General features: G+C 47.4%; 3 protein-coding genes and 2 non-coding genes across 13 annotated transcripts; 2 read left to right on the top strand and 3 right to left on the bottom strand.

Annotated features, from left to right (window-relative positions):
* Positions 1-3443: 3443 nt before the first annotated feature.
* On the top strand, positions 3444-3527 carry Trnae-cuc (transfer RNA glutamic acid (anticodon CUC)). The gene is given in 2 exon segments: positions 3444-3480; positions 3492-3527. It is a non-coding gene; the product is annotated as a tRNA-Glu (tRNA).
* Positions 3528-11810: 8283 nt separating this feature from the next.
* H2az2 (H2A.Z variant histone 2) lies at positions 11811-29007 on the top strand. Of its 3 annotated transcripts, XM_075944288.1 has the most exons (5): positions 11811-12060; positions 17463-17540; positions 23813-23926; positions 27913-28042; positions 28680-29007. In XM_075944288.1, the coding sequence occupies exons 1-5, from the start codon at positions 12058-12060 to the stop codon at positions 28739-28741; spliced, it is 387 nt and encodes a 128-aa protein (XP_075800403.1). In that variant the 5' UTR covers positions 11811-12057; the 3' UTR covers positions 28742-29007. The 3 variants fall into 3 exon arrangements, with proteins under 3 accessions (XP_075800403.1, XP_075800404.1, XP_075800405.1); XM_075944289.1 differs by lacking the exon at positions 17463-17540; XM_075944290.1 differs by lacking the exon at positions 23813-23926.
* A 3688-nt stretch (positions 29008-32695) lies between these two features.
* Positions 32696-39097, bottom strand: Ppia (peptidylprolyl isomerase A). Its single transcript, XM_075944282.1, has 5 exons — positions 38960-39097; positions 36984-37014; positions 36778-36866; positions 36022-36194; positions 32696-35815 (listed from the first exon to the last, which is right to left on the bottom strand). The coding sequence occupies exons 1-5, from the start codon at positions 39026-39028 to the stop codon at positions 35683-35685; spliced, it is 495 nt and encodes a 164-aa protein (XP_075800397.1). The 5' UTR covers positions 39029-39097; the 3' UTR covers positions 32696-35682.
* A 10766-nt stretch (positions 39098-49863) lies between these two features.
* On the bottom strand, positions 49864-67766 carry Zmiz2 (zinc finger MIZ-type containing 2). 7 transcript variants are annotated; one of them, XM_075944278.1, is made up of 20 exons: positions 67689-67766; positions 60676-60840; positions 60085-60195; positions 59892-60006; positions 59353-59555; positions 58963-59146; positions 58509-58769; positions 58124-58303; positions 57513-57590; positions 57213-57381; positions 56443-56587; positions 56159-56369; positions 55300-55405; positions 54907-55064; positions 53339-53406; positions 52970-53038; positions 52486-52730; positions 52029-52198; positions 51701-51943; positions 49864-50949 (listed from the first exon to the last, which is right to left on the bottom strand). In XM_075944278.1, the coding sequence occupies exons 3-20, from the start codon at positions 60132-60134 to the stop codon at positions 50842-50844; spliced, it is 2763 nt and encodes a 920-aa protein (XP_075800393.1). In that variant the 5' UTR covers positions 60135-60195; positions 60676-60840; positions 67689-67766; the 3' UTR covers positions 49864-50841. The 7 variants fall into 7 exon arrangements, with proteins under 7 accessions (XP_075800393.1, XP_075800394.1, XP_075800396.1 ...); XM_075944279.1 differs by having other exon boundaries at positions 60085-60198; positions 67689-67761; XM_075944281.1 differs by having other exon boundaries at positions 59353-59459; positions 67689-67761.
* Positions 60352-60484, bottom strand: LOC142833219 (small nucleolar RNA U109). The gene has a single exon (XR_012907356.1). It is a non-coding gene; the product is annotated as a small nucleolar RNA U109 (small nucleolar RNA).
* Positions 67767-69370: the final 1604 nt, after the last annotated feature.

Genomic DNA, 69370 nt, shown 5'->3' with positions numbered 1-69370 from the left:
TCAGTTTATTTCTTTAACCTTTAGTGAGGTTTTTGTTTTGCTTTGTTTTACTCTATAAAATGCTGCACCTGTCTATGGCTAGTTTCTGCTCCTGGATCTGAAACTGTGCCATACAATTCAGAAAAATCATTTCTGTTCACTGACGTTAGGTATGGGGTGTAGCTCAGGGGCAGAGCACTTGCTAGCATATGTGAAGCCCTAAATTCATCCCTGGCACCACCACCCTAAACACATATGCTAAGAACATGCTACACATACGGTATACTTTTGTTATTGATGGTGATTCTTTTCTTTTATATGTAATATACTTTCTTAAAAGGCTTGCATGTTTTCAATTATGTGTGTGTTGCATCTGTGTGTGGGAATGCGCAGACATCTGCCGGTGTCCTTAGCGATCAGAGACATCGGTTGCTGCTGGAGTTATAGGTGGTTGTGAGCCACCAGACATGAGGGCTGTGAACTAACTCAGGTTCTCTGCAAAAGCAATATGACTTGTAACCTCCACGCTAGCTTCTCAGACCAACTCTATGCTTGTTTAAGGGAATTTTTTATTACATTTATGTGTGTGCGAAGTTATGGTACACATGTGGAAGTCAGAAGACAACTTATAGAAGTCGGTTTTCTTTCTCCACCATGTGGATCCTGGGAATCAAACTCAGGTCGTCAGGCTTTCCCTTGCTAAATTAATCTCAGCAGCCGAACCTTTATTACCTGTGTAACACATGACTCAGAGCAGAAAGCTTATTCTTTAATGCACATGGTACGAAAAGAGTGTGTTGAGTGTGCTGGAGGGATACTGAGAGTGATCTCCTCAGGGAAGGTAGTGGGGATGCAGAACAGCAGCTGCCCAGCTCCTGAGCAGATACCCAGAGGGCAACATCACAGGGTAGTGTAGGAGGGTCTTCTGTCTATGTGTTACTTTTATTGGTTAAATAAAGAAGCTACCTTGAGCGGGGCAGTGGTGGCGCACGCCTTTAATCCCAGCACTTGGGAGGCAGAGGCAGGCAGATCTCTGTGAGTTCGAGACCAGCCTGGTCTACAAGAGCTAGTTCCAGGACAGGCTCCAAAACCACAGAGAAACCCTGTCTCGAAAAAACCAAAAGAAGAAGGAGGAGGAGGAGGAGGAGGAGGAGGAGGAGGAGGAGGAGGAGGAGGAGGAGGAGGAGGAGGAGGAGGAGAAGGAGAAGAAGAAGAAGAAGAAGAAGAAGAAGAAGAAGAAGAAGAAGAAGAAGAAGAAGAAGAAGAAGAAGAAGAAGAAGAAGAAGAAGAAGAAGAAGAAGATGAAGATGAAGAAGAAGAAGAAGAAGAAGAAGAAGAAGAAGAAGAAGAAGAAGAAGAAGAAGAAGAAGAAGAAGAAGAAGAAGAAGAAGAAGAAGAAGGAGCAGCAGCAGCTACCTTGGCCTTTTAATAAGCCAGCCCTTAGGTGAGTGGAGTAGACAACAGATTTCTAATAGGAAGAAGGCAGTGAGGCAGACGCCATGGTTCTCCTCTATGAGATGGATGCTGGTTAGACTCATGCCAGTAAGCCACAGTCAAGTGGCAATACAGATGCTTAGAAATGGGTTAGATCAATATGTGAGAGTTAGCCAATAAGGGACTGGAGATAATGGGCCAGGCAGCAATTTAATTAATACAATTTCCGTGTTGTTATTTCGGGGTATAAGCTAGCCAGATGGAGGGACACAGCCCGCTGCCCTTCTACTACAGAGTGGCTGCCCAACGTGGTCTACTGACTCCACGTAAAACCTGAGAGGGCTTAAAAAGGAGAGAGAGAGAGTTTAACACACCACCTGGCTCCTAGCTAGCTCTTTAAGCTTAAATTAACCTGCTTCTCTTTATCCACCTTTTGCCTCAGGGTTTTTTACTTTCTTTCTGTATACCTTACTTTCACAGCTTCTTGTATCTACTGGCTGGCGACTACCTGGCTGATGCCGAGGCATCTTCCTCCTTCTCACCTCTCCCTTTCTCTCATTCTCTCCCCAGCTCTCTATTCTTGGTATATGTGTTTAGGGTGGTGTCCCTCACATATGCCAAGCAAGAGCTCTAGCACTGAGCTACAACCTACATCTAAATTCAGTGATTTTAAGAATGATTTTTCTGAATTATCTGCCAGGTAATTCCCCCGCTGGAGTTTAGTGGTAAACTGTAAGGTGGGGCACATTAGCTTCAGGTAGAGAGCTCCAAATGTGCATGCTTCAGTGCTTGTGTTACTTACGGTGTGGCAGAAGGGTTATCGGTTACATGATAATACTTAAACGTTTGTGCAATAATGTCAAGAGTGAGTTTCAGAAGTATGTATCTAATAAAAAGTGAGCAAACTCTAAATTTATTCCCACATAGACTCCCACACAACTTCTGTGGATGCTTATAAACCAGCAGGGCCTCAAGCTCAATGGCCCCAGGAACACCAAGAGTCACAATCTACTGTGTAAGTTTTAAGTGTCCACTTCAAAACTTGGGGGTTTTGAGCACTGGCTGCTCTTGCAGAGGACTTCAGTTCTGTTTCCAACCCCCATGTGGTGGCTCACAACTGTTATGCCCAGGACATGAGCCCCTCAGAGACCACCAAGAGTTTGAGTTCAAACGCAAAAGCAAAGAGTCTTTATTATAAGCTCGAGCTTGGGCCCTCCGTTGTGTCCATTCCAACACAGCGGTTGAATTAGGAAGAGCCTTGAGCTCAGCTCTGGCAGGCTTTTAAGAAGTAAAGTAAAGGGTAGGGGAATTCTGGATTCAGGTGGGGTTTGAACACTCCTGATTGGGCAGGAATGGGGGAGCAGGGGTCTTTATTTTTTCTGGGTTTTCTAGACAGGGTTTCTCTGTAGCTTTGGTGTCTGTCCTGGAACTAGCTCTTGTATATCAGGCTGGCCTTGAACTCACAGAGATCTGCCTACCTTTGCCTCCCGAGTGTTGGGATAAAAGGCGTGCACCACCACCTCTTCACAACCTTCTTGAGATCCACAGGATCTATTTGCCTCTTGCATGCACATGATGCACAGATATATATGCAGGCAAAATACTCATACACAGAAAATTTTAAAACAAACAAATAAAAAACCAAGCCAGGTGGTAGTGGCACATACCTTTAATCCCAGCACTTGGGAGGCAGAGGCAGGCATATCTCTATGAGTTTATAGGCAGCCTGGTCTACAGAGTTCCAAGACTTTAGTAAAAAGGAGCTGCTTTTTACAGTATCAGAGACCACACCTAAATGGGCTTGTATCTTAAAGACTATTGGTTGAAGGGGCAGAATGTGTTCCCACAGCATCTCCCCCCTTTGCTTAACTAAGAGAGTTCCAAACCCAATACAAAATTATATACACTAGGAACAGATATCAAGTATAATTAGAATTACAAGCAACATAAACAATATTAAGCAAGGAATGTATGCAAAATGTTTTAATAAACATTCTATCCTAAGGAGTCTAAGTCTTGTATAGGAAATGGCCCAACTAGCTCAGTCAGTAGAGCATGAGACTCTCAATCTCAGGGTCATCTCAGGGTCATGGGTTCGAGCCCCACATTGGGCGCCAAATGTAGGAGGAGCTGCTTGTTCATCCCAGCTGCCCAGAACCAAAATATTCACACAGAAACTGTATTAATTAAAATACTGCTTGGCCCATTAGCTCTAGCTTCTTATTGGCTAACTTTTACATCTTAATTTAACCCATTTCTAGTAATCTGTGCATCACCATGAGGTCGTGGCCTTCCAGCAAAGTTTCAGCACATCTATCTCTGGTGGTGGATTCATGGTGTCTCCCTGACTCCGCCCTTGAGCACCATTATGTTGACTGAGGTTTTCTGTCTCACCAGGTCCCACAGCCATTTAGCCCCAAAGAAACCACACAGAGGTCCACATTAGTTATAAACTGATTGGCCTAGTGGCTCAGACTTCTTATTAGCTCTTATAACTTTTATTAGCTCATTATTCTTGTCTATGTTAGCCGCGTGGCTCAGTACCTGTTTTGTCAAGGCAGTCATATCTTGCTTCCTCTGAGGCTAGGTCATGACTGCAGACTGTTTTCCTCATCGAAGAATTCTCCTGTTGTCATTGCTCCACCTCTACTTCCTACATGGTTTCCCCACCTATGCTTCCTGTCTGGATACTGGCCAATCAGAATTTTATTAAACAAGTACAAGAAATAAATGTTTACAGGGTAAAGCCATTGTCCCACAGCAATCCCCACCCCCTTTTTTTTAAAGAACAAGAACTCTGAATCTAATATCCTTTGTTTAGCTCTTTTCTTTACCATTATCCATAACAACTTGTAACCCACATTCTAAACAAAGGAAAATATCCATAGCCCATTTTTTGGGAATGTGGTCATAGTTTATCAGGCTACTTCCTGCTGAATTGGGGCGCTGATAATCTTTTGGGAACCCAAAGGAAATTTTTAATTATGATCGAGTTGTGACTGGAGTATCCTGTGAGGCTTGATCATCTCAGTCAGCAGTCTTGAGGCTATTCTGGATGTAGAACTTAGATATCTGGGCCATCTGCTTCTATCAGAGATTTCTCAAGAGGTCTTGTTTGATCAAACCTTGTTTTTCTTAGCCCAGAATAAATCCATAGCTTCTCATTTTCTGTGGAAACAAAAGCAAAAACCTCTTCTCCAAAGTAACATATCTTCTAACTTCAATTTTAAAGTCAATGCATTTACAAAATATTTATGTTTTATTAATCTAGCAGTATGTATATTTAAATGTCTTTTAGCGCTGTTGCTCCTTCCTCAGCTGTCAAGCAATTCAAAGAGATCATAATAATATGCATAATCCAGACTCTCTGTAAATTTTCCATTTTTACATGGCTTATTTTTCTTTACGCCTTTTAATCTATGACTATCTGTACTCTGTTTCTTTCTTTTTTTTTTGTTTTTTGTTTTTATAAGGTGTTGCCCACTAAACTCTTTTTTTTTTATTTTGTATACAATATTCTGTCTGTGTGTATGACTGCAGGCCAGAAGAGGGCACCAGACCCCGTTACAGATGGTTGTGAGCCACCATGTGGTTGCTGGGAATTGAACTCAGGACCTTTGGAAGAGCAGGCAATGCTCTTAACCTCTGAGCCATCTCTCCAGCTCCCTGTACTCTGTTTCTTTAAAGACTTTACCCTTTTTTAAAGTATCATCTTTATTTTATGACTTACTATACCCTTTTTCTTCTTTCTTCCAAACCTATGTACATTTATCCAACACTATGACTCATCTGGATTTGTCTTTATTGCATATCTGTAATTCTTTACTGTTTTGAAGAGCTTTTAAAATGGTTTTTTTTGGTTTTTTTTTTTTTTTGGTTTCTCGAGACAGGGTTTCTCTGTGGCTTTGGAGCCCGTCCTGGAACTAGCTCTGTAGACCAGGCTGGTCTCGAACTCACAGAGATCTGCCTACCTCTGCCTCCCGAGTGCTGGGATTAAAGGCGTGCGCCACCATCGCCCGGCCCGGGCTGAGCTTTTAAAATGGTAAGCAGCTTGGTTGCAGCTGCTCTGGATGCTGGCTCCGCCTCTCTCCAATTTCAAATGGTGAAAGTACCATTACTGCTAGCTCTGGGGTCTCCATGTAGGAGCCCAGGTAGGAGCAGCGCTCAGCACTTTAGCTCTGAGAATGAGTGTGCAGCACATAAATATTTTTTGTCTGAGTAATAGCTAAATCTGCCATGCAGAGCACTGCACAGCCTGGAAATATCTCTGTATATGGTGGCAGAAATTTGCCATGCTCTCTGCTTGTGCACTCCTAGCAGCGCTGAGCCCTGGCCATGGTCTCAGCTACTTTCCTCCCGACCCCAAGTGAGCCCACAAATGCCATTGAAAAGCTCCATAGCCAGTGTTTGTGCTGGCGGCACGGCCCAGGAAGCTGCATTTTAAAACAGCGCAACTTTTTTTCCTGCTAAGGCTGAATGAGAAAAAAACCTCTCTATAAGGAGCTTCAAGCAAACAAAGCCCATCCAAGAAAATTCCACTAGCAAACCATGCTTAACTCTGTTCTTTTGTCTAGAATTAATTATTAAGATTTCTCGGGTTTTCATGGATTTAGTCCACCATGTTGTGTACCAAATGTAGAAGGAGCTGCTTGTTCATCCTGGCTACCCAGAACCAAAATAATCACAAAGAAACTGTATTAATTAAACACTGCTTGGCCCATTAGCTCTAACTTCTTATTGGCTAACTCTTACATCTTAATTTAACCCATTTCTAGAAATCTGTGCATCACCACGAGGTAGTGGCTTACCAGCAAAGTTTCAGCACCTCTATCTCCAGTGGCGGATCCATGGTGTCTCCCTGACTCTGCCCTACTTTCTCCCAGCATTCAGTCCAGTCCTCCCAACCTAGTTCTGCTCTGCCCTTCTCTGCTCTGCTATAGGCTGAAAGCAGCTCCTTTATTCTTTAATAGTAATCATAACACACAGAGGGGACTCCCACATCACAAGACAGCCAGGGAAACATAGAGAGAGCCTGTCTTAAAGAAAAAAAGCCTTGGTAATGACTTTGAAGAATCTTTGCCCATAGACCATGTTTTAATTAATAAGAATGTGCACTTACAAATCACTTCATAAACTAAGGTTTTTTATTTAAGATTTATTTTTATTTTATGTGCATGAATAATTTGCCTCCACGTATGTATGCATGCCACCTGTGTGCCTGGTACCCAAGAGGGTCAGAAGAGGGTGCAAGATACTCTGGAGCTGGAAGTGGGTGCACTGCACATGATTTACAACATGTGTGCATGAGCTTCAATATTCTAACAAGGTGGGGGAGCTATCAAATTTTAACATGCTTTAGAATTCAACTCTTCTACTCATTGTGATAAAGTAGATGTGAACCACAAGTGTGCAGGTGGCCATTTGTTATTCTTCGCTGCCCATCACTCTATCTAGGATTGTTTTGAGTCTTTGAAAATAAGTCTACGCAGCATTGAATGACTGGTTTCTTATTTACATGCATGTATGTTTTGCCAGCATGTATGTGCAGTGCATCATGTGTGTGCAGTGCCCATAAATGCCAGAACCACTCTCTAGAACTAGAATTACAGTTATAAGCTGCCATGTAGATGCAAGAAATTGAACCTGGGTCCTCTAACCACTGAGCCATCTCTCCAGCCCCTTTTAACACTTTTTTTTGTTGTTGTTTGGTTTTTTGAAACAGGGTTTCTCTGTGAAACAGCCCTGGCTATTCTGGAAATCTCTCTCTGTATACCAGGCTGACCTCAAACTCACAGAGATCTGCCTGCCTTTGCCTCCCAAGAGCTGGGATTAAAGGTGTGCGCCACCACCACCCAGTAACAAATAGGTTTAGAGACTCAGACTGTTCTTACATTAATTGCAAAAAAATTTAAGGGAGAAGTTCCTTTGAGATCACAACCATGAAGTCACATGGTTATACAAACCCTGCTGCATTGGTGTGTGAAACATGAAACACATTTACCTTTCTCCTAGCACCATTACATGTATATTTGTGTCTATGTATCTATTTTTTTTTTTTTTTTGGTTTTTCGAGACAGGGTTTCTCTGTGGTTTTGGAGCCTGTCCTGGAACTAGCTCTTGTAGACCAGGCTGGTCTCGAACTCACAGAGATCCGCCTGCCTCTGCCTCCCAAGTGCTGGGATTAAAGGCGTGCGCCACCACCGCCCGGCTCTATTTTATTTTTGAAGCAAGTTTCTACCACCAAACCTGAAGCTCACTCATTGGTCAGACCCACTAGCCAGAGACTGCCTGGAATCCTGCCTCAGCTTCTCAGTGTTTGTTTTACAAATGTGTGCTTATGTGCTCCATGTCTGCCTCTGTTGGGGGGGGGTTGTTTATTTGTTTTTGCTTTTTGAGACAGGGTTTCTTTAACCCTGGCTGTCCTGAAACATGCTTTCTGGACCAGACTGGCCTTTATCTCACAGAGATCCACCTGCCTCTGCCTCCCAGTTGCTGGGATTAAAGGTGAGAACCACGTCTGTCTGGCTCATGTCTGACTTTTTGAGTAGAGGAATCTAAATGCAAGATATCATGCTTGCAAAGCATGTTACTCACTAAGCCATTTCCCCAGCCACTGTGTATTCATGTTTTTGTAAGTTGCTTAATGTCAGCTGGGCAGCGGTGGTGCACACTTTTAATCCCAGTACTTGGGAGTCAGAGACAGGAAGATTTCTGTGAGTTCGAGACCAGCCTGGTCTACAGAGTGAGTTCCAGAACAGCCAGGACTGTTTCACAGAGAAACACTGTCTCAAAAAATAAAAACAGAAACAAAAAAAAATAGTTGCTTAATGGTGCACAACACAAATATATCAAAAACTTACCCTATTGTCCTTAAGAGCTAACCTGAAACTCAAGAATAAATGAGTTTGGTTACCTATCCTTTTACATTGGCTTTGTGTTTTTCTCACTTAAAATTATATTTTTCATTTTATGTGCAGGAATGTTTTGCCTGCATGTATGTATATATTTGTGGTGATATTTTGTTTGTGCTCTAACAAATAAAGCTTACCTGATGATCAAAATGCAGAGCTAGCCACTAGTTAGCTATAGAGGCCAGGCAGTGGTGGCACACACTTTAACCCCAGCACTTAGGGGGCAGAGGCAGACAGATCTCTGTGAGTTCAAAGCCATCTCTGTGAGTTCAAAGCCACCCTGGGCTATGCAAGATCGATCCAGTCTAAAGGAAGATCAGAGTCAGGTGGTGGTGGCTCACACCTTTAACCCCAGCACTAGGGAAGTGAAGACAGGAAGGGATATGCCTAGGTGGAGAGAAGAATGAAATGTGGGAAGAGACAGGAGCTCATGGATTCAGTCTGAGGTTTCAGAGAAAGGCATTCAGTCTGAGAATTTGTAAAAACAGGATATCCCATTTGGTCTGAGGATTTCATAGAGTTAAGAACTAGTAGCTGGCTGCTCTGCTTCTCTGATCTTTCAACTTTCACCCCCTAATATCTGACTGCAGGTTTTTATTATTAAGACCAAATAGAGATCGCGCTACACACATTTTACTTAGAGGTTCAGGTATCATCTACTGAAGACTGCCTTCTCCCCTGCTGAACTCTGTTGGCACGCTTGCCAAATGATCAACCTACATGAACATATGGGTTCATTTTCAAACTCTGGCCCACTGGTTTATCATTTTGCTAGAACATACTTGGTTACTATAGCTTTGTAGTCTGTTTTGGAATTAAGAAAGGTAAATCCTCCAACTTGGTTCTTTCTCAAGATAATTTTAGTTATTCTAATTCTCTTGCATTTGCGCATGAATTTTAAGATTTCCTCACCAGTAACTTCAATAAGTGAGGATTTTGATGTTATCTTACTAATTTTTCACCCATATTGTATGATTTCTATTACTTTGAGGTGAACTAGGGCTACCCAGCAAGTTCCTGGCCAGCCTCAGCTATATACTTAAAGACTTTATCTCAAAGGATAGTGGAGAGAGAAGGGGAGAGGGGAGCAGAGCAGTTTAGCAGGGAGAGGCTAATCTAAACAAGGCTGCCATCTGTTTGGCAACCAAAGCAGCAGCTAAACAGCCCAGGAGAGGCCATGGCAAGAAGGACAGAGGAGAGACAGGGCAGAGAGCCGAGACTGAAAGGGGTATAAAGGCTGCAAGGAGCCACAGAAGAGAAACTGCAAGCCCTGAGCACTGGAAGAGTCCAGGGAAGCAAGAGTTCAGGGCCAAGGATTTCAGTTACAAAACCAAAAGGTGAAACACTGGCCACATATGCCTGTAACCCCAGAACTGAATCCAAAGATAGGTGGTCCTGGGAGCTTGCTGGCTAGCCACAATGACAAGCTTCGGGTTCAGTAAGAGACCCTGTCTCAAGGGAATAAAGTGGAGGGAGACAGAGCTGGACACCTAACAGCATCCTCTGACCACCACGCGTGTGCACACTCATACAGACGGACCATGCACGAGGACACATGCAGGCAGACACACGCAGGCAGACACACACACAATCCTTGAAAAAAGGTAGGTGCTATTTTCAGTTTTACTAACAGCAAAAATAAGCTTGGTGACATGAAATACTGTACATAAACCACATGGCTGCAAGTCAGTCAGATCTTTCCATAGGTGACACTATCTTAGTGATTGATTTAAATGTTATTTTTCTATTTAATTATTTGCCAACTAACATTTCTAGAATACTAGGCAAAAAAAAAAAAAACTAAAAAAAAATTCTATGCTCCGAGGGAGACCCTTACAGTATATATGTGTGCCACAACCATGTAGAAGGACACTCATCTCAGATTAGGAGGTCAACGGAAAATATTCTAGAAAATGTCTTCAACGAGCCCTGTCTTTGCACATAGCCCAAGCTGGCCTTGAACTTGTGATATTTGCCTCAGTCTACCAGCGAATACTAAGATTACAGGTGTGTCCCACCACGTCTGGTTGTGTTTACTCTTAAAAGATGAATAAAAGAGGTGAGACAGAGGATTGCTTTAAGAAAAGGCAAAAACACATACAAAAGCAATATGGAGTTAGGGTGTTGGGGAAGTGATAAGAGACAGGGTGAGCAGGGGTCAGGGCCTTCGATACCGCGCTAATGATTTGGATTCTGTCTTTGTACAAAGATAACTGGCTTATGTCTTGGTACACTGGTAACGCCATTTCCTAGTAGACCAATATTATCATTCAATTATGCCCTGAAACACAAAGGATTAGGAGTTAACAGGGTACTGTCTACTGACTAACTCCGAACTCAAGCCCAGTTCTATTATCTCAGCACATTTGCATTTATTCTGATTTCATTGGCCCCCTTCTCCTCACTTTTGTCTTTATCTTCATCTGGATTTCCCAAAGTCATTTAGAAGCTCATCCCTTCCTCGTCTAGAATTCAAATTATTTTTTCCGGAAAGACTCACTTCTCCCAGGTTACTGTTTCTGATGGAGGTTAATTGTCAAAAGAAACGTAATTCAAGGGCTGGAGAGATGGCTCAGTAGTTAAGAGCATTGCCTGCTCTTCCAAAGGTCCTGAGTTCAATTCCCAGCAACTACATGGTGGCTCACAACCATCTGTAGTGACGTCTGGGGCCCTCTTCTGGTCGGCAGACACACAGACAGAATATTGTATACATAATAAATAAATATTAAAAAAAAAAGAAACGTAATTCAAACTTGGGGACAGATACCATCTATCTAGAGGAAATTTTCTAAATACTCTGGCTTGGGAAAACCGAACCGTAAGGGCAAAGTCTCAAAATAAAACAAAAGAGTAGAAAATTATTTCGTTCGCAATTAATTCCTAGGACTAGTCTGGGCTTCCCAAGGCGAAAAGAATAAAACCTTTGGAAGCTGGAACCAGAACGAAGTCCTAAGAATTCTGATGGGGTGTATGCAAATGACTACGTTCTCCTAAGCTCACTTCTTCAGCTGAGAAACGGACGGACGTAGCTCTCCCAAATCGCCCAGGTTCAATGATCATCACAAAAACAAAGAAGCGTTTTAAAGTTGTATGAACGGGTGGACGATAGCTAGAGAATTTTACTACCGTGCCGGTGGGTCACACATATTCCTAAGTTTTCCCAATAGCTTCCGCATGAAGGTAATTCCACTTAAGACTTTTCCTTCCGTGCTACTTGGACATTTCCCCTAAACTTCTAGTAATAGAAGAAAAACAAAGCAAACTAAGAAGGCCTAGCGGGCTGGTGAACGGGCGGGAAAGGCACAGGGGCCCCCGAATCACTCCGGTCCGTTGGCTCACCCCGCTGTTGTTCCCAGACTCCCGCCTCCGGCGCGGCCGGCAATGTTTTCATTGGCTTTTCTCCTCTCCCATTGGTTCGTTCTTCTGTTCGTCCGACTCCGCGCCAGGAGAGAGGCGGAGAGCGCGTCAATGTTGGGGTTGGAGGCCCCGCCTCCGAGTGCCGTGTGCAAAAACAAACAGCCGTTGGGGAGGCGGTGCCGAGAGGGCGGAGTTACGGCTAGAAGGAAGCGTCCCATTGGTCCGCCACCGAGGTTCAAATGAACAACACGAGCGGCTATTGGTGGCGGCGGCGCGAGGCGGGCCGGGGGCATTGTCCGGCTCCGGCAGCGGTGGTCCAGCTGCAAGAGCGGCGGCGGCGGCGCGGGGAGGCAGTGGGCGTCGCGCGGCCGAGACCATGGTGAGTGCGGGGCGGCGCGGGGAGCAGGCACGCGGAAGCCTCGGGCGGCGCCTCCACCTGTGGCGCTGGGAGTGGGCGGTGTCGCGCAGCCGAGCGGGAGCGCCCGCCGGGGCCGGACTCCGCCTGGGGGGCAGCGCGGGACGCGGGAGGCAGAAGCAGGGGCGGGTTCAGCGGCGCCCGGAGGAGGACCCGCCGCCGCCGCCGGGCCAGTGCGGAGTCTCCGGCGCCGGGTTACGTAATGCCCCTGCTGAGGATCGGAGGAGTTCTGACCCTGCCCACCGGTACCGCTCGGTCGGTGCGCGGTTTGCACCGGCTTGAGGCGGTCACCGGATTATGCCCCCACTTCTTTAAAGGCAACGGTTTATTTACAGGGCTTCATCTGAAAGTATCTTTTCATTCTGCAGTTCGGATCTAGTTGAAAACGGATTTTTAGAAATGAAAGTGAATAAAACTTTAGCACCATTCTAAATTCAGGGGAAGGAGAAAGTGCTAAAAGCAACGGAAACCTGTGCGTTGCGTCAAAATTGTTGGAGGGAATGACGCTCTCAGTTATGGAATTGTATTGATGTTGGTATTCCTGTTCTAAGTATCCTTTCACTGTTAAAGAAATAACATGCCTTCCCAATAGCCTGTCCACACACGTAAGAGATTAAGGAAAAACTATTTAGTAGCGCATGTCCGGCTGGGTTAACACCTAAGCAAGAGCCAGCCTTCATCGGGAGCTCTAATTTATGTACATTTTAGGCTTGTGCATTCCACAGACACTGTCATCCTGAAATCTCTTTTCGGTTTCGGGTCCCAGGTTACACTTCGAACAATTAAAACAGAGGCAGGAGATTGCAAGTCTGGCCACTTAGGCAGATAGGAGATTTACACAGCAAAAAATACTACATATTACCAGGATTATTGTAAGTATGCCATTGTTGTTCTTCTTTTTCGAATAGTCGTTTTCCGGGTCATCTTTCCCACCTGACAGAATTATGTTTTCCCTGATAAGAGCTCCGGGGAGTAAATGGCAGACTACGACTTAATGATGCTTGTGACCCTGTGCTGCCTGCCGCCTTGATTTGTGTTTGGGTGTGGGAATCTGGGCGTAACTGCTGGTCTTAAATCGGTGCTGTCTCCTTTGCTGTGGGAATGGAGTCTAACTGGCTGGGTCAGTCCCGGTGAATAAACTACTGTATCCTAGCATCCTAAATTCCCCTTATCAGGAACAGGCACGGTTAGCCTAACTGCACTGCCTATCTTTGGGTTCTTTTGGAGGCAGTGCTCCTTTAGCTAAATATGATTTGTGTCAGTGTCTCCTAAGCAAACCTATTAGGAAGTGCCTTACCACATCAGTCTTAGTACTTTGAGTTTCTCCTACATCTTCACGAGACAGGTACCTTCAACAGGTGTGGCTGCCTTCAGAGTTAAAGCCAAGCCCAGGCTATCATTTCTCATCTGACAAATAGTGTAATGTGTCTCATGTTGATGACATGTGAGGTGTTTAGTAGATGACTATAAACAGATTGACCAGTGGAAAGTAGCCAAGTTTGGACTGTAAAATTCTCAGACCTCAAACTAGAAAAGTTCTGTCAGCTGTCATTGTATGGTGACTGCAGGAGTTACTTGTTCGTACAGAAGTTAATCTGCTCAGGCAGTTAGGAGTTTCTGTTTGTTTCTTTGTGTTTCTAGACAGGGTTTCTCTGTGTAGCTTTGGTGCCTTGGATCCTGTCCTAGAACTAGCTCTTGTAGACCAGGCTGGCCTCGAACTCACAGAGATTAACCTGTCTCTGCCTCCCGAGTGCTGGGATTAAAGGTGTGGGCCACCACCGCCTGGCCTCAGGTGGTTGGTTTTTATGAACCCGGTTAGTTTTTCTTTTTCTTTTTTTTAAATATTTATTTATTATGTATACAATATTCTGTCTGTGTGTATGCCTGAAGGCCAGAAGAGGGCACCAGACCTCATTACAGATGGTTGTGAGCCACCATGTGGTTGCTGGGAATTGAACTCAGGACCTTTGGAAGAGCAGGCAATGCTCTTAACCTCTGAGCCATCTCTCCAGCCCCCGGTTAGTTTTTCTTTCTCACATTGTAGTGATAGGTTTTCAATATCTACCCAAAAATACATAAGCATTAAGAGAAAAAAATATACTGATGGCGTTGATTGTCCTTGGTTAAAAAAAAAAAAATTGACGGGAAGCCGGGCGGTGGTGGCGCATGCCTTTAATCCCAGCACTTGGGAGGCAGAGGCAGGCAGATCTCTGTGAGTTCGAGACCAGCCTGGTCTACAAGAGCTAGTTCCAGGACAGGCTCCAAAACCACAGAGAAACCCTGTCTCGAAAAACAAAAACAAAAAAAAAAAAAATTGACGGGAAATAAAAGTTGTCTATTAGAGTAATAGCAAAGTATCCAATTTTCAAGGTGAAAATCTATTTCAGTATGTTCCTTTCCCATGAATAAACTTTTTTTTATGTATGTATATTTTGGAATAAACTTTTTTTTTTTGGTTTTTTCGAGACAGGGTTTCTCTGTGGTTTTGGAGCCTGTCCTAGAACTAGCTCTGTAGAACAGGCTGGTCTCGAACTCACAGAGATCCGCCTGCCTCTGCCTCCCAAGTGCTGGGATTAAAGGCGTGCGCCACCACCGCCCAGCTGGAATAAACTTTTTAAACCCAGACAAAGTTTGTATTCATTGTGTATATGTAAGGGTGGGCTTATGAGGTCAGAGGACAGCTTGCCCAAGTCTGTCCTCATTCCACCAGTGAGTCTCAGGCTCAAGCTGAGGTGGTAAGGTTAATGCCAGTTACCTGTACCTGCTGAGCCAGCTCCATAGCCCAGCTTTTACATATTTTCTCTTTTTCAGTCATCAACGATTTTTTATTTAAAGTTGATTATATGTGTAAGTAGCAGCTTATTGGGTTTTTTTAAAGTTTTTTTTTTTATTTTTTCTTTTTGGTTTTTGTTTGGTTTGGTTTTTCAAGGCAGGGTTTCCCTGTGTAGCCCTGACTGTCCTGGAACTCACTCTGTAAACCAGGCTGGTCTCTAACTCATATAGATCTATCTGCCTTTGCCTCCTGAGGGCTAGAATTAGAGGTGTGTGCTGCCACCACCCAGCTACAATATTTATTGTAAAAAATGCAAAGCTTTGCTCACAGCAGCTAGAAATGGTAACGCAAAGCTTGGGTGCTCCACAGTCTTGAACCCCCCCCCCAAATTCGCTGCTGTGATCAGCTTCCCACAAAATACAGACAAATAGAATAATGAGTGGCCAAGCCGGGCGATGGTGGCGCACGCCTTTAATCCCAGCACTCGGGAGGCAGAGGTAGGCGGATCTCTGTGAGTTCGAGACCAGCCTGGTCTACAGAGCTAGTTCCAGGACAGCCTCCAAAGCCACAGAGAAACCCTATCTCGAAAGACAAAAAACAAACAAAAAAAAAAGAATAATGAGTGGCCCTTACTCCACTTCCCAACAGTCTTTGTTCTATCTGAATCTCTGTATCATCTGTGTTCTGTATTTTTAAATGCAGAATTGCTAGTTGAGTTCTTATAGCATCCCAGAGCTGCTATAGCCCACATCTGATGTGGGAGTGTCATATATCAATCTGTTGATTTCATTGGCTAAGCAATAAAGAAACTGCTAGGCCCATTTGATAGGCCCACCCTTAGGTGGGTGGAGTAAACAGAACAGAACGCTGGGAGGAAGAGGAAGTGAGCTCAGACTCGACAGCTCTGCTCTCCGGAGCAGACACTTCAGAGAGACGTCATGCTCCCCGCTCCAGGGAAGATGCACGCTATGACACTCCGACCCAGGATGGACTTAGGCTAGAATCTTCCTGGTAAGACCGTTGCTATACAGATGATAAGAAATGGGCTAGTCCAGGTGCGAGAGTTAGCCTAGAAGAGACTAGATAGGAATGAGCTAAAGCACTGTTTAAATGAATACAGTGTCTGTGTAATTATTTCGGGGCATAAGCTAGCCGAGCCAGGCGGCTGAGGTGTTGGGGGACGCAGCCCCGCCGCCGCCCATATTACAACACACATCTCCAACTCTTCTACATTTCTCTTGTAAATCAGCTCCAGAAGCCTAAGAGCCATAGATCAAGTTTAGTCATGACAACAACCCCACTCTTGGTACTAAGTTTCTTTATTATTTTCCTCATCACCTTGACCAGATACTTGACAAAAAGGTTTAAAAAAGGAAAAACTGCTAGGCTATAATGGCGTCCAGCATTTGGACGTAGAGCCAGGCAGATCTCCATGAGTTGAGGCCAGCCTAGCCTACAGAGAGAGTTCCAGCAGGATAACCAGGACAACACAGAGAAACCCTGTCTCGAAAACCTGAAAGAAAATGTGGGAGGGACTTTGGATCATGATTTCAGATGATTTTGAGCCTCAGTTGGCCCCATACTCTTGGGCAAAGCATTATGGTAGCAAGAGTGTGTACTTCATGGCTTGCCAGGAAACAGCCAGTTACAGTGCACTCTGTAAGGACATACACCAGTGACCAACAATCTTCATTTCTGTCTCACCACCTAAAGAGTGCTAATATTTGAGAATGAAGCCTTCAACTCAGTCCATTACATGTGGCTGATTCTGTTTATTTGGCTGCTGTAATAATGTTGTCATGAACAGAGCTGTACAAGTACCCATTTGAGTCATGACTTGTTTGGGGTCTGTAACTAGAAATGGACTGGCTGGGTCCTGAGGAACTTCATTCTCTTTTTTCAGTGTTTAGTTAGCCTAATTTTTGATAACATGGTTGTTCTTCCTCCCAGAAAAGATAAACTCTCAATTTTCTATGGAAATAATGTTATGCTGATCTTTTTGAAAAGTTAAAAGTTGCTGGGCAATGGTGGCATGCACCTTTAATCCCAGCACTCGTAAGACAGGTGGATCTCTGTGAGTTCGAGACCAGCCTGGTCTACAGAGCTAGTTCCAGGACAGGCTCCAAAGCCACAGAGAAACCCTGTCTCGAAAAACCAAAAAAAAAAAAAAAATTGTCAGATTTATAGATAACTTAAACTTTAAATATGTGTTAGTGATTGGTTTTTTAATGTGTTAATAGAAGGTTTTATATATATATATATATATATATATATATATATATATATATATTTACAGTGAGGCAGCAAATCACCTAAATATCTTAAGTTTTTATAAGAAATTTTTACGTAGTCAGGCAGTAGGTGTGCACGCTTTTAATCCCAGCACTCGAGAGGCAGAGGCAGAACGATCTCTGAGTTTGAGGCCAGCCTGGTCTATAGAGCGAGTTTCAGGACAGGCTCCATAGCTACTGAGAAACCCTGTCTCAAAAAAACTAAAAAAGAAAGGAGAAAGAAAGAAAGAAATTTTTACCTAAAGTATTGTTTTGTGACTTTTTTGCATTAACATTTTCAACTCCAAATTGTTTTCCTCTAGGCTGGAGGCAAAGCTGGGAAAGACAGTGGGAAAGCCAAGGCTAAGGCAGTGTCCCGCTCACAGAGAGCTGGGCTGCAGGTAATGAATGAATCCATTCTGTCAGTTTTTTGTTTTCTTTACATTTGTAATTCATGACCCAGAGAAGATTTATTGATTGCAGAAATGTCCTTTTTTATAATACACCTTTGAATGTGAGAGTAACTAGTTAAGGCATAAATTATAAAGTGAGCCATTAGTTTGTATTTTATAAGAGAATAGGATGTCTTAACAAATTTGTTAATTTTTTTTCCCCCTCTATTAATGTCTGTTCTTGGGCCTGGAAAGCAGAATTAACAGTTAAGAATGTGTGCTGCTCTTGTAGAACAGCTGCCTGTGACACCTGATCGGGGATCTCACACAACTCATACCCACACAGACCCACACACACAGGTTTAACAGTGAAATAAACCTCTTTTCAAATGCCTGGTTTCTCAAGATTATAACTATGTTCTTCATTCTTACAAACTTAGAGTGCATATACTCTGGTTTTCCTTTTGAGAATGTTTGTAGTGGCTCATTGACTTTCAGGACAGGATAGAACTAGAGACCAGTATTGGATTTTTGCACTATTCTCTAAATATTTCCCAAAAGACTTCCATTGTAGTCTGAGAAGTATGTTCTAAACTCCTAAGTATTCTCAAATTTCATGTATGTGAATTATTACAACGTCAACCTACAGACAGAGTTTTCTAGGTGAGTAAAAATTATTCCCTGCACATAAGAAATGCTTCAAAAGAAGCTGGAGGAGCCAGGGGTGGCGGCACACACCTTTAATCCCAGCACTTGCGAGGGCGGATCTCTGTGAGTTCCAGGACAGCCAGGACTGTTATACAGAGAAACCCTGTTTCAAAAAAGATGGGTGAAATGGGGAGCTAGAGTGTTGGCTCAGTGATGAAGAGTGTTTGCTGTTCTATAGGACCAGAGCTGATTCTCATAACCTACATGGTAACTCAAAACCATCTGTAACTCCATTTCCAAGAGGGTTAGGCCTTCTGGCCTCTTTGGGCACCAGGCACACATGTGGTAAATAGACATCAATGCAGGCAAAACATTCATATACACAAAAATAAGGGTGTGTAATTTTTTGGTTTTTTTGTTTTGTTTTTTGTTTTTCAAGACAGGGTTTCTCTGTGTAGCCCTGACTGTCCTGAAACTCACTCTGTAGACCAGGCTGGCCTCAAACTCACAGAGATCCGCCTGTCTCTTCCTCTCGAGTGCTGGGATTAAAGGCATGTGCCACCACTACCCGGCTCTTAAATAGTTTTTAAGTGGGAAATTGGAAGTCTAATATGTGATGTTGTGTGTGTTGTTTTTTCATGGCTTCCCTTTGTAGCCGTGTCAGCCTCCTGCCTCAGGGTTGCTCACCACAACAGCGAATCATGTTTTTATGGCAGTTTCAACAAGTGGGTTACAGAATCTCTGTGACACAGAAGGAAAGGGAAGAGGAACTTCAGTTCATTTTGTTTTCTTTGTTTTGGGGGGTGTTGCTTGTTTGTTTGAGACAGGATTTCTCTGTGTAGCCGTGGCTGGCCTGGAACTCGCTCTATAGACCAGGCTGGACCCAAACTGAGAGATCTACTTGCCTCTGCTTTCTGAGTGCTGGGATAAAAGATGTGTGCCACCACCACTTAGCTGTTTTTATTTTAATTTTATGTGTATGATTGTTTTACCTGCTTGCATTTGCATCATATGTGGAGGTCCAAAGAAAGCATCGGAACTCCTGGAACTGAAGTGAACTACCATGAGGGTGCTGGAAACCAAATCCAGATCCTCTGTAAGGGTAGTATGTGCTCCAACTGCTGAGCCATCTTTACAGTTCAGGAACTTAGCTTTTAAAGTATTGTGTATTTTAGGGCACTGCTTAAATTCTCATAATTTATTTCAGGTGTATTTAAGCAGTGGAGACTATTGCATTGGTTTAATAAATAAAGAGGTTGGTGCGGGGGAGGGGCACGGGAGAGAAGAAGAAAAGGGTTGGTGAGATAGACCAGCATATAAAGGCATTTACCTCCAAATGCCTCCAGACCCAAATGATGGAAGGAGATATCCAACTTTGGCAAGTTGTCCTCTGACTTACACACAAATAAGTAGTGGAGCCTGGAAAGATGGCTCAGCAATTAAGAGCACTGGCTCCTCTTCTAGAGGACTAAAGAGGTTCCCTGCTCTCGTCTGGGCATCTCTTACCTTAGTCTATAGCTCCAGCTCCTGGGGATTCAGTGCCCTCTTCTGGTCTCCCTAGTACATAGACACAAATAAATGTAATAAAGTATTGTAAGATAAATATGCCGGGTGGTGGTGATGCATGCCTTTAATCCCAGTACTCTGGAGGCAGAGGCAGGCAGATCTCAGTGAGTTCGAGGCCAGCCTGGTCTACAAAGCAAGTTCTAGGACAGCCAGGACTGTTACACAGAGAAACCCTGTCTTGAAAAAACAACAAAAAAAAAAGTAAGATAAATATTTTAGTGATTTAAAGGATTAAAAGTCATGCATGTAGCTGGTGGTGATGGTAGACATCTTTAATCCTAGCACTTGGGAGGCAAGGTGAGTGAATCTCTATGCTTAAGGCCAGCCTAGTCTACAGGAAAAGTTCCAGGACAGCCAGGGCCAAACAAAGAAACCCTGTTTTGGTGGTGGGGGTGGGGCGAGTTCATATAGGAGTTTAGAGAGAGAACTCGGTAGTTAAGAGCACTGAGTGTTCTTCCAGAGATCATGAGATCAATTCTCCACACTCGAATGGCAACTACAATGTCTGTAACTCTAGCTCAGGCGATTGGGCATGCAAATGGTGTGCAGACATACATACAAGGCAAAATGCCTGGACACACAAACTTTTAAAAATAAAATGAGCATGGCTTTGTTTTTTGTTCTTTTGGGTTTTTTTGTTTTGTTTTGTTTTTTTGGGTTTTTTGTTTGTTTGTTTTTTCAAGACAGGGTTTCTCTGTGGTTTTGGAGCCTGTCCTGGAACTAGTTCTGTAGACCAGGCTGGTCTCGAACTCACAGAGATCCGCCTGCCTCTGCCTCCCGAAGTGTGTAGCCCAGGCTGGCCTCGAACTCGTGAACCCCTTGCCTCTGCCTCCTTCAGCAAATCCTACCGGCGTGTGCCACCACAACCGGCTGGCTTTGTTTTAAAAATAATCCATGTAACTGAGGAAGTCTAGTGTTGCCTGTGATAGTAGCTGCTTTAGAGGCTGAGGCAGTAGTATCACAAATTCAAGGTCAATCTGGGCTACGTAGTGTGTTAAAGACTATGCTAAGTGTAGGCAGCTTAGCCATACTCCGCCTCAGAAAATAGAGAGCAAGTCTTAGGTGTGGTACAAAGCTTCTAAGCTCAGATTTCTGCAAATTGGAGGCCAACCCACACACTGCACACTCTGTATAGCAAGATCAAAGAAAAATTACAAAGGATATCGCTTTAGCAGTAAAGCACCTGCCCAGGATGTTGTCAGACTCCAGGTTCAGTCTCTAGAGCTACAAAAAAGAAGTATGAGCAGTAGATGGGAAGAGGTAGAGAGTTGAAGCCCCTCCCCTGTCCCACAAAAAAAAGGTTTTCTCTAAGATTGTAACTTTCTTTTAATCCCAGCACTCGAGAGGAAGAGGCAGATGGATCTCTATGAGTTCAAGACCAGCCTGGTCTACAAGACAAGCTCCAAAGCTACAGAGAAACCCTGTCTTGAAAAATCAGGGGTGTTGAAGGGACTTAGAACTTTCTAATCTAAGGCCAGGCAGTGGTGGCGCACACCTTTAATGCCAGCACTTGGGAGGCAGAGGCAGGCGGATCTCTGTGAGTTCGAGGCCAGCCTGGTCTACAAGAGCTAGTTCCAGGACAGGAACCAAAAAAAGCTACGGAGAAACCCTGTCTCGAAAATCCAAAAAAAAAAAAAAAAAAAAAAAAAGAACTTTCTAATCTAATAGAGGATTGTAGTATAAGTGCTCTGTAAGGTAGATGTGATGCACTAGTTACTGCAGAGTTTATTGAAATGCATATTAAATAGTTAAAAGCAGAAATAAGGCCAGTTTTGTAAAGGTTGTCCTACACAAAATTAGCTAGTTTTAGATCATTTATGAAAAATTAGTGCTGTGGGGGCTGGAGAGATGGCTCAGAGGTTAAGAGCATTGCCTGCTCTTCCAAAGGTCCTGAGTTCAACTACCAACAACCACATGGTGGCTCACAACCATCTGTAATGGGGTCTGGTGCCCTCTTCTGGCCTGCAGGCATACAGACAGACAGAATAATGTATACATAATAAATATTTTTAAAAAATTAGTGCTGTGGATGAGATTCATAGTCTAAAAGAATAAGAAACACAAGAACATTGATGGTCCCTTTCAAAAATTTTTTTGTATTTTTCTTTTTTTTAAATTAATTTTTATTGAGCTCTACATTTTTCTCTACTCCCCTCCCTGCCTCTCTCCTCCCCTTCAACCCTCTCCCAAGGTCCCCATGCTCCCAGTTTACTCACAAGATCTTGTTTTTTATACTTCCCATATAGATTAGATCTATGTATGTATCTCTTAGGGTTCTCATTGTTGTCTAGGTTCTCTGGGATTGTGATTTGTGGGTTGGTTTTCTTTGCTTTATGTTTAAAAACCACTTATGAACGAGTACATGTGATAATTGTCTTTCTGGGTTTGGGTTACCTCACTCATAATGCTGTTTTCTAGCTCCATCCATTTTCCTGCAAAATTCAAGATGTCATTTTTTTCTGCTGTGTAGTACTCTGTTGTGTAAATGTACCACATTTTCCTTATCCATTCTTCGGTCGAGGGGCATTTAGGTTGTTTCCAGGTTCTGGCTATGACAAACAATGCTGCTATAGACATAGTTGAACACATGTCCTTGTGGCATGATTGAGCATCCTTTGGATATATACCCAAAAGTGGTATTATTGGGCCATGAGGAAGGTTGTTTCCTAGTTTTCTGCGAAATCTCCACACTGACATCCAAAGGGGTCAAAATATTTTTATTTGTTTTGTTTAGGAACCAGTGTTTGTAGACAGGGGACAGGGTCCTGTAACCCAAGTTGTCCTCAGTGCTTCTCTCCCCAGTGCTAGATTCCAGTTGTATGCCAGCCACTAAGTTGTTTTAAGAGGTATGTGTGGTCCTGTACAAAGAATCACTGGGAATCTGCCTGAAAACTTAGCAAGGCCCTGTCTCCTCTTTTTTGTTTTTTTGAGACAGTGTTTCACTGTGTAGTACTGGCTGTCCTGGAACTTGCACTGTAGACTAGGCTGGCCTCAAACTCCGAAGTTTGCCTGCCTCTGCCTCCCAGGGATGAGATCGAAGGTGTGCACCATGCACAACCCACCTAAGACATTGTCTTAAAGGCCTCATTGTAGGGCAGGAGAAAGGCTCAACTATTAAGAGAACTGACTTCTTCCAGAAGATCCTGGTTTAATTCCAAGCACCCATATGGGAGATCACAACTGTCCTCCGGTTTTAGGGGATCCAGTGGCCTTTGAAGGAACTAGGCTCACATGTTGTACACCCATACACATAAAATAAGTTTAAAATACAGTTCTTTGTGGTCTCTAAAGCTCAGTAAGAGATGGTTTGGCTGTCTTGCTACATGCCAGAAAGCACACCTTACTAACATTACAAAACAGAAATAAGGCATTGATTGTGCTCTTAAAATTATAATTGCTTCTGGTGACACTCCTTAAGAATGAGATCTTGGCCGGGTAGTGGTGGCACACGCCTTTAATCCCAGCACTCGGGAGGCAGAGGCAAACGGATCTCTGTGAGTTCGAGGCTAGCCTGGTCTACAAGAGCTAGTTCCAGGACAGGCTCCAAAGCTACAGAGAAACCCTATCTCGAAAAACCAAAATAAATAAATAAAATAAAATTGAGGAAGAACAGAGTTAGGGTCAGAGGAGAATGGTGGGTGAAGGTTGAAAGTCATGTGACTTTTATGTGAAAATTGATCAGATACAATTGTGATATTGGGCCGGGCAGTGGTGGCGCACGCCTTTAATACCAGCACTCGGGAGGCAGAAGCAGGCAGATCTCTGTGAGTTCGAGGCCAGCCTGGTCTACAAGAGCTAGTTCCAAGACAGAAACCAGAATAAAAACATTAAAAAAAAAATGTGATTATTGGGCTGTATTGAACATGTAATTGATAACAGCATGGTATACTCATTTTTACAGTGAACTGCATTGCTCAAAAATTGAAGATTTGGTGCTGAGTAGTAGCACATTCATATAGGTGCTAGGACCATTAACTACCGAGTAAATTTGCCCGTAACAGGGGTAAGCCTTCAGTTATACTCAAGCACTGCAGTGCCTCCCAACAAGAAAGACGTCTCTTTTACAGTTTCCTGTGGGCCGGATCCACAGACACTTGAAGACTCGCACCACAAGCCATGGACGGGTGGGAGCCACTGCTGCTGTGTACAGTGCCGCCATTCTGGAGTACCTCACGGCTGAGGTTTGTGGAGACGTCACGTGGGATCCAAAGGGTTGCTCTAAACTAAATGGCTGCGGCTGCCATGGAGAACACATTTTTGATTTGTATTTTATGTACATTGGTGTTTTGCCTGTATGTATGTCTGTTTGAGGTTGTCAGATCCCCTGGAACAGGAACCATAGATAGTTGCGAGCTGCCGTGTGGGTGCTGTGAATTGAAGGTGGGGGTCCTCTGGAAGAGCAGTCAGTGCTCCCAATCGCGCCACACACACACATTTTTTGGCGTGGGGGTGTTTTCAAGACAAGATTTCTCTGTGTAACTGTCTTAGCTGTCCTGGAACTTACTTTGTAGACCAGGCTTCAAACTCACTGAGATCCGACTCCCAAATGCTGGGATTAAAGGCATGTGCCACCACCCAGCCTGAGAATACTTCTAAAGAGATTAGTGCACTCTTTTTTTGTTTTTTTGTTTGTTTGTTTGTTTGTTTGTTTTTTGAGCCTCATATTGTCTAGTCTGGTTCCAAACTCCAGCATGCCAGAGGGTAACCATGAACTTTTGTTCCTTTTGTTTGACCCCATCCTCCTGCCCCTCGCCCCACCCCCATCTTCCCCCAGTGCTGGGTGGCAGAAGTAAACCACCACACTGGCTGCTTCCTTTTCTTCTGTTTTGCTTTTTTGAGACAGCAACTCGTGCTGGCCTAGAACTTACTCTGTGTTCTGCTTAGTGTGGGGAGTTTGTTGATTTGGCTTGGTAGAGACAGGTGACTGGCTGATTGGAATTCTGTGTAGACTAGGCCAAACGTCATCACTCTGCCAATTTTTTGTTTGTTTGTTTTTTGCTTTTTTTTTCTCCTGAGTTAAGATTTCTCTGTAGCTTTGGAGCCTGCCCTGGAACTCCCTCTGTAGACCATGCTGGCCTCGAACTCAGAGATCTGCCTGCCTCTGCCTCCTGAGTGCTGGGATTAGAGGCGTGCTCTGCCAATTGGAGTCCTGGTGTGCTTGGTTTCTGTTTGTTTATATTTAAGTGAGGGCAAGCAAACCACATTTTTCAGAGCCAGGATAAAGAAATACTTTGTAATTAAGTGAACTGTGAGGTACTATGTTAGTCATTTGGCAGTGTTCCAGGCTCCTTGCCTTGCACACATGAAGCCCTGGGATTGTTTCCCAGCACCCCCGTAAACTGGGGATAGTGGAGTCAGGAGGATCAAGAACTCAAGTCATCTTAGCTACATAGTGAATTCAAGGCCATCCAGGGGTATATGATAACTCTTTCTTTAAAAAGTAAACCAGGGACACTACTCAAGAAGTTACAACATGCCTTCTTAGTTTATGAAGATTTGTAATAGAATATGGCCAGGCATGGTGGCATATGCTTGTGGTCTTAGATAGGAAGGTTGTGAGTTTGGGGCCATCCTCAGCTATCTAGAGAGTCCCTGCCCCAAAACTAACAAAGAACTTGCTCTGTTAAAATCAAAAACCTTTGGATCTAGTAGGTAGCAGAGTCAGCAGCCCTTCCCTCGTGCTCATAAGTGAGCTTCACATTTCAGTTAGATAAGTTATTTTGGTAAGACTGGTTTGTTGGTTGGTTGATTTTTTTTTTCAAGACAGGATTTCTTTTTTTTTTTTATTTAATTTTATCTTTTTAAATTTATTTATTTATTATGTATACAGCATTCTGTCTGCGTGTATCTCTGCAGGCCAGAAGAGGGCACCAGACCTCATTACAGATGGTTGTGAGCCACCATGTGGTTGCCAGGAATTGAACTCAGGACCTTTGGAAGAGCAGGCAGTGCTCTTAACCTCTGAGCCATCTCTCCAGCCCCCCAGGATTTCTCTGTGTAGCTTTGTAGCCAGTCCTGGAACTTGAACTCACAGAGATCCACCTGCCTCTGCCTCCCAAGTGCTGAAATTAAAGGTGTGCACTGTCAACACCTGGCTTGGCAAGATTTCTTAATATGAGGATCCTGGATCTTCTCTCCCCATCTCAAGACCTCCCCTGGAAAATGCATAGGAAGGCATGAAATGTTGGCAACTACATTCCAAACCATAATTAGAGTAGCAGGCAAGTCGGGTGGTAAAGACAGCCAAGCCAACTAGAAGATTATTTTTTTTTGTTTTTTGTTTAAGATTTAAATATTATGTATACAGTGTTCTGTCTGCATGTATGCCTGCAGGCCAAAAGAGGGCACCAGATCTCATTACAGATGGTTGTGAGCCACCATGTGGTTGCTGGGAATTGGACTCAGGAGCTCTAGAAGCCAGTGCTCTTAACCTCTGAGCCACCTCTCCAGCCCAAGCAGAAGATTCATAATGGGGAAGATGTGCTAGGGAACAAAGCTGAGAAATGTGACTGTAATGTGCACTAGCGATCGCATTGCCATAGTTTCATCCCCCTCCTGTTCAAGATTTAACTGCTTTATGGGTAGTTTGAGCTTTGCTATGTTACGAGTCAAAGGTTTCATGGGGGCATTTTGCTGTTAATTGAGATACTTTCTTCTTTGATCCTATTCCAGATTTTTACTACAGGCTTTAGGAAGATATGCATTTTCCTTTACTAGTGCTGTGGCATGTAGAGTTACACTCACCCGTGGAGGTCTTTCTACATTCCTATTTGGATTCAGCTACGTTTTCTTTGTGGTACTTGGGATTGAACCCAAGACCTTATGAGTTAGGGAACTCTCTATACTCATCTACGTCTCTAGCCCTTTGGATGTTTTGTTTTATTATTTTATGTTTTTGAGTATTTTACCTGTTTGTATGTCAGCTTACCACCTGCGTTCAGTGCTCACAGAAGCCAGAAGAGGGTGTCAGGTACTCTGGGTCTGGAGTTAATGGTTATGATGGGGGGTTGCAGAGATGGCTCCAGAGGTTAAGAGCACTGGCCACTGAAGCTACATGGTGGCTCACAACCATCTGTAATGAGATCTGGTGCCCTCTTCTGGCTTAGAGCCATACATGCAGGCAGAACACAGTATACATAAATAAATTTTAAAAAAAAAAAGAATGGTTATGATCCACCATGTAGGTGTTAGGAATTGAACCAGGGTCCTGTGGAAGAGCAGCCAGTGTTCTTAGCCACTGAGACACCTCTCCAGTCCTGTCCTTTGTTTATTTGACACAGCCTTGTAGGCAGCCTCAGCTGGAATTAGACTTGTGGTCCTACCCAGCGACAAGTGACTGAGCTACATGTTTCGCTCACAGCTGGCCAGGGTTTCTAGGGTAGACCGCCTCCCAGTACAGCTCAGTGAGAGGGTAGGTGCGTAGCTTGTGGGAAGCCCTGCAGCTTTAGTTTCTTTATGCTTTTAACTTGTCACCCTTTATTCTTAGATCCAGCCTCGTGGTTAGTACAATGCCATTGTCGTTCTGTCATAAGTATCATGTCTTACCAGTATCAAAACTCAAAATAAACAATAAATTCTGGGTTGTAACGGGGTTTAGTTTTGCACCTGTCTTTTATTTCTTTGTCTACCAGTTTGCCAAAAGCACAGGTGTTATATAAATACATTTTAAAACAAGTCAGCATATTCTAGGTATTTAACCTTGGAGTTTTGATCAACCAGTGATGATTCGCGCCTTTAATTCCAGCACTCTGGAGGCAGAGGCAGGTGGATCTCTGAGTACAAGGCCAGCCTGGTCTACAGACTGAGTTCCAGGACAGCCAAGGCTACACAGAGAAGCTCTGTCTTAAGAGGGGGGGGTACGTGTGTCTCTGTGCAAGGAGGGGAGTCAATGGGAGGTACTGAGTGTCATAAAAACAAACAGTGGCCGGGCGATGGTGGCGCACGCCTTTAATCCCAGCACTCGGGAGGCAGAGGTAGGCGGATCTCTGTGAGTTCGAGACCAGCCTGGTCTACAGAGCTAGTTCCAGGACAGGCTCCAAAGCCACAGAGAAACCCTGTCTCGAAAAACCAAAAAAAAAAAAAAAAAAAACAGTGACAGAGAGGTTGTTTTCCTACAGTTTGAAACCTACTGTTTCCTTAATTGTGTTATTTCACGGACGCTTTAAAGGTGCTGGAGTTGGCAGGTAATGCTTCCAAGGATCTCAAAGTGAAGCGCATCACTCCACGTCACTTGCAGCTTGCAATCCGAGGTGATGAAGAGCTGGATTCGCTCATCAAGGCTACCATAGCTGGGGGCGGTATGTGTTATTAAGTCTACAGTATTTCTAATTAACATCCTTCAGATCAGTGATCCTCAGCATCAGTGGTTAAATAGGAACCGTATGACTTTTAGGTCCACAAGTGTTAAGTGTACTACAGTTCTGTTGGTGCGGTGAACCTGGGTCCCCATAAATGCTACAATTGAGCCACAACTCAGGACCCTCTAGGCCTCTTCTCATAGTGGTCTGAGTAAATATTTGTCCCCTTGCCATGGGCAGTGCTATTTTTATTTTAGCTTGTTGTTTACTTTTGTGATACTTCGAGCCTAAGGTTTAAAGTACTGCCCCATACATTTTGAACTATGCTAGAGAAATAACATGTCCTGAGACGTTGCTTGTTAGGATAGTCTTGGCAGGACCAAAGTGTTCTGTATGGTCTGTAAAGATGGAGTTACCAGGTGCTTCCAGAACCTTGTAGTGGCTGCAGTTAGCTACACTTACTATTCCTATAGAGTGGCTTCCGGGCTCCTATAGGTTTAATAGGATCCAAATATGAAAGGTAATTTAAATAAATTCTATCTTTTGTATAATTGCTTGTTTACTTTAGCACTAAAGCACTAAAATGTTCAGAATGTTATCATAGTGTACTAACAAAACTTCTTGAATTTCATTCTAGGTGTGATTCCGCACATCCACAAATCTCTGATTGGAAAGAAGGGACAGCAGAAAACTGCTTAGGAAGTGATTTAACCACCTGCTCCCCGTTACTGTCTGTAGCTGGACAGTGGACACCTGTGGGATTGTGTGGAAACTTTAAGAACAGTTCAGTGGAAAAGCATAGACAATTGCTGTAGACAAGATAAAAGAAACACTTGTATGTTTTTAGACTTGTGAAGTTTGATAAGTCCCTTTCCCTGTGGTCATGGTCATGTGTTGATTGGCCAAGTTTCTCCCTTGTGTTTTATACAAAAATAGAATTGATAAAACATTTTTTACAAAACTAATTTGTCTCAGAATTTCTTCATGATGTGTTGGAAATACTTTGCTCACACCTGGGCATGGCTTTGTCTACATCAACCCTAGCATCTGGGAGGTGTGGGCAGGACCTTCAGAGTTCACAGTGACCCTTGCCTACCTACTGAGTTCTAGGGCAACCTGGACTACAAGAGACTCGGTCAAAAGAAAAAAAATTGCTCAGACATTGAAATTTTTAAGTTGCAAATTAGTCTTTTAGTGGTGGCCCACGCCTTTAATCCCAGCACTTGGGAGGCGGGGGGGGGGGGGGGCAGGCAGATCTCTTGAGTTCAAGGGCAGCCTGGTCTACAAAGTGAGTTCCAAAGCTACAGAAAAGCTCTGTCGCGGAAAGCCAAAAAAAAAAAAGAGAGAGAGAGAAGAAAAATTTAGTCTTTCAGAATAATCTTAAAACAAAAATTGGAAAGTAGCATACCATGTTGAATCTTGGATACAATCTAATATACCATTATTTTTATTACATGCAACCAAGAAAGAAAATCTTTGTGAACTAATGCCAGCAATTAAGAGATAAATCTTCATTGCAAAGATAGAGGACAAAGGGGGTATTATGTGTTCAGGGTCAAAACTGGGAATGGAATGAGTTGAATCCTTGCCTGCGCACTTACCTTGTATGGTGCCTCTGCTTCACTGGCCAAGGAGCATTATTGCCCTAGGAACCAAATGACCTGCTAAAAAGGTGACTGAGCTCGTGGAGGGGGCAGTTAGAAGCCAAGCCGCAACCTTTCTGCCCCAGAGTTCACACCATAACTTAGAAATGCCGCTGCTTTATCAGTTTTCTGCTGTTGTCTGGGAAGTCTGACTTTCTGTGGTCTCATAGATCCCACAAACCTGCAGTAACTTACAGTCTTTAAAGATGATGTCTAAGTAATAACGCACACAATTTAACTTAATTCACTAGTCAATGTATTAGAGCCAAAATATTATTTTTCTTCCATGGAACTCTTTGTAAGAAAGGAGTTGATATAACAGTATCAAAACAATTCTTATTTTGAAGAAATAATTTTATCATGGAAATTGTGACAAATACACAGAAATAAAGAGAATAATGCTGATCTGAAAGAGCCATATATCCTGTCCTCTGACTTTAGTCTTGTGCCAGTGGGTTGCTTTGAAGTCTGGTTACAGTCTTCACGTCTATGTATTGTAGAGACTTACTCTGTTTCCACTAAATATTCCACTTAAAGATGGGACACCTCGAAGACAGCTAACAGTTTTAATATGAAGTAACAGCATTCAGGTTTTCCTGGGTTTTGTTTTTAACAGTTTGTTTGAATCAAGATCTAGACAGGAGGCTGAAGAGATGGCTCAACAGTTAAAAGCTCTGGCTACTCTTCCAGAGGGCCAGGGTTTGAAAATTCCCAGCACCCGCATGGCAGCTCATAACTGTCTGTAACTTTGGTTCCATGTGACCCAACACACATGGCAAAACACTGATGCACATAAAACACTAAACAGATAGATAGGTAGGTAGATAGATAGATAGATAGATAGATAGATAGATAGATAGATAGATAGATGATAGATAGATAGATGATAGGTAGATAGATAGATAGATAGATAGATAGATAGATAGATAGATAGATAGATAGATAGATAGATAGGAGATCTAGAAAAGTTGGGACTGGAGTGATGGCTCAGTGATTGAGCACTGGCTGCTCTTCCAGAGGTCCTGAGTTCAATTCCTAGCAACCACATGGTGGCTCACAACCATCTGTAATTAGATCTGAAATAAATAAATAAATCTTTAAAAAAAGAAAAAAAGGTTGGGCAGTTGTGGCGCACACCTTTAAGTCCAACACTCAGAAGGCAAAGGTAGGTGGGTCTCTGTGACTTCGAGGCCAGCCTGGTCTATAGATAGAGCAATTTCCAGGACAGACTCAAAAGCTACACAGAAAAACCCTGTCTCCAAAAGACAAAAAATCTGAATGAAAAAGAACAAAAACAACAAAAATCTCTTCCTACTCCATTTTTCTTGCCTCTCCAACACCTCTCTATTAGTCCTGCTGGCTTTGGGAGCCCCGGTGTGTCATATACATCATCTTTATCATTTATGCCCTGGCAACGCTTAAGCACGCATGGGCAGCCCGGGTATGGCGGTTCTCCAGCTGTTCCTGTGCTGAGCGGTCCTAGATGCTTGTGTTATTGTCATATCCAAGGTTCCACAGCCTTCCTTTATGCTGTCTTTGGGCCTTCCTCTTCGCCTTATCCCGTGCACTCCTCCAAGCAGTGCATATCTGCCATCATTCATTCTTGTAACATGGCCCAAGTATCTCACGGGCCACTGTTGTATCCTGTAGTTTACTTCCTTCTGTAGATGGAGATGTTTCTTTTTATCTTCTTTTTCTTTTTCTTTTTTTTCTGGTATTTCAAGACAGGGTTTCTCCATAGCTTTAGAGGCTGTCCTGGAACTAGCTCTTGTAGAACTCAGAGATGCACCGACCTCTGCCTCCCAAGTGCTGGGATTAAAGGCGTGCGCCACCACGGCCCAGCGATGGAGATGTTTCTTAATGTCCTTGTTGTACAGTCTCTCTTTGTGTGACTGCCTATACCCTTTTATCCAATTAGCTTTACTTGTAAATGTTCATAACAATGAGTCATTGGTCTGGCTCAAGGCCTCTGGTTGCTGGTCCACCGTCATCGCTGGATTCACACCGAACCTCCTCTTGGATATCCCTCAGCTGTCCTGAGACATGGAAATCCTACAGGCATTGGTCCACAGGACCAGTCACTTCACAAACTCTAGCAGGTCTAGATGTGGTAGATGTTAGGGTGGGCCACCCCAGGCCTGGTTGTGGGCCTGGGTGGTAGTTGAGTTGGTCAGTCTGGGCCACTGGGACCACCCACCTAAAGCGATAGGCAGAGCCAATTCCCCTAAGCCATTGGGGTCCATTCTCTCTCCCAAGTGCAGAATGGGGACAGCTCTCCCATGACGGTGGGCCTCCCCTCTCTTGCTGCAGTGTCCAGCAAGGGCCAAGGCCAACATCTTTAACTGATGTCAAAATAAAACCATGAGAGGAAAAGTCATAGGAAAAGGTGTTAGCCCCTCAGACTACTTGCTGCACAAAATAAATCAATAAATAAATAAATGGTATCTTTCCAAGCCAGACATGGGCTCACGCTGTTAATCCTAGCACTTGGAGAATGTCTGAGTCAGGATTGCTACAAACTTGAGGCCAGCCTGTATTACATAGTTTGTTCCAGGCCAGGCTGAGCTAGAGAAAGCCTGCCCCACCCCCCACAGCTCCCCAATCTCTCTTGCTCTCACACACACGGTTTCCAGTGAGTGATTGGCCAGACACCACTTGAACCTGACACTGAATTTAGCCTTAGTTCTGAGTCAGCTTTTACTTTCGTGCTGCACATAGCAGCACCTCTGAAAGTTTTCCAAAAATGAGCTTGAAGTTGAGCACAGTGGCCTGTGCCCATATCCCAGCACTGGAGGATCTGTCTGAGTTACACAGTGAGACCCTCTCAAAAAATAAATGCAAGCCTGGCCTTGGTGGCACACATTTAATCCCAGCACTCAGGAGGAAAAGGCAAGAGGCTCTCTGAGGCCAGCAAGCTCCAACACAGCTAAGACTACACAGAGAAACCCTGTCTTGAGAACAAAAAAATAATTTAAAAAAATGAATAATGAACTTGAATTCAATCAAACTTCTAGGCCTAACTTCCATTTATTTTCCAGAAAATAAACTGGTAGGAACTGGTAGGACAAGTAAAGAATACAAACAAAATGATTAGGCAATCCAGAGTTAGGGCTATTAGACAAAGACTGAACTTTTTTCTTAAGGTATTTTTTTATATTTTTTAAAAATTTCAGGCCAGGCGGTGGTGGTGCACGCTTTTAATCCCAGCACTAGGGAGGCAGAGACAGGCAGATCTCTGTGAGTTTGAGGCCAGCCTGGTCTACAAGAGCTAGTTCCAGGACAGGCTCCAAAGTTACAGGGAAACCCTGTCTCGAAAACAAAACAAAACAAAATTTCATACATGTATGCAATCTACTCCTTATTTCCTTCCTTCCAACTCCTTCATGAATTCTCCTTAACACCCCATCCAATTTCATGTCCTATGCATGTATGTTTGTATTTGGTTTTTCATGACAGGGTTTCTCTGTGTAGCCCTGACTGTCCTGGGACTCCCTCTGTAGACCAGGCTGGCCTCTGCCTCCCAAGTGCTGCAATTAAAGGCATGTGCCACCACAACCCGGCCCCACTGAACATAACTAGTATTGCTTGTATGTGTATGAATGATCCACTGGAGAATGGACAAAACAGACACTGTCACTTAGAAAGTGGGAAGACATGAAAGCGGCAGAGGCAGGAGTATCTCTGTGAGTTCAAGGCCTTCCTGGTACAGAGCCTGCCAGCATCATCGTGAGACTAAGAGCAGCAAGTGCTGTAACAAGAGCATCATCTCTCCAGCCACCTAAAGTTGCTTTAAGTGGGAAAAAAAGGTATTCCTGCTGGGGGCATAGTTCAGTGGTAGAACCTTCACATTGGATGTGTGAGGCTCTGGTTTGTTTGTAACAAAGTCTCATTTAGCTTTGAAACTCAGAATGAAGCTAGCCTTCAATTTCTGATCCCATTTGTCTCTATTTTCTAAAGTGCTGAAAGATAGACCTGGACTGACATGCCTGGCTCGAGGCTCTGGGTTTCAATCCTCGGCATGCTTTTGGTTTTATTTAGGCTGTATCATGTATGAGGCCAAGCATTCCTGCTACAGGTAAACTTAAGAAACATTGTTTTTTGTTTGTTTCAGACAGGCTGTTGCCCTGGCTGACTTGAAACTTGTTCTGTAGACCAGGCTGTCTGCCTCTGCCTCTCAAGTGCTGGGGTTAAAGGTTATGTGCCACCATACTGGGTTAGCATTGCCTTCAAAATTATTTTTAAAGTTAAAACTATTCCTGCATATATGTATATGCATCATATATACTTAGTGCAATGGAGGTCAGAAGTGGGTACTGGATCCCCTGGAACTGGAGTTACAGATGATTGTAAACCACCATGCTGGTGGCTAGGACTTGAATCCAGGTCTTCTATAAAAGTGTGTGATCTTAACCCGGAGTTAGCCCTTCAGTCTGTTTGCATCCTTCTTAAAAGGATGCTGATGCAGGCAGAGGTGGGAGGCAGTCAGGTGGATCTCTGAGTTGGAGGTCTATGCTAGTTCCAGGGCAGGTTTCAAAGCTACAGAGAAACCCTATCTCAGCAAATAAAGGCCTGGAGAGACAGTTCAGTGGTTAAGTGTATATTGCCTCAAAATAACCTAAATATATATAGTTCTTGCAGAGGATCCAAGGCTGGTTCCCAACATCAGGTAGCTCACAACTCCAGCTCCAAGGGACCCAACACCCTCTTCTGGCCTCCTAGGGCACCATGGAGTTGCATGTACACTCAAAAACTCATGAAGAATCTGAACTAAGAAAAATAAATTTTGGATTGCTTTCTGTGCTGTGAGCACCATGACCAAAAGAAACTTGAAGAGCAAAGGGTCTACATCTTACATGGAGGCACTCTGCTTACTGGTTTGATCCCCTGGCTTGCATGCCTGCCTAGGGATTGGCACAATGCACTGTGCTGAGCCCTCCATGAGTATGCCCAACAGATGTGCCAGGTCTCTGTAGACTGGTGTCAAGCTGACAAAACTATGACATTTGATTCTAGTAATGTGAGTCTGTTGTTAAAAGGAACATGTTTAACAAACTCCAATTCCAACTAATTATAAATTACATCTAAACAAAGATAACCTTAAAAACATTAAGAACAATGTAAATAATATGAAATACTGGGGCTCGTTGTAAGTCAGTGCCTGAGGACCTGAGGTCAAGTGCTGAGAAACAGTGGAAGAACCAAACCCTGAAAAGTTGTCCTAAAACCTACACAGAATGAAAACAAGCTGGAAAGCATTTAGAATCTGGATGGCTCAGCAGTTAGTACTTGCAGGACTAGAGTTCAGTTCTCAATACACACATCAGATGGCTCACAGCCCAATGTCTGAAGCCTCCAGACCAAACACACACACAACCAAGAATAACTTCTGAACTTGAGTGTTTTACCTATATGTATGCATGTTTGTGCACTAGGTTCTCCTGAAACCAGAAAAGGCTTCATTGTTCACATGGGTTGCAAGGCTAACTCAGAGGTTACTCAGGCTTGTACTCCATTCTACTTTTCATCCTTCTGTCACCTCTGGGAGAAACAAATCTGGGGTTCAAAGATGGCTTAGTTGGTAAAGGTCAAGACCCACAGACCCCAAACTTACACTCACACAGCAGCCCCCACAAAACCATAAATCTACAGACCTACATGCTTAAATATACTAAGTGGGATCAGTGACAGTTAAGACCTCTTGAGTTAGAGAAGACAAGAGTACTGCTATCTTCAAAGGTACCTAAACCAGCTGCTTAGAGACCTGTACCAACACCTCAATACAAACAATGACAACAGTTCTTACTTAGTTTTTATTCATAATCATAAACTTAACTCTGCAATCCAGCTAGACTTGAAGGGGAATGAGGAGAATATGGAACCCAAAGAACTTCAGTGAGAGCAGAGATTACAGGGTACTGCGAGCAGATGGGGCTGGGGTGCTCTCCTGAGCTACAGAAGGAATGGTCTGGTGGGTAAGAAGCCCGCAAGTCAAAAGAATTAGAGTTGTCCACAGTCGGAAATGGTGATCTTCTTGCTGGTCTTGCCATTCCTGGACCCAAAACGCTCCATGGCTTCCACAATGTTCATGCCTTCTTTCACCTTCCCAAAGACCACATGTTTGCCATCCAGCCTGTAGAAGAATGATCACCATCAGCAACTAGCAGAAGATGGCACACTGAGATAAAGACTGCTACAAGACAGATGCATGCACACATAATCAGCACTCTTACAGCCTTGATTTCCACTAAGAGATGGAATAAAAGAAACACTGAAGAAACAAATGTCTCTCAGCAGGGTTGTACTTTTCCAATTAGATACATTCATTGTGTTTCTTACCACTCAGTCTTGGTGGTGCAGATAAAAAACTGGGAACCGTTTGTGTTTGGTCCAGCATTTGCCATGGACAAGATGCCAGGACCTGTATGCTTCAGGATGAAGTTCTCATCCTCAAATTTTTCTCCGTAGATGGATCTGCCGCCAGTGCCATTATGGCGTGTGAAGTCACCACCCTGTAACATCAGAGAGAAATCTGTCATTTCAGCAATGTAACTGAAAGTTCACAAGGTAAAAGCCTTAACACATTTCTAATTCTTGTCTCTGTATGCACATTAAGCTATTCTGCAAGGGCCATCTTTTGTTTCAGACAATTACAAGTCTACCATTGGCCTGGGGCCTAAAGTTTTGGCTAGGCTGGTTGACAGCATCAGAGCATTTGTCACCATACCCAGCTTTTACAGGAGCTCTGGGGACTCAGTAGCAGGCACTTCAGAAGGCTCACCCCAGAACAAGGTACATATAGATTCTATAAGGTCGGTGTGGAGGACATGTGGAATCCCAGTACACAGGAGGAAGAAAAGGAAAGGAATTTAAGGGGCCAATGAGATGGTTCAGTGGCTAAAAAATAATCAGCCACCAAGACCTGAAACCAATCCCAGGACACACAAGATGGAGAACTGACCTGCATATGTGCATTATGTTATGCATACACATAAGAAAAAAACAGTATACTACTAGCTCAGGTAAAGTACAACTGAAGCATTCATTCTGGCTTAATCTGAAGCTAAAGGAACTAAAAATTCAGCCAATTCATACCTGGCACATGAATCCTGGAATAATCCTGTGAAAGGAAGAACCCTTATATCCAAATCCTTTCTCCCCAGTGCTCAGAGCACGAAAGTTTTCTGTTAGAAATAAAAAAAAATAGTTGTTAGAAACAAAAATACAGTATATACACATATGGTTTCTCTTTAAAATTGTTCTATCCATGAAACTTGTTAAATTTAGAAAATTGAACCTACCTGCTGTCTTTGGAACTTTGTCTGCAAACAGCTGTAAGGAGAAAAAGGACAGCTAATTAATACATAGGTGAATATTTTCATGACTAATGCCCTTAGATTAGGGATTTGTACATCATAAATTCATTTTCTTAGTAGGAGAATACTACTTCAGTAATAATCTTCAAATCCCAGTAGGAATTACTCCTAAATTTTAAGGGCTGGGTTGTGAAACATGAGAACCAAAAACATGCCAGAAATCTGGAGCTGGTCATGACTTAGAAATAGCGACAGACTCCTTAAATGTGACTCAAGAGCTTTTAATACATCACACCTACTTCTGAACAGACTTCAGGCTTCTCAAATATACATCACCTCCCAACTCCATGTCAGAATCTAAAATCAAAGCTTCTGAAAGAAAATACTGTCACACAATGCACAATCAGGTAAATAAGCTGTGTTAGTCACTGGCAAGGGAAACGCCACCTTCACCCTATCACAGCACTGCTCTGAAGCATCAGGTAAGGAAGTGGTCTTGGTACCTAGGTCCCTTACCTACTAGTATGTGCTTTGAACCTTTCCTCAATATTTACAAGCCCTTTCATAGTCCAAAACCACGAATTCTTTTTCAACTTTCCAAGATAATAGTAAATCAGTTATAGCATCTCTATTCTCTTAGAGGGATATACCTATGGCTTAAAAGGTTAGATATATGGGTTCTCTTAAACCGCTTAAACTCCCTCTCTCTCAGAGCGTGGCAAGCCCACTTTCTTTTACTGCCAAGTACTTCTTCGAAGCCTTTCCTGGCGGGTCCATCTCTATTCTCACCTACGGACCTGCAAGTCTTGTCTCACTTCAAGCTCTGGCTAACCTGATACTAACCTGCTGCCCAGCACTAAGCTTGGGCCAAGTTTCCATAAGAGCCCTTGTCAATTATCAGCTCTGACTACAGAGAAACTCTGGCTTTAGACTATGTGCCGAGCACTGTGGTGAGCGGGCAACAGGGAAATCTAGGTTTGTAGTTAAGAGCATCCAAACCTAACCACTGGTAGTTCTAGAGTAGTTTAACAAGACAGAGACTAAGCAACATTCAATTTCACTATGACCTAAGGCATGGTGCTGGGGTTAACGAGAATATTTAATTTTGTAAAAGAAACACGCTTAGGATACTAATTACTATCTGATCTTTAAGCAGCCATTTAACACCTCCCAAACCAATTAGGTAACTAACCACTGGCAATCAGCTTGGGTCAAATGCGAGACTGCAGCGTGGCCAGCCCTAACATGCCTGTTCCACAGAGGGCAATCGGGAGGGGTTCCAGAGCGCCTCCCCCGCTGCGCCATCACTGCGACGGGAGGCGGTCCTTGGGCACCAGCGAAGGCCCGGCCTTTCCCGTTTCCGCTCGTGGGGTGGGGGAGGTAGAGGGATGTTCTGGGCCTCTCTCTACGCAAACGTTACTGCTTCAAACCAAATGGAGCAACGCTCCGGCCACACTCGAGCACACCCGAATTACCGGGGACTAACGCGCAGGGATCGGCTCATCGAGCCTTCGTCTTGGAGACCCTAAGTGGGGTCCCTGCCCAGATCCCGCGGAAAGGCAGCGGCTCAGGGGAGATGGCTGGGAAGATGCCCGCGGGTCGGTGGCGCCGCAGCCCAGCAGGGCGGGACCCAACGGCTCCGAGACGGGAAAGGCGCGCCGAGCACGTGCGCCCGGCCGCGCAGGGCCCCACAGGGCGCAGCCACGTGCGCCTGCGGGCAGGCCGAGGCGGGCGGGCGGGGGAGGGGGCCGCCCCCTCCCCCCAACGGCCGAGCCCCGCCCGGCTTTGTCCGCTGCTCGCCCAGCCTCCCCGCGCCTCGCCGGCCTCCCAAAATGGCCCCTCATCAGGAAATGGCGCCGCCGCCCGTGCTCGATCCCCAGGAGGGTGGGCCCACGCCCCGGGGGCGCCTCCCACTCCACCGTCCCCAGGACCCCACCCCGGAGCGCCAGCGTCCACCCGACCTCGAAGGAGACGCGGCCCAAGGGCTCGCCATCGGCCGCGATGTCGAAGAATACGGTGGGGTTGACCATGGCTGCAGCAAGCGGTGAGAGGGGACAGCAGCGTCTGCAAAGCGGCACGAGCCTGGCCGCCCCACTTCTTTTATACACAGCCTGGGCCCCGCCCACCGCCCGGTCGCGCGCCTGGACCTTGATCAATCGCAATTGCTTCCCAGACGGAGTGACGGCGCGGGCGGCCTATGGGCGCCCTCGGGCGCGAGATGGGGCGGAGAGTGAGGTGCGCGTGCGCCGTCGCGCGCGGAGGCTGGTTCCCGCCCGCGGGCTCCTACGGAGTGGCTGCGGCGCGGTCGGTGGGGGGGGGGGGGGTAGGGTCTGAGGGCAGTTGGAGAGGCTGTCCACGCTTTCTGGCTGCCCTTAGGAGCGCGTCGGGGCCGCTGGCCCTCCCCTGTGAAGGCGCGCATCTCCCCATTGCACAGAGAGGGTAACTGAGGTAAACACGGACTTCAAGGTCGAGCGGCCCTTCAAGGTCGGGCGGGGTCCTGCTGCGCGGCCTGCGCTGCGGAAACGCGAACCGGCAACCCTGGGCAGAGATCCAGGACCCGCTTCGGCATCCTGCACTGGCAACCGCTTTCTGCTAGGTTCCTTTGAGCGCCTCCGTTTTCTTCAACTTTCGGAAGGGACACAAGCAGCCCCCTCATTTGAAAGATTATGAAATACTTTTTAAATGCCCTACTTTCCAAAAATATCCTGCGTGTTCTCCAGGAGGAAGCTTTTTAAACAGGATCCTGGCCAGATCCTACCTGTAATTATTTTCTCCCCCCGCCCCCAGCAAGGTCTGGGTCTTTCTCATTTCATCATGAGGCCTAAGGTGTACACTCAGTCCAAGTGCTTTGAAGCAGGGTGGCACATACCTGAAATCCCACCTCCAGGTAGAGTTCCTGACAGCCTGAGCTCTGAGCGTGAGACCCTACCTCAAAAACGGGAAAGTCGGTGCTGCTCTCCCGCAGCTGTGGGAGCTGGCCTCAAGCTCTGAGGCCTTAGATACGGAGCCACAGGAATGTGGGTCTGGCCGTGCCTTATTTGGATGAATCAGACCAAGAGCACATTCGGTTGAACCACAGAATCTTGATCTGCCAAGCTGGAAACTTCGGTACCAGTGTAGCTTTTATTCATATACCATTCCTATAAACGTGCTGTTCACAAAAATGTCCTTATGCAAGCACAAGGACCTGCGTTTGGATCCCCAGAACCCATGCAAAAGCCAGGCCATGGGAAGGGGTCTATAAGCCCGGACCTGGAGGGAGTAGAGACTGGCCAGCCAGTCTCGCCAAAACTGAACTCCGAGTGCAGTGAGACCCTTCCCCAAAGGGCGGATGGAGGGGCTGGGGAGGTGGTTCAGCAGTAAATGCACTTGTGCCCCCCACCCCCACCCCGCAGGCTCGTTGCCTCCATTTTAATTAATTGATTGCTTTTGCTACAGTTGTGTTTTAGGAGTTCTTTCCCTAGTCTGGATTCAAATTCTTCTTCTTTTTTTTTTAACTGGGGCCCTTTGCATGACATGTCTGAAGTCTTTTTTTTTAATTTATTTATTTTTACTTTGTGCACATTGGTGTTTTGCCATGGGTGTTGGGTCCCCCAGAACTGGAATTACAGACAGTTGTGAGCTGCTGTGTGGGTGCTGGGAATTCAACCCGGGTACTCTGGAAGAACAACCAGTGTTCTTTTTTTTTTAATTTATTTATTTATTATGCATACAATATTCTGTCTGTGTGTATACCTGCAGGCCAGAAGAGGGCAGCAGACTCCATTACAAATGGTTGTGAGCCACCATGTGGTTGTTGGTAGTTGAACTCAGGACCTTTGGAAGAGCAGGCAATGCTCTTAACCTCTGAGCCATCTCTCTGGCCCCACACCAGTGTTCTTAACCACTGAGCCATCTCTCCAGCCCTGGGTTCAATTTCTTAGCAGACAGATTATCTGCTGATTGCATGTTTTCTCTTTGAGGAAACTGTCTCAGGCCCCTGCCAGCAGTCAGCCCTGCTACAATGGATCATATCCTCAAGCTGTGGGCCAGGATAAATCTTGCCTTTCCTTATGTTGCCCTTTAAAAAATTATTTTAAAGTTTTTTATTTGGTGGGCGTGGTGGCACACCTTTAATCGCAGCACTTGGGAGGCAGAGGCTAGCTTGGTCTACCTAGTGAGTTCCAGGACAGCCAGGGCTGTATAGAAAAACCCTGTCTTAATAAGCCTAAATGAGGGGCTGGAGAGATGGCTCAGAGGTTAAGAGCATTGTGTGCTCTTCCAAAGGTCCTGAGTTCAATTCCCAGTAACCACATGGTGGCTCACAACCATCTGTAATGGGGTCTGGTGCCCTCTTCTGGCCTGCAGGCATATACACAGGCAGAATACTGTATACATAATAAATAAATATTAAAAAATAAGCCTAAATGAAAACATAAATAAATAAACAAACAAATGAGTAAAAATTGAAGAGTACACAGGTTGGAACTGGAATGTGGCTCAGTTGGTAGTGATGTGGGAGGGTCTTCTGTTTTGTGTTGATTTCATTGGTTAATAAAGAAACTGCCTTGGCCATTTGATAGGCCAGCCCTTCGGTGGGTGGAGTAGACAGAACAGAATGCTGGGTGGAAGAGGGAAGTGAGGCAATCACTATGCCTCTCCTCTCTGGCGCAGATGCCATGGAGCTAGCCGCCAGGTCAGACTTGCTGAATCTTTCCCAGTAAGCTACCACCTCGTGGTGCTACACACATTAATAGAAATGGGTTAATCAAGATGTAAGAGTTAGCCAGAAGAAGCTGGAACTAATGGGCCAGGCAGTGTTTAAAATAATACAGTTTGTGTGCTGTTATTTCGGGGCATAAGCTAGCCAGGTGGCCAGGTGGCCAGGCGGCAGGAACATAGCCCGCAGCTCTCACTACATGGTAGAACACATGCTGTACAAAGCCCTGGGTTTCGTCACAACTGCTCATAAAGGAAACATGAACAAACACATCTGCTATTCTGTGGAGGCAGGAGGATCAGGGATTTAAGGTGGTCCTTGCCTATAGTGCTTAGACTATGAGACTGTCTTAAGAAAAAAAAGGGGGGTGCTGGAGAGGTGGCTCAGAGGTTAAGAGCACTGGCAGCTCTTCCCAGCAACCACATGGTGGCTCTCAACCATCTGTAATGAGATTTGGTGCCCTCTACTGGCCTATAGGATTTATGTAGCCGGTGTGCTTGCTGGTCATTAGCACAGGAACACTGAGCCCCAGTCCTCACTCACTGGGTCTTCCAGTTCCCTTTCTGTTGTTGTGATAGAACACTGTGACCAAAAGCAACTTAGGAGGGGAAAGGGTTAATTTCATCTTTCATTACCAAGTCCATCTCTGAGGAAAGTCAGGGCATGAATTTAATCAGGAAACATGCAGGGATACTGTGCACTGGTCCATGCTCAGATAGCTTTCTTATACAGCTGAGGACGGCCTGCCCAGGGATGACAGCCCACAGCTGCTGGGCCTTCCTAAATCAGCAGTTAAGACAACAGACTGGCAAACACTTCCTCCTCTGAGCCTGCAAATATTCAGTCCACATGTGAGCACCCTGGGCTGTCACCAGGTCACACCAACGCAGGAGGACAGACCAGAAAGCTGGCAGGGGCCAGGGCTGGGCCAGTCTCCAAGTGTAATTGCAGCAAGGCAGCAACCTTTCAGGGTTCATCTCTTTGACAAATGTTACCAGTGCCATGGCAATCAGCCTGATGGTAACCCCCAAAGAGTTCACAGTTTAGCTGGGAAAGTTAAGGAGCAGGATGTGGTACTGGGGATGGAACCCAGGGCTTTGCATTTGTTGAGTGGTCTGACAGTGAGCTGCACCCTGTGCCCCTGAGAGTGTTTAATCACACTCTGATAGACAGCGGGACTCTGGCGGGACACTCAGGGGACAGTCTACACAGAAACATGCCTGAACTGTGGGAAAAATGTAGTAATTTTTTTTTTTTTTTTGGTTTTCCGAGACAGGGTTTCTCTGTGGCTTTGGAGCCTGTCCTGGAACTAGCTCTTGTAGACCAGGCTGGCCTTGAACTCACAGAGATCCGCCTGTCTCTGCCTCCCGAGTGCTGGGATTAAAGGCGTGCGCCACCACCGCCCAGCAGATGTAGTAATTTTTAAAGAGATTATTCTAGACTAAAAGAGACTAAAAGATTATATCCGACAACCAGATGCAAAGTGAGCCTTGGCTGGAGTTCGGGTCGAGACGGGACATTTCGTTGGCTCCATCAGTTATGCTGTAGAACCATCGGTAGGTAACTTTCGCAGGTGCAAGGGCTCTCGGGCTAGATGAGAGCAATCTCCTTTTTAAAAAATATGTATTGTTGGAGGCTGGAGAGATGGCTTAGTGGTTAAGAGCATTGCCTGCTCTTCCAAAGGTCCTGAGTTCAATTCCCAGCAACCACATGGTGGCTCACAACCATCTGTAATGAGGTCTGGTGCCCTCTTCTGGCCTGCAGACATACACACAGACATAATAAATAAATATTTAAAAAAATATGTATTGTTGTGTGTGTGATGTTATGTATGATGTGTGTGCGGGGTGTCGGGGTCAGAGGTTCTGTCCTTTCGCTGTGTGCTCTGGCTGGCCCATAGCAAGTCATTCTTGTTTCTCTAGGATGCGTTCTGAAGTATCTAAAGATATCTGCAGCTTACAGAAGTCCAAAAACACAGACACACCGAGCTCACGTGGCCAAGCAGTGGTGGTGGCCGAATCTCAAGGTCATGTAGATGCCTGTACTATTTTATGTTTGTAGTTTTGTGAAAGTGATGTCTTTTTAAAATAAAAAAATTGGGGTTCAGGCATGGTGGTGCAGCCTTTAATCTCAACACCTAGAAGGCAGAAGCAGACAGATCTTGAGTTCAAGGTCAGCCTGGTCTGTCTATATAGCAAGTTTCAGGTCAACTGGGGCTACACAGTGAGACCTTGTCTTTTTTTTTTTTTTTTTTTTATCACGTATACAGTGTTCTGTCTGCATGTGTCCTTGCAGTCCAGAAGAGGGCACCAGATCTCATCACAGGTGGTTGTGAGCCACGACGTGGTTGCTGGGAATTGAAGAGCAGTCAGTGCTCTTAACTGTTGAACCATCTCTCCAGCATTCCCTCCCCCCGCCCCTTTTTTTAAGACCTTGTCTTTAAAAAAAAAAAGTGGCAGTGGTGGCTAAAGCCTTTAATCCCAGCACTTGGGAGGCAGAGGCAGCAGATCTCTGTGAGTTCGAGGCCAGCCTGGTCTACATAACAGAGTGAGTTCCAGGAAAACCTGGTCTACACGGAGAAACCCTGTCTCCAAAAACAGAAGAAAAAAAAAAGAGGGAAAATAATTACATTTAATTGTTTACCTGAGCTCAGGATTAGGAAATCCAGGCTGCAGTAGGAGACCCCATTTGTTCTAGAGCTAGTCGCCCCCAGGACCTGGATCAGAAGAAACCAGTCTAGGCTAAGAATCTGAGAAATGCAGGCATAGGGTGTGGAGAGGTTTGTGCAAGCAGGGAGCAGGGATTAGGACTGAGGGTTCTGGGAGGCCACAGATGCTTCCTCTTTGGCTGTCCTTCTGAGTTGGAGAGGGCCTGCGCCATTAAGCCCTGTATGTGATAAGTGGGCCGGGAAGCTGCAGGCATAACTGCACAGATGCAGCTGTCTGAGACAAAGTTTGCAGGGAGCCCAGCCCCCCACCCCATCACACACACACCATCCCTCAGCTGTGCCTGAGGCCCTGGGGGCTCTTTGAATGCTATTTTGAGTTCTTCCCTTCTTAAAATGGTTCAGATTGGTCCCTGAAATGTTCTGGCTAACGCATACCTTCAGCAGGGGCAGGGAGATGCCCAGCCAGGGAAGAGCTAGGGTATGGAAGTGAGGGGAGAGGCACATTAATTCTCTTGGGCCACAGCTGAGACATCTTGCAAGAGAATGAAAATAAAAATTTAAACTTTAGCTTTTGGTATTGTTTTGTCTTTGAGACCCTGACTCATGTATCCCAGGGTAATCGGGCTCTTCATTCTCCTGCTTCCTCTCCTAAATGCTAGGATTCCAGGCATGAACCACCACACACAGCCAAGCAGTGGTGGTACACGCCTGTAACTCCAGCACTTGGGAGGCAGAGGCAGGCAGATTTCTGTGAGTTCAAGGCCAACCTGGTTTTACAAAGAGCAGGACAGCCAGAGCAACACAGAGAAACCCTGTCTTGAAAAAGCTCCATCCACACAGAAAAAAGGTCAAGAGAATGTGGAGAGATGGCTCAGAGGTTAAGGGTGTTGTGCCCAGATTACGACCCCATGAGAGGCCCAGACTGTAATAAGCAAGGTTTAATCAGCATAATACAAACATGATTGGAACTCATCTCCATCCCCATTACAACGAGGTAGAGAGGAGTTGTATCTCCTCTGTGGGGTAAGCTTTTAAAGGCATAACTACAAAGAGAATCTTTGAAGCTGCTTTGTCACGGGTACAAGGACTTTTGCTCCCTCCCATTCTGCTAAGTCAGCTTTTTCCTTGTTCTTAGAGCAAGACCACTGTCCCTGAGTTAGGCCGTCTTTATCAGCCTGTACCAGGTGGCTGGCTGGGCTGAGCTAGGTGACCTTGTGCTTGGAATCTCCCGGGTGGGAGAGGGAAAGACCACTATCTTCCTGGGAAAACATTCTGCTAGAAAATTTCTTCTCGCCCCTTTGAGAATAAGGGGTGAGGGTTCCACAAAGGGCACTGACTGATCTTTCTAGAGGACCTGGGTTCAGTTCCCAACACCGACATGGTGGCCCATAACCATCTATAACTTGAGTTTTAGGGAAATCCAATGCCCTCTTCTGACCTGCAGGGGCACCAGGTGCACAACACACACGGTACATAAAACGTATAGAGGTGAAAGACTCATACACATTTCCAAAAAAAATATCTTTGTTCGAAAAGTCAATTAACAGAGAGGTTCAGACCTAAGATTCACTACATGAAGCTCAAAAATGGGCACATCTAAGGGTCCTGGGCATCTTTCTGGGCTGGGCACATCAAAGTGCACCCATCACACTTTTGTGCATCACTTCTGTGTTGTGGTATTTAAAAACCCTGGGGCAAGTGACCAACAACCTTTGAGACAAAAGGTGAATGGGGCAGGAGGCACGACAGAAAATGACGAACCTCTGATGGTGCTGATGTCTTGGCTTCTGTGAACCAAGGAGACCTAGAATGGATTTGGGGGCAGAGAGGGTTCCATTGGGAAGGAAACAGTGGCAGTGGGACGGGCCTCTGCCTGCCACGCACATTGAGGATCTGCAGTCTCAGGAGGCTTCGTGTCTCCTCTTTAATGTCTGATATAATTCAACATGTGACACTGGGCTTTTCCTCAAGGGAAGATTTATAGCCTGGCGGTGATGGCACACGCCTTTAATCCCAGCTACAGAGAAACCCTGTCTAGAAAAAAAAAAAAGGAAGACTTTTAATGACTATCCCATAACTTTCGTGTAGGTTCTGTCTTGGTCATCTCTATTTTTACCTGACAACTGGTCCATTTTATCTAAATTATCTGATTTAACATAATTATCCTTAGTTTTTATTGTCTTTTCATTTTTTTTTAAAGATTTATTTATTTATTATGTATACAACATTCTACCTCCATGTATTCCACAAGCCAGAGGGTGCCAGATCTCATTACAGGTGGTTGTGAGCCACCATGTGGTTGCTGGGAATTGAACTCAGAACCTCTGGAAGAGCAGCCGGTGCTCTTAACCACTGAGCCTTGTCTTTTCATTTCTATAAGATGGGTTTGAGCATTTTTCTCTCTCCCTTCTTCCACTCTGTCTTCTCTCCTGCCGGCCTGTGGTGCTGGAGCCTGGGGCATCTAAGCTGCACACCTAGCTCTCCCAATTCACTTGTTTTCCTAGTCAGCTTTTAAAGGCCTATCAAATTTGCTGGCAAAGAACCAACTTTGATGTTTTAAGGCGTGTGCGCATGCAGTACCTGCAAAAGGCAGCTGCTGACATGGGACCCCCTGGAACTGGAATTAGCAAGTGGTTGGTGAGACCTTTTTATTTTGAGACAGGGTTTCTCTGTAGCTTTAGAACTAGCTCTTGTAGACCAGGCTGACCTCGAACTCACAGAGATCTGCCTGCCTCTGCCTCCCGAGTGCTGGGATTAAAAACGGGCATGCGCACCACCTGGCTGGGAGCTGCAGGCACACTTGACTTTAGTCATCTCTCCAGCTCCCTTACCCATTTCCTCTTTCCTCCACTTCTCTGCCCTAATATTCTCTTCCTTGATTGTGCTCTCTCGAGGCCGAATCTAGCTTACTTCGCTTACTTCTAGTCCCTTTAAATATAAAGCTAGTACTGACTTGAGAACACTTATTGAGACAGGGTTTCTCAGTGTAGCTCTGGCTATTATGGAACTCACTGTATGGACTAGGCTGGCCTTAAACTCACAAAGATCTGCTTCTGCTTCTACTTTTTTTGTGTGTGTATGTGTGTGAATGTTTTGCTTTTATGTATACATATATATGTCTGTACACCTCGTATACCTGGTGCCAAGGAGGCCAAGAGAGAGTATTGAATGGATCCCTTGGAACTGATGTTACAAATGGTCATGAGCTGCCATGTGAGTGCTGGGGCTCAAACACAGGACCTCTGGAAGAACAGCCAGTGCTCTTACCTTCTGAGCCATCTCTCCAGCACTGAGAATTCCACCTTTTGAAAGTAGGCTTTTGGCTGGGTTTGGTGGCGCACGCCTTTTTTTTTTTTTTTTGGTTTTTCGAAACAGGGTTTCTCTGTGGCTTTGGAGCCTGTCCTGGAATTAGCTCTGTAGACCAGGCTGGTCTCGAACTCACAGAGATCCGCCTGCCTCTGCCTCTCGAGTGCTGAGATTAAAGGCGTGCGCCACCATCGCCCGGGGGTGGCGCACGCCTTTAATCCCAACATTTAGGAGGCAGAGGCAGGCGGATCTCTGGGAGTTCAAGACCAGTCTGTTATTCTACATAGTAAGGAGACCTGGTCTTAAGACAAAACATACAAAAGTAGGCTATTGCACTCCCTTTATTCTGCTCTTGCCGTGTTGAGTTTCAGTGTTTTCATTCACCTGTACTTCCTAACTCCTTTTTAACCCATTAGTAGTTAAGGTAAGAGCCGGGTGTGCACACAACTCTAGCACTTAGACAAGGCAGGAAGATGAGGCTTGCCTGGGCTACATGGGGAGCCTGTCTCAAAACAGGAAGTGGTATTTTCACATTTTCCTGAGCTTTCTGCTAGTTGTCCACTGTGATTCATTCCACTGTGAAGAGATGACAGGGTTCAGTCTGAGACAGGCTGCACTGAGAATGTGTATTCCGTAGGTCAGGTCTAGCCAACTCTCCGAAGGTTATGTAATACTTGGCACACACACAAGATTATAATGACAAAGCCCGTGCAGTGGAAAGCCGTGAAGCCCCCAGCCCTTACTGGGTCTCCACAGGAGCAAGTCCATGCCCTCGCTTTGTTTACAGGCATGCGCGCATAAATCCCGGGAGGCTCAGATTAGCTTTGAGCTTTTCCAATCTTTTGGTTTGGTTCTGACACCCAATCACAGGCACTTGTTGGCTCTTCCTCAATCACATATCCATTCTCTGAGGTTGCACTTCTGGATGGTTGTCAGGTCCACAAGAAACTCGGGACCATCACTAGCTATGGCGTTTATTAGCATAACAAAGCACAGGCTGCTTTCCAGGCTCTCAGTGTTGCAAGTCCACACCGGCATTCTGACTCTTACAGCCCTGCCCCCTACTCTAAATTTCTTGTTTTCTGTCCCTGCTCTGGGCTCTTCCCCCCATATCTACACTACAATAAAGACCTCCTCAGTCTTACTACCCTGGAGTGATCATGTCCCCAGCTGTAGACTTTGTTCCCCCTCATCTTCCCATGTAGATCAGGCTGGTTCAGAACTTGCAGCAACCCTGCCTTTTCTTTTTTTAAAAATATTTTTTATGGTTTTATTATTTAACTTTATTTTATGTGCATTGGTGTGAAGGTGTCAGATCCCCTGCAACTGGATCTTCAGACAGTTGTGAACTGCCATGTGGGTGCTGGGAATTGAACCTGGAGAGCAGTCAGTACTCTTAAACCACTGAGCCATCTTTCCAGCTCCAACCCTGCCTTTTCTATAGAGTACTGGGATTACATGTGTGTGGCACCAGAACACCAGACTTGCCAACAGGCTGCGTAAATGTGTTGTCAGCATTCCGATCCAATCCAAGGAGGGCCAGCTCTTCCTCCTCTTCCCCAGCAGAGGCTGCAGACAGGCCTGCTGTGCTGCCTTACATTCCCTTGGCCCTGGCCTGCTGTTCTTCTATGCCCCTCCCCCACCTTAGCAATAGGACAGAAAAGCTGGAAATGGGCTCCTTAGGGTAAGGAGAGGACCACCAGTGTGTTCTCAAATGCAGGCAATCCTTCCCTGCGGTCTCGCGGACAGGCAGCCTCCTCCATACTGCAGGGCAGGTGCTGGCAGCCCGCCGAGGATTCCCCTCACCCCTCCCCTGGGTCTCACCTTTCCGGTTGCACAGGAAGGCTGCCTGGGCAGGGCCTCAGGGCCCAGGCCAAGGATGAGGAGCAGTGAGCGTGGGCAGGCCAGGGCTGCTCAGGCCTCTGGCTGTGCTGCAGTCACTTGACAGATAGCTGGCTCCCCGCCCTAGGGCACACCCAGGGAAGGTGACATGGTGGCAAGTGTCTCCAGGGCAAGCCTGAGACACTTTACAAAATAGCTCTGCAACTGAAGCCAACATGGAAAATTCCAGGGCAAGGGCAAAGGAAAATTACCACAGCTCGGGGATAGCCTGAGTGTGGATGAAAACATCTAGACTTTCATTTGGGAACAGGAAGACCACAGCCCCTCAGCACAAAGGAAGGACTCAGGCAGGCCCACGAGGGAGTCCTTTAATAGATCGCACAGACAAGAGACACAACAGGCCAGCGCCCTGCTTGCGGGCCCAGGCGCTTTGCCAGCAGATGCAATGGCCTCCCCCACCTGGGTGTGGGCAGCAGGGTGGAGATGAGGTGGTTTAAAAAACACAGCTGTACTAATTCTTCACTTTCACAGAAAAGAGGAACTCGGGAGGGAGCAGCTCACTGGAGAATTTACACAGAGCTGAGTCTGAAAGCCCACCCCTAAAGGGGCTGAACCTCCAACCTCCCCTAGCTGTCTGCATTCAGTAAGGGGCAGACAGCACATGGAAGGCCCAGGCCAGTCCACAGAGGAACATGCTGGCTTACACAGCTGCCCTCCCTCTCCCAGCTGTGAGCATTTCTACACTATGTACATTGTTGTGCTTTATTGCCCCCACCCCAGCCTCTGGCTGAAGCTCAGGGTGGAGGGGGGAACCCCCGGACCACATTCAGCTGGGTGAGAGCACCAGGCCCCCACAGGCTGGTGCTCTGTATCGTTCTGAGCCTGCCAGGCTCAAGCCACTGGAGCTGCAGACCAAGAGTACGGAGCCAGCCTTGCCAGCCAGCTCTTCTGAGGAGAAGCAGAAACAGAGGGTCAGTGCTGGACAAGATGCAGGCCGGGTGGGAGCAGGCAGGGCGGAAGGACAAGTGCAAGGCCGTGAGTCTGGGGTGTAGGGTTGTGTGCACACGCAGCTGATGGGGCCTGCAGGGCACCTGACAAGACCCATTTTGTAGCAGTGAGCTTGATGGAGGGTGGGTGTGAGGACCACTGTCCTGAGGCCCCTTGGAGCACAGGGCTGCTTCCAGTTCATCAGGGGCTGGCCCCAGCTCAGGGTGTGTGCATGAGGAGATTCAGGGAGAACCACCAGGCATCCTGTGGGGCTGGGTGAGAAGGGAAGGCTGTGGTGATATCTGTGAGTGTGTCCTCGCCAGGCCAGGGCTAACACACGATCAGTTGTTCTCAAAGAGCGAGAGCAGGTCATCGCTGCTGTTTGTGGGGAGGTCGGGTGGACCCAGGTAGGAGAGCAGTTCGTCAGGATTGGTCAGTTCTGGGAGCAGCTGAGGACAAAGCAAACACATTAGCGGTGTTGGTCTCAGACCCTTCAGATCCAGTGGCCATGCTGTCCTGGCCCTAGGCCAAGTGTGGATGCTAAACTGCCCTTCCCCTGCCAAATACTAGGCGCCTGAGTAAAGCCACCTGCCTGTATGAGCTGCCTGTATCTCCCCATGGACGGCCGCTACAGGATAAGAATAGCTCAAGACACGTTTCTCAACGCCAGGAGCCAGGGTGCACAATTGGAGGAGGCCCAGCTGTGCACCAAAGATGCACGGGCCCAAAAAGGGATCTCTAGTGTTGTTCCCAGGGGCTTTCTGCTCCGGGCTGCTCCTCATCTTCCTTATGTGGAACCTCAGTAGTTTCTCTTATGGCCTAGATACAGAGAGCCCACTGTCTTTCATGCCTGTGCTCACATCCTGCCTGTGTTGTCAAGATGCAGAACCGAGCAAATGGACAGGTGAAGCTGGACTGTGAAGACAGTGTTGTGGGCTTTCTTGGAGGCCTCACATACCTAGGTTCCAAAGTCTCTAATCTACGGGCAAGTCAGTCATTAACCACACGTGGGTACTTGGCACCCTATAGCTATTCCAGGTATCCAACCTGTGTGGAACAGCTGCTCTTGGGTGACATTATCTGACAATCTCTCTTGAAGATTCACTGTCTTCCTTTCTATGAAGCAAGGTGGGTAGACCCAGGGACTGATGCAGACAGCCCCCAATGGCTCCCACCCCCAACACAGGACGGGCTACTCACATCCAGAGCTGGTTCTGGGGCCTCCCCTGCCCCAGTCATGCTGGGAGGTCCCATCATGCCCGTGGCAGGATTGAAGGCCAATTCGCTGATGGGCCCTGTATTTGGTTGACCCAGGGACTGTCGGGATGGAGGGGGAGGATTTGGATGGTGTAGCTGGGAGCCTGGGGTGGGCCCGAGGTTGGGGGTGTGCAATCCTGGTGGTCCAGGATTATGGGCTGGGTCCAGGTGGCCTGCTGGTGCCATCTGAGGATGGAGAAAAAGAACTTGTTAAAATAGCTCAAGGACCCTCTGGGGAGACTCTTACTGAGCCTCTGGGCACAGCACTGACCTGGCTTGGGAGGCAAGGAGCAGACTTGTCTGCAGTCAGGAGGCTGCCGGGAATGTCAGATTGGTAGGACATGGGAGGTGGCCCCTGGGTGAACTCGGCAAGGTTTGGGGTGGTGGGTGTTGCAGATGGGAAGGATTCTGGGAAGGTTCCAGGCCCCAGGAAGTTGGAACCTGCAAGAAGATGATCAGGGATGAGACCCACCACAACAAAGTGCAGTATGTATATAGTGCGGGTCTTCAGGGGACACCCCAAACAGGACCAGTTCATTTCAGAAAAAGTCCACGCAAGTTTTTCCATGGAAAGCCTCACTCCAAATCAGAGGAACAGGGTGGAAAACTGAGTACACTATCAGTCGGGATACGAAGGATGGGCATCCTCAGCATGGATTCTGAGCTATAGAGGATAAGCCATCTTCCCAGGGTCACCTGAGGCTCAAGTCTGGGTGTACTGTACTCACCCTGGCTGGGGTAGTCGCTGGGGGCAGGGGCCGAAGGGGGCTGCAAAGGGGCAAAGGGGGCAGCGCCCGGGCCCAGAGCTGCGATCATCTCCATCACACTGGGCATGAGCACATGGGCGGGGCTCACGGTGCGGCAGCGTTTCAGCACTGGCCCGTCTGGCTCCTCCTTGATGTGCAGGTCAGGCTTCACAGGTACTGGCTTCCAGCTGCACGTGGGGTCGATGGTTATCTCCTCATAGTCTGAGCTAAGCAGGGACGGATGGGCACTGGTCACTTACCACCCCAGAGGTCACGTTTCCAACCAGACCTTGTACTCAAACCCCTTGCTACCCAGAACCTTCAGGACACTCAGCAGGTGCGTGTGTGGCCCTGGCCTGGAGTGGAGCTCCTTCACCGTGGGAAGAGGCTCCGAAGACTGCTCTTACTCCAGGACTACCTTCTGGTGGCCACAGACGAGGGGTGGCAGGCAGGAAGAGCCACTTACTTCTGAATGTAAATCAGGATACCCAGCATGTACTGGTCCACCTCCAGACCCTCCAGCAAGGCCGTCTTACTGTAGAATGCAAAGGAGACTGACTGGTCAGGAGGCCTAGCCCAGCTGGGTATAAGCACTACCATTTCTCCAGCTCTGTCACCTGTGTGATGATTCTGTAAGGGACCCTTGTGAGTTCATGGCATGTATTAGATGACCACTATGATAGTCCAGTGTAAGGGGATACTGTGCAAAGTCACCTAGTAGGGTTCTGCCCTGTCACCTAGTAGTTTCTGCTATTCTGGTCTGTGCTATGGACCACTTCTGACACTAATTCAAGTTCCACCCTTTAAGGAAGCGGCAGACACAAGACTGACTTACTTGCACACAGGGCACCTCCAGGTCCCCCGCTCACAGTTGAGCTGCAAGTATGACTCCAGGTCAAAGCACTGCAGAGAGACAGGGAGACAGGCCATTCCTTACCATGGGTCAGTGAAAGGGGCTGTTCCGAATGTCTTCTGGAAATTGTGACTTATCTGGGTTTATATTTAAGGTGTCAGGTTTCTACTGCAGCTGCATCCTAATAGGCCTAATTTGGGATATCCCCAAGCAGCCCTCCCCAGCACTGCTATGCCCCAGGATCAGGAAGTTGTATCCATAGGGAATCTCTTGGCTCAGGGCAGTTGTTAAAAGGCTAAGGCTGTAGCTCAGTGGCAGAGTCCTTGCCTAGCATGCATAAAGCCCTAGGTTCAACCCCTAGCACAACCTCCAAAAAAGGAAGTTTATAGGACAGAACACCACTATGCAACCATATGTAGCATGCAGTTACTTGGCTAACACTGGTTATTTCTGCAGACAGGAACTCTAAAGGTGGGCAGGAAGAAGGCTGCACCCATATCCTTATACCTTTTAAAATGGAACCCCATGAATATAGTAACTAGCAAAAATATAGGGAAAACTGTATGGTATGGTGGCACACATCTTTAATCCCAGAACTTGGGAAGTAGAGGTAGGCAAATCTCTGTGTTCCAGGCCAGCCTAGTCTACATAAAGAGTTTTCCAGGACAGTCAGGGCTACATGTCACAAACATACTTTTATAGGAAAAAACTGTGATTATGTTTCAAAGGAGCAAGAGGGTCACACTCCCGTGGTAAGGTCTGCCTTTTTGGTCTGACAGTTGAGCTCAGATTCCATCTGCCAAAGAGGAGGAGGCTCAAGTGTCAGCACAAAATATTGTTTTCTCCAGTGCACGAGTACAGGGATGTCTGTCTGCAAGCCCAACACTGGCAGCCTGGTAGGTTGAGGCAGGAAGATCAGGAATTCAGGTTTATCCCCAGCTACAAAGTGAGTCTGAAGCCAGGCTAGGACACATGAGGCCATGTCTCAAGGGGGGAAAAATCTGAGACAGATTCTCACTATGTACCCAGACTGGCTTCACTTTAAGCTCCTACTGCTTCAGTCCTGTGGGTGCTGGGATTACAGGTGTGTACTGGGATACAGGCACAAAACCTTTCTCTAAGTTGCTGATAAACATGTTTTTATCTGGAGCTTTTACTAGTTACAGCTATGGACAGTACTGTGCATGTTTTAGGTGGGTAAAAGCCAGAAGCAGACCCCTCCTGTAGCTCATGGGTTCTTTCTTTCTAATGCTAATGCAGCTTTCTCAGTTTCTAGTTTGTTTGTTTACTTATTTATTTATTTATTGGTTTTTTCGAGACAGGGTTTCTCTGTGGTTTTGGAGCCTGTCCTGGAACTAGCTCTTGTAGACCAGGCTGGTCTCGAACTCAGAGATCCGCCTGCCTCTGCCTCCCGAGTGCCGGGATTAAAGGCGTACGCCACCACCGCCCGGCGGTCAGTTTCTAGTTTAGATGCCATTCAGTACCGAGTCAGTCTTCTGGTTTCTCCACAAACTCAAGACAAATCCAACAGAGGGCTACAGACCACGCACCTGTATGTGGCGACAGTCGTGACCACGGGCTGGGAGCTGGATCCTGCGGAAGGTGATGGGGCACTTCAGGGACACCTTGATAGCCGTCTGCTCCACCCCATCCTCTCCATTGGGCCCAGGGGTGCCAGGGATGGTGCCGCTACTGAAGTTCCGCTTTACTAACATTGACAGGGGAAAGGACTTGAGTAAAAGTCTCCAACACTCTGAGGCTGTGAGCTGGTGTGCTAACCAGAGACCCAGTCATTCCTCAGTCAGTGCCTCTAAGGAGTTGCCTGGAGGTAACCAGTGCTCCTTGGGCAGAGCCACCAGTCTGAAGGAGGAAATGGTCTCTGTGCCACACCGCAGGGTTCAGCCTGGGACAGCCCAGATGGCTGAGGAGTAGGGACCACTCACTCTTGGTGATGCAGTGCTCAGCTGGCAGGAGGCGCTTCTTGAGGAGGCCCTGCAGCACAGAGCGGACAGACGGACGGTGCACCAGTTGCAGCACAAAGAGGTGAGACTGCAACAGAGTGAGGGACATTACATGTAGAGCGGGAGCCTGGGAGGCAGATGGTTCAGGGGGATGTGTTTTTAGAAGTTAATTCAAGGGGTGTCAGGCAGGGAGGGATGGGGCCTAGCATGGACAGAAGCCAGGCCAGCTACTTTCCCGACAGCGAGGCCCTCCTAAGTGCTGCCACACAGGTAGGGGCTTTCCTACTTCTCTGAGCTTCAGCCACACTGCACTATCTCATGCTCTGCAGGGCACTTGGCTCCAACCACTGTCTAGTTTTCTCCTCTGTCAAAACACAATCACCTCAAGTCCCTGGCACAGTCTCCTGCTTGTCACACCCACTCTCCTGACATGACGTGGTATCTGAGCCACCCTATCTCCAGGCCCTCCATTGGGGTGGCTCCTGATAGCCTGCAGCTCAAGGTTACTGAGGATCCTGTCCACTGGAACCTGGTGAGGCCCAGGCCAGAGCAGGCGGCAGGCACATCTCCCATGAGCTACCTGTGCTTGGCTTTCTGATATAACTAACATGAGCATTAAATCTGTCCAATGCAATCTAACTGGGAAACGGGGTGGATTTCCTGGCTCCCTTTTCTGAAAGGGCAGACAGGGCAGACTTGAGAAGCAACATCTGTTCTTCAAGGACAAAGACTCTCCCCCACAAGCTCCCAAGCCCACAGGAGAGCTGATGGTCTGGGTGGTCTCTGAAGGCCCCAGCCTGAACCCTGACAGACCCAACCCACAGCCCCGCAGGCTACCCACGCAGCAGCAGGCGGTAACAGTGATCTGGATCGTGTTGCGGCCTGGCTGGCACACGTGCTTCAGGTAGAGGGGCTTGTGCGAAGTCTTGTTGTCTCCACGCTCGATGCTGAGGGGTGTGGCATTGACGCTGACCTGCACAGACGCTGGCCAGTTGGTGTTCATCTGTCGGTCCTCATGGTGGTAGCACTTGAACTGCAGCTCCAGGTCAGGCCTAGAGGGAAGAGGATGACAGGAGCCCACACTGTACAGCCAGGGCCCAGGGGCAGGATGGTAGCGGGACTCACCTCAGCATCAGAGTCTTGTAGACAGAGTCTCGGAGCTGGAAGACATGGTTGCTCACAGCCAGGTTGTGCTGCAGGCGGAAGGGTTCCAGGACCACCCCATCTCGAACTGGGAAGGTCAGGCGCAACTCATCACAAGGACCACTTCCTGCAGGCAGAGGTATGCTGGTCATGAGTCTGGTACCCTTCCAAGACCCCAAAGAACACTTCTGTACCTAGAGCCCCAAATCCTAACCTAACCCCTGCCAGAAACTCTCAAGAGGGCTCTGAGATGCCCCCACACTGGGCTCCTAGTGTCCCTACTCAAAGTGGGCCCCCAGTGAGCATGTTCTGTCCTGCCTCAGCCATCTAGCAGTCTGGATCACATTCTGAACAGACACAGGACATGCGCCCAACCTAGAAAGCACATTCAGACTGGGCCATCTGCCATCGCCCTATGGTTCAATGCAAAGTTTTAGGAAGTTTTATTTATTTATTTATTTGTTTGTTTGTTCTTCGAGACAGGGTTTCTCTGTGTAGCCCTGACCTGTGCAGTTCTGCAGACCACGCTGGCTTCGAACTCACAGAGATCTGCCTGCCTCTGGTTCCCAAGTACAGGGATTAAAGGTGTGTGTCACCATTGCCCGGCAGGATGTTAGCTTTTGCAGGGGCCCGATATATAACCATTCTGCTTTGTATGAAGCTGGGCCTTGGGCTTTCCCTGTAGGACTCTCTGAGTCCTGATTACCCCAGCCACCCAAGTATCATGTTGGCTGTTGTCCTTAAACACTCACCAGAGGGTGACGGATGCAAAGAGCTGAGGCCTGGCTTGAGGTCAGGCAGGAAAGGAGACTTGACTTCCTGGCTTGGGGACATGTAGGGAACATTGCTGCTGGGCGTCATGGGTGGTGTGGGATTCCCCGGCAGTGGGGAGCTGGGGTAACCAGGGATGGAACGGGAAGGCTGTAGAGGTTAAGCATAAACAGTCAAAGCAGAATGGCAAAGTGGGAGGGCAGTCTGCTCACGGAGCACCCCTCTTTCCACACACCCGCCTTGTGTGCCTCCCAGCCCATCCGCCCTGCCAAGCCCCGTACCCCACTCAAGCCAGGCTGGCTGTAGCCGATGCTGCCCCCGTTGAAGCTGGCGCCCTGCCCGTTGAACTGCTCTGTGGGCTGTGGAAAAGAAAACTGAGTGTGCCTGGGGCTCCAGCCTGCCCCCCACTGGCCCCCTAGGCCCGATCCTAGAGTCTGCACCACACACAGGAGCTGATCTGTGCATTGTCTATACTCCCTATAATCTGTAAGAGACGTCACTGATTTCATAAAGTAATACTAAGGAAACAGGAGTGGCCCTTAAGTCGGAAGAGCTCCATCTTTCTTTCTCTTCTCCACCTCATCATGCTACTCTGCCTACCCAGGCTCCTAGTGAGGTGTGCTCACCCTCCCTATGCCCAGACAGGAGTCAGGATGTGAGGGTAGATGGGTAAGGAGTGAATGCAGAGGTTGTCAGAATGGCTTGGAAGTCTGCTTGCTGCTCCCTACACCAAATATCCACAGAGAGACATAGATGTATGGACCACAGAATCAGACTGGACACCCTGAGAGCTGTTCTTACACTGACTAAATTCCCTGGCCAGTCTACCGAAAGGTCCCCACTGAGTCCCATGACACTCAAGCCAGCACAGGCTCATGGGAGCCAGTCCTACCTTGTAGTGCAGTCCTGTGGAGCCAGGTGCAGACAGGGAAGGGGCCATGCCCTGCTGCAGGGGTAGCCTGTGTCCGGGGTAAGAGGAGGCAGGGCCAGGGGGTTGCCCAGGACCAGGAGCATACTGGGCAGTGCTGGCTGCATACTGGCCTCCTTGTAGATACTGCTGCCCAGGGTACACCTGAGAAGAAGCGATGCCCAAGGAAAGAAAGAGTTATTGGGGGAAGCTGTTTGGTGTGTGTGTGTTGGCAGATGGGGGAGTGTCTTCGTGATCCTGCCGGGCACAGTAGTTCTCTCTCACAGCAGAAGCCACCCTTATCATAACTGGGACTACTTGGTAGGGACTCATCATCTAGGACCCCACACTGAGCAATCAAGACACTCACCTCTGAATAGGCTCTCTTGACGCCCTGTCGGGGCAATGGCTGGGCCTGAGGAGGCCCAGGGTACCCATGTTGAGGCAGTCGCTGTCCTGCATACAAGGGTGTCATGCCTGCTGCCCGGGCAGGGTTCATGGCCATGGAAGAGAGGCCAGAGGGGCCCATCATTCCTCCCATGCCAGAAGGGTTCATGCCAGGGGGTACACTGGGTCCTCGGGGACCACCATGCTGCAGAAACTGGCTGTTAAAAGACTGTCCAGTTCCCATCTGAGAGGAGAAAGAAGAGGGACGGTCCAGACCCGCTCTCAGCAGTTCCCAGCCCTCTCTCCTTTCCCGTGCCTCTTCCACTGGCTTCATGAGGTCCCACAACAGTCCACACTTGTCCCCACAACCCACTGTGGCAAGTCCTACAAGCCCACCCATACTTGCTATCGCATAGAAGGAACTTGAGGGGCCTCACCGCTCCATATTGGCTTAGCTCCTGGCTCTGTTTCTCCTGCAGGGCAGCCACAGTGGCCGTGGCCGTGGCTGTGGCGGTGGCTGCGGCAGCAGCCATAGCAGCTGCAGCTGCTGCTTGTGTGAAGTCTGTCGAGGGCCGCGCAGCATGTGAGGGGAGGGCCAGGCCTCCAGGGCCACCTGCATACCTGCAGGTGATATAGGATTGTCTCACTCTCTACAACAGCTTGCTCTGAGACACACAGCACTCCGGAGCCCATTCTTCCATTCTTTCTCAACCTTCCACTGTGGCTACTGGAGTTAGTGGGGAAGCAACAGGCAATATCCAACCCTTTGGCAGCACCTGCCAGGCTGACAGCTTCAAGCCACTGGCCAGGTGAGGGGCCCTGCTTACCCAGTGGTGAAGCTGGATCCCCCAGGGTAGCCCCCGCGGCCATACACGCCTTGCTGGACGTAGCCCTTGCTAGCACCACCTTCAGCAAACGCCTGCTGTCCCAGGCACTGCGGGGAGGTCAAGGCAGAGCTGCCACCTGCCACACCAGGCATCATAGAGCCACCAGGGGGGCTTCCTGCAGGGCCCATGGGGTTCCCCAAAACCTACAAGGAAGTGGGAGTCACCAAAGAGAACCAGCCAAACCACTGTCTTCAAGACATAGCTCTGAAGTGTTAGATGCCAAGAGAAGCCTAACAAGTGGGGAGGACCTGGGATGGGAAGAGTAGCTGTCTACAATTCTGACTAGGGTGGTCTATGGAGCCAGCCAGGGGAAGGCATCCCATGACAACACAGAAGAAAGGCACCTAGCGATTTGAGACCCTCAGGAAGCCCCAGCCTGAGCTCCAGTCAGTCCCCGTAGCCCTAAGATGGCAGAGGCACCAACTACCAAGGCTCTAGATCCTGAGGGCTAGAGTAGCTGGGCCCAGGTGCATACTCACCTGGCTTTGAGTTGCGTTGCCAACTCCCCACACAGTAGTAACCACAGACAGTGACCCGGCTGGCTGAGTGGCACTTTGTTGCCAAGGCACAGACTCATATGCAAATGAACCATCACTACAGAGAGAGTAGCTTGTAAGGTGGGGTCAGAAGGCCCAGGGCTTGTTAGAGGCAGGCCACAGAGCCCACACTCACCCGTGTGGTGCAGGGGGCAGGGCAGGTTTCATGGGGTTCATGGGGTTCATTGGTGACAGAGCAGCCTACAGGCCCGATGTACCAAAACTTCTCTGGGAGTTGCTGCTCCGGCTGCTGGACAGGAGGGAGAGGACAAGAGCTTAGACGAGCAAGAGTCCTTTGCAGTAGCAATTGACAGAGCAAAGGCAGGGCTGGTCGATGTCAGCCTAGAATACGGTGCGAAGTAACTCTAACAAGGGCCCTCCCATCTTTTTTTCCTTTTTCCTTTAATGTAGGAGAAATATACAACTACTCAACCTCTACTCTAAGGTGGTAGCCCTGAGAACTCCTTGACAATGTAGCTTGTTATGAATACATTCCTACTCGCAAACGAAAGAGGAGCAGATATGTCTGCATGCGAGGGCCCTGCCATTTTAAGCCAATGAACCAACCCTGAAAGAGGGCTCTGATCTCAAACACTCTATACACCCTTTCCCATACTCTATCCACATAAAGTCAGGAACCCCTCTGCAGGTTCCTGGAGTGGAGGGCTGAGGGCCAAACAGGGTAGCACCCACTCAAAGTCTTACCCACCCTGGGCAGCCCAGAGACCTGAGAGGGAGCAGAGCCAAAGTGTCCTTTGAGGCGGGGACTGGCAAGGTCAGGAAGCAGATGTGGAAAGGCAATCCATCCACCAGCTTGGCCTTGGGGAGGCTGTACCAACACGGCTGAGGCAGGACACAGGCACCAGCCCAGCTCCTGGCTGGCAGGCTTTTCCTATCAAGAGGGCAGCAAAAGGGCTTCAGGCTATAGGATCCTCAAACTGACCCAGATGACATAGGGGAGTAGGTGACTGTGGAGTATCGGGCCAAGCAGGCAGTCCTGTCCCCCACAGACCCATCTGTGACACTAGTGAGTTCCCAACAGGGCAATGACATACACAGTACAACAGGTGTGTGTGTGGGGGGGTATCCGCAGACACAAAGGCCCCTGATGTAACTAAGTTTCTCAGCGATAGTGAGAGCATGTTAAACCACATCTACAAGACGGGACCAACTGGACTTCATCTGCAGAAAACCGCCGCAGTGGCTGGTGGACAGGGGACCTGTGGCCAACGCCGGAAGTCTACTGCTTTGGTGCTAGGTCTGTGCTCCCACGTAGCTCCTGAGTCGGAGTGGCCACAGCTCCAGGAGGCTTCCAAAGTCATGTCTCCCACACTGCCACAACCAAGCACCTTCTTAAAACAGGCTCAGACATTCCCCAGGATCAGACTGTTGTCCTTCCCAGAGTCTCATTTCCTCAGGTCCTCGCATACCCTGAACCACCTGCATGCCTACCTCTGCCTGGTCTTACTAGAGGGACACAGCAGTCATATGCCAGGCACTTCTCAGGGGACCCCGAGGTAAGGCTGGGTGCTTCTGTCCGGAACCCCTCTGCCATAGTAAGGCTGACATGTGTACCTTCTGAAACCTGCTGAAATCTGCTGAGTTCCCTCTTGCAGCTCAGCACTCACAAGCCTCCTGTCCAGGGGAACAAGAGATACCCCAGCACCCACTCAGCCTTGGGACAGGCATTCCTATGTGCTTACCAGGATCTCACTCAGAGCTCACCACAGACCTGGAGGCTCTGCAGAGCCAAGCTACACACATAGCCCCAGAGCAGGCAAGAGAAAGTAAGGACAGGGATTGTGGACTTGGCCCTGCTTCCGGAGATCCTTCCCACATCCAGCAATAGGGGCAAAAAAGCCCCACTTATGGCAGTCTGACCCCTAACCCCCAGGGGCAACCAGATTTGATTCTGGCCTTTCCCAAACCAAGTCCTGCCTAGGCAGCAGAGGCCAGGATGTACCAGCTTGGCAGCAGAGGTTGGCATCCCTGCAGCTACTGCCTGATCCTGGAAAGAGGAACTTGTCAACGACAAGTCCTCCTCCCAAGACCTGACATATGGGGCCTGAAACAACCAGGTGGATGTCAGGAATTGGGATCTATTTTTTTTTAATAGAAAGCAGCATAATTAGCTGGGCGGTGGTGGCGCACACCTTTAATCCCAGCGTTGGGGAGGCAGAGGCAGGCGGATCTCTGAGTTCGAGGCCAGCCTGGTCAACAAAGGGAGTTCCAGGATAGGCTCCAAAGCTACAGAGAAACCCTGTCTTGAAAAACCAAAAGAAAAAAAAAAAAGAAAGCAGCATAATTTAATGGAAGAGAATAAAGATGGGGAAATAGCCGCACAAGCACTCCCAGGGTACCAGAGTAACCCATGGGGGGGAAGGACATCTAGAACAAGTGTGCAAGAACAACTGGAGTTCCATTGGTAAACAAGACAACGGGGCAACTCCACATGCAGGTCGGTGGCAGAGCAACTACAGGAACATGTACCAGAGTCTGGGTCTGAATCCTTGTACTGCAAAGACGACCAATTCATACCTATATCAAAATGAACTAGGTCCTGGGTTTAAATGTAAAATAGAAAACTATGGGCCGGGCGGTGGTGGCGCACGCCTTTAATCCCAGCACTCGGGAGGCAGAGGCAGGCGGATCTCTGTGAGTTCAAGACCAACCTGGTCTACAAGAGCTAGTTCCAGGACAGGCTCCAAAACCACAGAGAAACCCTGTCTCGAAAAACCAAAAAAATAAAAAAATAAAATAAAATAAAATAGAAAACTATAAGATATTTAGAGAAAGGTAAAAGGAACTACAGGATCTAAGCTAGGAAAAAGTTCTTAGATTTGACACCAAAAGGCATGATCCATTAAGATAAACTTGGCTTTATCAAAATTAAAAACTTTTCTGTGAAAGATTTGCTAAAAGCAAGCCACCTGTTCCAAATGAGGGGGCATCTAGAATATATAAAAAAGTTTTAATTAGCAAAACAAAATCCAAATAGAAAAATCAGCAAAACACATGAATAAACGTCTCCAAGGAGAACACAGATGCTAATTAACCCAAGAACAAGCACTCGGCAACTTGTCAGGAACACAGGTTAAAGCACGAGGAGGCATCATTGTACATGCAGAAGAACAGCTGAGACAAAATGTGACATCACAAAATGCTGGCAAGGAGAAACTAGACCTCACAGACATTACCCAAGGACCATAAATAGCATAGCTACTCTGGAAAAGTTGGCCATTTCTGTAAATCCAAGCTTACAGCTATCACAGTACAACAGAGCAACTCTAGGGCAATGTCAACTCAGAGAAATGTCAACTTAAGTGGAAAAATTTGTATGTGAATATTTGTTATATCCAAAGACTGGAAACTGCCTAGGTGTCCTTCAATGAAGGACAGTCACATCAGTGTAGGACACCCACAACCCAGATGCCAGAAGCAACACACCACTGCTAACACACTACAACCTATTTGAGATGAATCTCCTAGAAACTGTGCTGAGTGCAAAAAGCAAATCACTGGTGCTATATTGTCCGTTATCTGCCAAAATTAGGGAAATTGTAAACGGGTTAACAGTGGCCAGGGGTTAAAGGGAGGGCAGGGAGGATGATCTTCCACGACTGTAACTTCAGTAGAAGGAAGCCGGGTGTGAATATAAACACAACAAGAAGGTTCCTCCCAACTGTAGCAATGAGCTGTCCCAGACTGATGTTGTACTACAGTTTTGCAAAATGTTACCATTTGGGGGAAACTGGGTAGAGATACAAAGACTCTCTGCAATATTTCTTACAACTGGATACAGCTACAATTATCACTATCTAAACAAAACCTTTAGCTAAACAAGGGTATGGTGGCCCAGGCCTATAACCCTAGCACTGAGGAGGTGGGGGCAAGAGGACCAGAAGGTCAAGGTCAGTCTAGAAAATGAGTTCTAGATTAGCCTAGTGTGGTGGTGCCTACATAAAATCACAGCAACTGGGAGACCAAGGCAAATGATCACAAATCCAAGGCTTGCCTAGGTTACACAGTGAGACCCTGCCTCAATAAATAAATAAATTAAAAAAAAAAGGCCAAGTTGTGTACACATCTTTAATCTCAGCACTTGGAAGGCACAGGCAGGCAGACCTTTGTGAGTTCGAGGCCAGCCAGGGCAGCTAAGTCTGTTACACTGAAAAACCCTGTCTCAAAAAACAAAAAACAAGCAAAAAAAACCAAAAAAACAAACTTTAATTACAAAAACATTACCACAAAACCACACCACCAGAAACAGCCAAACCTCCCCTCAAATCCAAATCTGGTTAGGTTGGCCAGAGCCACTCTGTTGTCCCAAGCACTGGGAGGGCACCAGGCTGGCTGGGAAGCAGGCAAGTGAGCCCTTGCCTCATTTCAAGTCACCTAAACCAGTAACACTCACCATCAGAACATCCCAGTTAGCTGGTGTGACAGGCTGCTGGCCCCACCCAGGGTCATTAGAGCAGGCTCTGGGTCCTGAGCCTTTTTTTTTTTGTTTTTTGTTTTTTGTTTTTCGAGACAGGGTTTCTCTGTGGTTTTGGAGCCTGTCCTGGAACTAGCTCTTGTAGACCAGGCTGGTCTCGAACTCACAGAGATCCACCTGCCTCTGCCTCCCGAGTGCTGGGATTAAAGGCGTGCGCCACCACCGCCCGGCCTGAGCCTTGTATCTTTAACACACCTGACCACAGTTTGAGAGATCTCATCTAGGAAGTGCACAGAATTGGGGGAGATGGGGCTGGAGAGATGGCTCAGAGGTTAAGAGCATTGCCTGCTCTTCCAAAGGTCCTGAGTTCAATTCCCAGCAACCACATGGTGGCTCACAACCATCTGTAATGAGGTCTGGTGCTCTCTTCTGGCCTGCACCACAGACAGAACATTGTATATATAATAAATAAATAAACAAATAAATATTAAAAAAAAAGAATTGGGGGAGAAGAGAGAGGACAGGTGTGGGGTGGGAAGGCACCCACAGGAGCCTTTTACATCATAGGAGCCTGGGGAATTCCACCCACAATGCTTCTCTGCTGTGGACAGAGACCACAGACACTTCCAGTTCCCCCTAAGCATGTCTCTGCTCGGAGGACTTCCTGCTAAACTCCTGAATTCACACCTTCAACTTGTAGGTCTTGCAGGAGGACCCTAGGACTCCAGATCTGGTATCCAGTGGACCCTCTGCTCCTGACTACAGGGAGACTATGAATGTAGACCCCCACCTCCTACCTCCAAGACAGGACTGGGAAAGAGGCCTGAACTCTCAGAGTGCCACCTGAGGCTGGAAGCAGGTCCCCCAAAGCTGCTCTGACTTCAAGTCAGTTTAGGAGCAGTCTTCTGGAGGTCAAGTCATGTCTCCCTTCAGGCAGAGCTCCAGAGAACTTGCTTTCCAGGTGTGTCCCAGAGTCACATCCCAAGTGTCCCTTCTCAGCAGCTTAAGAACAAGACCTAGAGCCGGGCGGTGGTGGTGCACGCCTTTAATCCCAGCACTCGGGAGGCAGAGGCAGGCGGATCTCTGGGAGTTCGAAGCCAGCCTGGTCTACAAGAGCTAGTTCCAGGACAGGCACCAAAGCTACAGAGAAACCCTGTCTCAAAAAACAAAACAAAACAAAAAAAAAAGAACAAGACCTAGTAATGGGGCCCAAACTCAGGCAACATTCCTGCACCTTCTCAACAGCCCACAAATCGTGACTCAGTGCCTCCAAAGTTCCAGGGTTAGGCTCACACTCAAGAAATTCAACTCAACTCAAATCCCAAGAGAGATCTGCCTTGCAGTGGTGCATCCCAGTACTCAGGAGGCGGGGGCGGGTGGGACCTCAGAGTTCAAGGTCAGCCCAGTCCAACAGGAGTTCCAAGACAGCCAGGCTACCCCGTCTCAAAACAAATAAACAAAAAAGGAAACTGGGATCTAAAGACTCCAGAGAAATGAAAGTCCCAGGAAAGAGTGAGGTGTGTAAACTGTGGTCCTAGCCACTCAGGAGGTTGGGGCAGGAAGATCATTTAAGCCTAGAGGAGTTCAAGGCGATGCAATAAAATCACACGACATGGGGTGGGTGGGGGAGGAGGTCTCAAGTGTGACAGAAGCAGTCCCTAGTATCAAAGAAGCATAGTTAAGTGCCCAGAAGGCTTGGAGGTCCTGCCTGCTCTGTATGTAAGGCAACAATACTTTCTCAGTGTGCTGACTTCAAGAATGAGCATATGCCGATAGATAAATAGTCCAACCAAAACCTGACTTCAGTTTCCAATATTTAGAACAGGGATCAGGAAGCCATTCTAGGAGATATGGCCACGTTTATGTACTCAGCCCTTAGAAATCAATCTTGGTAACCAGGATGCTCCCTCAACATGCTGGGCCTGTCTCTCCGAAGTCTACCTGTTTATCCTCCTTATCCCTCCAGCTGTAACTACTCCCCTGGGAGCACACCAGGACCCTTGAGGTCAGTCCTGGGGAGTAAGGTTAAGCTTCCCTCCCTTTACCACTCTCAAGTGTCAAGGGATGCCCTTGGTGCTGGCTTTGCCAGGACTTGGTGGCGAGTACGTGTTCACCCTACCCATATTCACCGTGGTCTCAGATCAGGTCACATTTGTGACGGTGCTATTTGTGTTATTTTCTGCAATAACACAAATGAGTTATAGACATCACCAAAGACTGTCTCTAATTACTAAAAAGAACCCCGGGGAGGATGGAGGTTGGGGGGGGGGGGTGAGCGGGGCAGGTGATGGAGTCAGAAAGGGACTGCGTGCTGAGAACAGGATACCCTGAGGGAACGGGATACTTGCGGGGGGGGGGGGGGGACATTGGACACCTGGGAATGGTGTTCAGGGTACAAGGAGAACAAAAAATCTAGGGGAGAGTAGGGAACCTTCGTTCCTGAGCTTCAGTTTGGAAAAGGGTGTTCCCGTCAAAAACCTAGCCAGGGACTGACAGGTCAGCGTCCTCAGTCTAGGAGCCGCGCAGCTTCTCCTGGGGCCACTAACGGCTTCCAACCGCCCCCCCCCCCCCCACATCACCCAGATGGAGAGCACCTAAGAGAGAACCGAGGGGCGCACTGTGAAGGTGAGCCTGCCCGGCTCCAGAGCTGGAACGACAGGTTGGGATGAGGGCCCACCAGCCTCCTCCGCTCAGGAGGCCCCCCAAAGGCCACTCGCACCCCTGGGCCATTCCCAACAAAGGCTTAGCGGATGGGTAAGAGAGCCCGACGGCTCGGCACAGGGAACAGGTACCCGCAGGTGGGCGGCAGAGCCGGGCCGAGGCGAAACCTCGTCCGGCGCCTGGGACCGGCCGCACCTGCCACCGCACCTGCCGCACCTGCGCGCCCGCCGCCCGCACTTGCCTGCGGTGTCCCGCGCCGCCCCGCGCCATCCAGCCCGCTCACCTCCGCCTGGCCCGGCCCGGCCCGTTGCCGCGGCCCCCGGCCCGCGCAGCTCCATGCGCTCAGCCCGCCCTCGGCGCCGCCCGCCGCCCCCGGGCCGCCGCCGCCCGCGCCATCGCGCCGCCGCCGCTCGGAGGGCACAATGGAGCCGCCGCCGCGCTCTTCATGCATATGCATGACGCCGCGCCGCCGGCCCCGCCCCCCAGGCCAGAGCAGCGGAGCCCCGAGCGGCGTTCCGTAGGCTCCGGCAGGAACGAGTGCGGGCCTGCATGGCCGGGCCGGGCCCGGGCTGGGGCCTGGCGGCGACCGGCTGCCGCACAGCAAGCTCCGTGCGCCGGGCATGCACCCCGCACCCCTTCCGCACCTTTGCGATCGCGGCGTCAGAGGAGCCCCGTGCGCTTCCTGCTGCTGTCCACCGGGGCGGGGCCGGCAGGGGCGGGGCCTAGGAGTGGGCGGGGTCACGGCAGGGCAGGCTGGGCCTGGGCCTGGCCCTAGCCTGGCAGTCTGGCTGGTTCGTGACTGAGTACTGACTAGGTCCCTCCGGAACCTGAGACCTTCATGGCGGCCGACAGCGTCTTAAAGACAGGGACCCAGAGGCCCATCGTGGAAAATGAAAACCACGTATACCTGTCCAGACAGCCTTCTCCACAGCCGAATAGTCTCTTCCTGGGGTGTTGCCTCCTTCACCTCTGTTGCAGTCACTGTTAAGATGGTCCAGGGGCTGGAGAGATGGCTCAGTGGCTAAAAGCTTGACTGCTGTTCCAGAGGCCTCAGGTTCGAGTCCCAGCTCTCAGTCATCCATAATTTGAATTCCGAAAATTCTGTGTTCTCTTCTGCTCTCCATGGGCATGTACGTAGTGCAAAGACATAACAAGCTAGCAAAACATGCGTGCACATAAAATTTAAATTTTTGTTTGGCCAAACAAAACAGACCTGTAGATAGTTTTGTCGTTCTGTAAACCTGGTAGGTGTGATGAATCTTTTGACATTGCAACATGAGGTTGTAACAAAGTTCATACTAGAGAACTGGGCAGTAGACTTACCAACAACAAATGTCCCATAAAAATTTATACATATATATATAGTTGTTGAGCAAAATTCATAGGAATAACCTTCCACATGTATGTATGCAGGCCCCCAGGTACCAGGTTAGACACAACCTGTAAGGTATTTACTTTTTTTTTTTTTTTTTGGTTTTTCAAGACAGGGTTTCTCTGTGGTTTTGTAGCCTGTCCTGGAACTAGCTCTTGTAGACCAGGCTGGTCTCGAACTCACAGAGATCCGTCTGCCTCTGCCTCCCAAGTGCTGGGATTAAAGGCGTGCGCCACCACCGCCCGGATGTATTTACTTTTTTTTAACCTAAGTTTCAGAGGAATACATTTTCCTGATAACCCACAATTCTATTTCTGTTTCAGTTGTGAGCCTTTAATGGCTGAGCCATCTCTCCAGGCCAGTAACCCAACATTGTTATCACTGTTGTTATTGCAAAATACAGCATACATCTTGATCGCGTTCAAGTGTCCAGTAGTATTAAACACATACATTGTCATGCAACCAACACATATCTTCAGAGCGGTTTGATCTTCTCCAACAGTCTCTCTGCCCATTAACTAACAACTCCTGCCGGGCTGTGGTGGCACACACCTTTCATTCCAGCACATGGGAGGCAGAGGCAGGCGGATATCAGTGAGTTCGAGGCCAGCCTGGTCTACAGAGTGAGTTCCAAAACAGCCAGGACTGTTACACAGACAAACCCTGTCTTGAAAAACAAAGAAAAAAGAGAAACCCCTCTCCTCCCCCAGTCACTCCACTCGTGCCCCTGAGTTTAAATACTGTAGAAGTGGAATCACATGGTGTTTGCATTCTCGTGGCCGGCTTACTTCACTGACCTTTGTGTCCTCAAGGTTCCTCTGTGTGTCCAAACTTCTTTTGTTAGGGAGCGGTTGAAAAAGGTTCCCACACTGTGAACTCAGGCTAGCCTTGACCTTGCAGCAATCCTTTTGCCTCAGCCTCTCAAGTGCTGAGATCACAGGCACGCACCTGTAC

The sequence above is a fragment of the Microtus pennsylvanicus genome, chromosome 12, assembly GCF_037038515.1.
Source record: "Microtus pennsylvanicus isolate mMicPen1 chromosome 12, mMicPen1.hap1, whole genome shotgun sequence".
Lineage (NCBI taxonomy): Eukaryota > Metazoa > Chordata > Mammalia > Rodentia > Cricetidae > Microtus > Microtus pennsylvanicus.
Note: the sequence above shows the minus strand (reverse complement) of the source record. Positions and strands in the feature narration are given on the sequence as shown.

Excerpts from the sequence above, each read along its gene's own strand:
- H2az2 (XM_075944288.1), top strand. Across the intron at positions 23,927-27,912 it reads TGGAGTACCTCACGGCTGAG|GTGCTGGAGTTGGCAGGTAA; the intron begins GTTTGTGGAGAC and ends GACGCTTTAAAG. Across the intron at positions 28,043-28,679 it reads GGCTACCATAGCTGGGGGCG|GTGTGATTCCGCACATCCAC; the intron begins GTATGTGTTATT and ends ATTTCATTCTAG.
- Zmiz2 (XM_075944278.1), bottom strand. The coding sequence starts at position 60,134 with ATGAACCCCATGAACCCCATGAAACCTGCCCTGCCCCCTGCACCACAC. Across the intron at positions 59,556-59,891 it reads GCAACGCAACTCAAAGCCAG|GTTTTGGGGAACCCCATGGG; the intron begins GTGAGTATGCAC and ends ACTTCCTTGTAG. Across the intron at positions 50,950-51,700 it reads CCCCAGAACCAGCTCTGGAT|CTGCTCCCAGAACTGACCAA; the intron begins GTGAGTAGCCCG and ends CTTTGTCCTCAG.
- Ppia (XM_075944282.1), bottom strand. The coding sequence starts at position 39,028 with ATGGTCAACCCCACCGTATTCTTCGACATCGCGGCCGATGGCGAGCCC. Across the intron at positions 36,195-36,777 it reads TTCCAGGATTCATGTGCCAG|GGTGGTGACTTCACACGCCA; the intron begins GTATGAATTGGC and ends CTGATGTTACAG. Across the intron at positions 35,816-36,021 it reads TGCACCACCAAGACTGAGTG|GCTGGATGGCAAACATGTGG; the intron begins GTAAGAAACACA and ends ATTCTTCTACAG.